The following is a 70244-nucleotide window of genomic DNA, read 5'->3' as shown; positions in this document are numbered from 1 at the left end:
TGCTGTTTTCTACAAGCACAAACTTGTTGCCTTCACATTCCTGGGACTTGTCTGAGAGGCAAGCCAATGGCGGCCTTATAATGTTTCCGGTTTCTAATTCAGGATAAACCGGGAAAACATTCTTGCATTTTCTACATTCATATCTCCTTTCCCCTTCAATCGTCTTGATTCCACCTGATCGTATGACAGTCCCTTTGAGGGTCAGCAGTATGTTACTATGCCGCACCCTCACCTTCCCTATGCTTGGAAAAGTCTCTACACACAAACACAACAATCAACCATCCAAACAATCAATATCAACAAAACTTCCTTTAACCCATAAAATATAAGCATATTCAAAAACCTATTTTGTGTTTTAAGTATGACTAAACAATGCAATTTAATATATAATCTACCATCTAAATTAAAACCAGAAATTCACTGCAACACAAAACAATCAAATTGAACTTATGACTGCATAAAATACATCTATTTCGCTATCAATCATGCTCGCCATTCCAAATTTGCAACGTGTTGCAGTCCACCAAACATTATATTGTCACCTCACCTCACCATTTAAAGTTAGTAATTTGCCAGAAAACATATCCAACTGCAACAGATTGAACATAAGCCAAAATAAGAAATCGAAAATCGAAATAAGGGAAAAACAAACCAGGTGATTCAAGGGGAGAGCCCAGTATATTTACACGAACATGAACATTTTCTTTAATAGTGGAAGTTGAACCACCTTCAGAATCCTTCGCAATCAACCTCTGCACAGTAAAACCCAGAATCCCAAATTAAAAATATACCTTCAAAATACAAACCCAGATAAAATTCTCCCTTCCAATTGCACACCCAGATAAATTAACCTCCCAAATTACAAAAATCAGCCAAATTCAGGCCTTAAATTCGATGAATTTTTCTGGGAATTCGAAGTAAATCCTTACTTGAGCAGAAACAGCGGCATAATTAAATTTGGGCAAATAATCGGTGGGTTTGGCGAAGATGAGCTGAGCAACTTGTAGATGATCGTTCATAAGCTCTGCAAAACTGGAAATGGAAGAAATTAATAGAATGAAAGAGGAGAGAGAAAAGGGGATAAGCGAGGAGAGAGAGAGAGAGAGAGAGAGTATACTCGATGAAAAGAGGGTAATGAAGGCGAGAATCAGGAGAGAGAATAAGAGAGCGAAGTTGGTCGGAGTGGTTGGTGGTGAGGAATGTCACCATGTCTCTGTAAATTTCATCGTCGGCTGTTAACTCCGGCAAGTACATTTTCTGGAATTGTCGTATTTTTTGGGGGGTTTTGGAAATTAAGCGGGAAACATATCGATTGTGTTGGGGAAATAGTTTATCGGGGCAAAATTAGTTTATTTGAGTAACATTAGCTTATTGATTTCTGTAGTCGTTTGATTTATATTGATAATCTGAGTTAAGCACAAATTTAGGTACACAAATCTTCCTTTTTTCACCGTTTAGGTACTTAATTTTTTTACTTTGCTTTTGGGTATTGAGTTAAGAATTCCGGCCAAAAAAAAATAAATCAGTCTAAGAATTCAGTACCTTGGTTTAGAGAAAGTGGGCCCCACCCGATTAAAAAATTTCGTGGGTCACCCTTAATTTTTTTCCTTTCTTATTCTTTATTTCCCCCTTTTCCTCCCTTTATTCTTTCCTTTTCTGGAAATTCTGTTGCGTCATTGTCAAAGAACACGAGCAAGCTTAGGCTCGATTATGGGGAAAACGACACCAAAAGCCGCCTTTTTTTTGAGGTAAACTCAATTACTCATGGATTATGTTGATATTTTGATATAAATTTTGAATTTTTTTACCCATTTCTTGATGTTATTTGCGAACTAGGGTTTTCAATTTTTTGGGGTTTTTTTGAACAAATTGATGATGTCAATTTCTTGTGTTTTTTGTGTTAAATTTGTTGCTTTGTTGTTGTTTGTTGTTGGATTAAGCTAGTGTTGTTGTTGAATGTCGATTGCATGTTGTTTAGATTGCGCAAGGGTTTGATTAGTTGATATGTTTTTCGCACTAAAACAGGGGAAGAATTAAAGAAGAAGCAGCAAGGGAAGAACCTAGCAGCAGCTTCTGTTTCTGTTTTTTTTTTCCTAAAAAATCTGGAAAAACCTTGTTGAAGAATTTGTACCTAAATAGACATGGTGAATGAACCTGTTTTGATGATATTTGTTGCTGGTGTACTGCTACAGCTTCTGCGTTGCTGTTTTTGTTTTTTTTTTATTGAAATTGAATCAGGGATAATCGTTTTGGATGAATTTTGTTAAGAAAACATGGTGTGCTGCTAGTGTTTTGCAGGTGTTTTCATGGCATTTTTTGGCCAAGTTCATGCCCCTTTAAATAGAGTAATAACGGCTAGTTTATGAGTCAAAGTTCGGATTTTTTTTTAAATATTAATTTTTTAATTAGGTATGGTTAGTGATGAGTTAGTGGTGAGTTAGTTCACCTGAAAATCACTTTGAATACCCAAAAGCAAAGCAAAAAAAATTGAGTACCTAAAAGGTGAAAAAAGGAAGAATTGATTACCTAATTGTACTCTTAACTCTGATAATCTCATTTTGATTTATTTTTTTAAATTTTTTTTTCCTATGGTTGTGTTTGGTAAATAACTTATTTGAGCAAGATTAGCTTATTTGACCAACATTATCTCATTTTAAAACTTTGATGAAAAACTAACGTTAACATATATAGTCATATGAAATATTGTTAGATTTATCTCGTGTGTAGTTTCAGAATATAAGATTTTTATAATTTTTGTTATTTGTATATATGTGAAGTTTATAAGAATTCAAAATGTTCTAACTTTTCTATGCATAAATTAATGGCTGGAGAATTGGATGAGGTAGTGAGTATTCATATTGCTACTAATATGTTTTACTTTTAAAGGTATACCCCAAAAAAGTACTTTTATATACAATTATGGAGCAAATGAAGATAGAACGTGATGAGATGAGAACATGTAAGATAAGGAGTATTGATATTTTTCCATATGAATGATCGTGATAATTCAGGTTGACTGTATTTATGAATTAGTTTACAAATTGTAAAAAAAATTGAGTATGAGGAAGATCCATATCATAATATTACAGATCAATTGTAACTTTAAAGTTAGAGTCTGTTCTTATTGACTGAACTTAGCTGAACTGAATTGAATTGAGCTGAACTCAACTGAACTGAATTGAACTAAATATTTTATAAGAGAAGGAAATTAAGAGCTGAACTGAACTGAACTGAATTGAGCTGAACTGAACTGAACTGAGCTGAACTGAACTGAATTTCAACGTAAGAGAACAGACCCTTAGTATAGGCGCTAATTCTTATTCTATTAAACAATAATCAATAATATAAGAGGATTTTCTCCTTGTATGAATGATCACCATATGATAAATTGTAACTTTGAATTTTGTTTACAGGCTGTGATAAGAAATCATTGAGTATGAATAATAATAATTTAGATCAATTGTAACTTTGAATTTAGTCTACAGGCTGTGATTCAAATTGTAAAAAAATTGAGTATGAGGAAGATCAGATCATAATATTACAGATCAATTGTAACTTTGAATTTAGTCTACAGGTTGTGATACAAATTGTAAAAAAAAAAATTAAGTATGAGGAAGATCAGATCATAATATTACAGATCAATTGCAACTTTGAATTTAGTCTAGGCGCTAATTCTTATTCTATTAAACAATAGTCAATAATATAAGAGGATTTTCTCCTTATATAAACGATCATGATATTCAGATAAATTGTAACTTTGAATTTAGTTTACAAGCTATGATAAGAAACCATTGAGTATGAATAATAATTCAAATCAATTGTAACTCTTAATTTAGTCTACAAATTGTGATAAAAAAAAAGAATAATATTTTGTAAAATAAAATTTAAATGAATTGTAAATTTTAATTAAGGGTATATAATGAAATCTTAAGTCCATCAATGGTATAATGAAATATTAATTAAGTCCATTAATCTTTTACCATAAATTAATAATATTTTGTAAAATCAATTTCATGCCATAAAAGTAAGTTTATTTTAGCAAAAAATAATTTCAATTCAGTTAAATTAAAATTAATAACTTTAAACAAAAATATAATAGTAAATCAGTAAGAATAAATTTTAATCAGTTAGAATAATTTCAAGTCAGCAAAAATACGGTGAAAAGAATATGACTTAAATTATGCATAATAAAGGTATTAATGTGTTGTTCTAATAATTTGTGCTTAATAATTTGCTAGAAAGTTTCTTTAAAAAAAATGCCATAAATCATAATGAATAATTTGGCCCCATTCACTTCACCTTATTTTTGCTGAACTGAAATTATTTTTACTGAAACAAAATTATATTTACTGAACTTAAATTAATGTTACTAAACTGAATTTTTTTTTATTGATTTTCTATTATAGTTCTTCTTTAAGATAATTGAATTTTACTGAATTGAACTTATTTTTATTGAACTGAAATTATTTTTATAGAACTGAAAATAATTTTACTGAGCCGAACTTATTTTTACAGAACTGAAATTATTTTTACTTAATACAAAGTAATATTTTTTTAAGGTGAAGTGAACAGGGCCTAATGCATGTTTCAAATTCATTTTCTAAAATTTTTCTTATCCTAATTTAATATTATTAGCTTCCTTATATGAAGATTATAATTTTTTTAAAAGAATGGACACATGGTTCAATTCTATTTGTTTTACTTTATTCATCAAAATGGCAATAATATCTTTCCTTATTATGTATCAAATCATAAAATATTCGAATCAATTGTGACTTTGAATCATGATCTGACAGCACATAAGGATGCCAGCTAGAGATAGCTTAGTTGGATAAAGTTTCACATTTGGCAAGACCTAGGATTGAAAATGAATTATACTTGGATCTTTTTATTCACCTTATTTTTGTTGAATTGAAATTATTTTTAATGATTAAAACATATTTTTTTCACTGATTTCTTATTTTATTTTGTCTTTAATTTTACTGATCTTCACTGATTAAAACTTAATTATTAAACTAAATTTATTTTTATCAGAGAAATAATTTTTACTAAACCAACAAGATTTTATTGACTTTTATCTTTAAGGTGAAGAGAACAGGTTTTATTGATTTTTTTTTTCATCATAAAACTAATTGAAAGTGATTAATCTGTTGAAATTAAACTAAATGGTATAGTACTTAATACAATTGAACTAATTTTTGTATTTGTTAGATGAGGTAACTTATTTTATATATCTGAAATACTTTTTAAATAAAATTAAATTGATTTAAAATATTTTAATTGGCTGATATTTTTTTAAAATTAAATAGCGTATCAATTTTAAAAATAATGAAAACAAGGTGAAAAGTAAATGAGACTATTATGTGAAACAAAAATAAGTTCGTTTTTAAGCTGATATAAACTTAAATACAAAGTGAACTTTTTTCAATTAAAAAACCACATATATATTTATGTGATTTAGGTTTTGTTCTCTTTGCTCGAACAAGGTATTCTGGTCTAAATTTTCTAAAGTTCTGGTATAATATAGCTGTTTAATTTGATTAAACTTTAACCTATATTGTAAATTAAAGTATAAGAAAAAAAATATATATAATGAAAACATGTTTTCTCAATACAAACCGTTTATTTTTCAAATATTCAATTTTCATAACTTTTAGAAATGCATCATCCAAGATAAATGGCAAGAAGCAAACGAAATAAAGAAAATATGACCTAGTTAGGCTGAATTTTTTTTTATTTGAACTAATCTAATTTAACCGAATTTAATTAGAATAAGTAATAAAAATAAGGGAAAGAAAACAAAATATTAATTTTAATGGATTTAATCTAATTAATCCGAATTTTAAAAACATTAATATAAGTTCCATTATTGTATTATTTGTTAGACCGTCCTTTATAAAATTAGATATATATATATATATATATATATATATATATATATATATATATATATACTGGTCTTTTTTAATAATAATGCTTAAGTTAAAAAATAAAAAATTAAAAAAAAAAACAAACATACCTTTTAAGAGAATTTCCAAAGTACGGTAAAATTTAAAACTTTAATTTCTTTGATTATATAACGGTAAAAAAAATGTAAATACAGAGTAGGGTTTAAAGAACAAACGTTGCAATATTAAAAGAATGGAGAAAATACTAATTTTAGTAATTATCGAAATACTCTGTATAAAACAAATATGGAAACAAATCATATTGATATGCCCTACACAATCTTCCATTCTTTTTATAACCCCACCTTGAGCTCTCATTTCCTCAATTCAATTCATTCATCAACCCTTCATTCACTTGTTATCAACTTTTTCTTCTTCTCACAATCAATTTCTCTTCTTTCACTATGGCTAGTCAGCCTACTCCTCCAAAAAAAACTAGAGGCCGCCAAAAGATCAAAATGGAGCGAATGGAGAAGGATAGCAATCGACAAGTTACCTTCTCCAAACGCCGATGTGGTCTTTTTAAAAAGGCTAGCGAGCTGTGCACCTTATGTGGTGTAGAAGCTGCAATTATCGTCTTCTCACCAGGGAAAAAGGCCTTTTCTTTTGGCCACCCTTCGGTAGAGATGGTAGCCAATCGCTATTATTTTTCAAAATATTCTCCATCCTCATCATCCTCTGATCAGGATATCAAACCACCCCTTGGGGTTGGGGTTGGGATCCATCGCAGCAGTGCTGGTGTCTGTGATCTCAACCTCGAACTCACCTTAATCAATCGTCAAATGGAGATGGAGAAGAAGAGAAACGAAGAGATGACCGAGACCATGATGGATCTTCCCATCGAGTTGCTTTCATTGGAAAATTTGGAGCGTTTCAAAGCTTCCTTAGAAGAGCTTAAGAAGCATGTTATCCAACAAGGTAATAGCCTCATGATGATGGAGGCCGCCGCGAAAGCTCCAACTACTCTTACTCCTAGTACTCCTCCTCCTCCTCCTTATCCAATGGCTTTTACGGGGGTTAATTATCCTGTGTTTGATACAAAGGATGGTGCCTTCGTTGGATATCGACAGGATTATTACTAGCTTTGCATGGGAGTATTTCATTTGCTGAGGAATTGAAGGAAAACCATACATTAAATTTCATATTTAACGTATGATGATGCAGTTAATCAATCGCTTGTTTCACATTTAATTTGAAGTTGTTGCACCCAAAAAAAAAAAAAAAAAAAAAAAAAAAAAACGTTAAGACAAACGTTTTTTTTTTTTTTTTTTTTTTTTTTTTTATTAATGTTATGGAGCCACAGGCCCACAGTTATTATCAAAAAATGTTATGGAATCACAATTGAAATAATTTTTTTTTTATGTTATTTAAAAAATTATGTGCAAGTCTCAAATACTCTATGTTTTCCTATTATGTAAATATTAATCTCTCCATTTTATAACAGAAATATTGATTTCCATGGCAAAACTTATGTTGCTAAGGCTTTGGGGGTGACTTAGGTTCTATAGAAAAAAAATTATTGTAAATGTCACGCAAATTGGTGCATTTTCTAGTTTTTACCCATCATGATAAAATTGTTGTTGAAAATCGACATTTCCAAAAGATTCCTTCCATTATTCTCGTTAATCTGCACTCTATGTCTCCATGCCTATAAGGGATAACTTCGAAATACCTTGTAAAAGACAATAAGTTTTGTTGAAGCTATTCTCCAGCTTCTTACTTTGAAACTAGAGCTGTAAATACGAGTAAACAAATCGGGTAAGAGTGGGTCAGGTCAGATCGGATCGAGTCAATTTAGATTAATTCCATAACCTGTGCGGGTTGGATTTGGGTTGAATCATGCTTGAGTCGGGTCACGTCGAGTCATACTTCTTATCGTGTTTGAGTCGGGTTAATAACATGTCGGGTTACATTCGGGTCGGGTGAATAATAGGTCAGGTTTTCACGGGTTAAAACGGGTTAGGGTAATTCTCGGGTCCGAGTCGGGTTCAGTTCAAGTCAATAATTTACGGGTTAGAATCAGGTCGGGTCATTTTCAAGTCGGGTCATTCTCGAGTTCAAGTCGGGTTCAATTCAAGTCAATGATTTGCGGGTTATAATCAGGTTGGGTCATTTCCAAATTGGGTCATTCTCGGATTCAAGTCGGGTTATGTCCAAGTCAATAATTTTTAGGTTACAATCAGGTCGGGTAAATTCCACGTCAGGTCATATTCGGGTTCAACTAACTATAAATAGATAATTATCATTTTTATCAAGCTAATTATTTCCTTTCAATATAATATATATGACAATATACTAGGGAACTATAGTCTATAATTTAGGAAGATAATTATCTCCTTTGACCATACAACAAATATATACTATATTTAACTCTTAAACTTGAGGATGATGCTCCTTTCTTTTGCTGGCCTGGACCGACTTGATCTCCCTAGACAAAATGCTTTGATCAACTATAATAAGGTGGTCTAAATTTCATTTAAGGTGATTTGAAATCAGGTCGGGAATAATTAAGGTTGAATTTAGGTCGGTTCAATAACAAGTCGTGTTAATTTCGAGTCGAGTTAGTATTAGATCACGTTGAATTTATGGGTTTAGTGAGTAATAGGTCTGGTAAAAGTTAGGTCGGGTCAATAACAAGTCGGGTTTAATTTGGGCCATGTCAATAAGAAATCGGGTTGATTTTAGGGGTCGGGTTTGTAACATGTTAGGTTAATTTCGGGTCGGGTTAGGAACGGGTCGGGTTGAATTCAGGTCATGTTAGTAACAAGTCGGGTTAAATTCGAGTTTTGACTTGTTAAAACAGGTTTGGGGCAATTTCGATTCAATTCGGGTTCGGTGCAAGTTAATAAAATTGCTCATTGTAAATCGGTAAATCGGTGCAAGTTGTAAACCGGTAAATTAGTCGTTTAAAGGAAAATTGGATGGTTTCACCCACCCAATTGGACTCCAGGAGGGTATTAGGAGTCATGATAAACATTTTTGCAAATTTTATTGCGGACGAAAAAAAGTCAAAAAATTAAAAAATTGAAGGCTAATATCCATGTTTTTGAGAAATTTTGGAATCTTCGAGACCCGGTGTCTAAAAGTCTTGAAATTTAAGGGAATAAATCTCGGAGTCATATAATGTCGTTTGGAACCATATGTAATCATTATTTGTTGTCATACATGTTCATGGTAGACTTAAGTTAATGAAATCGGTGCAAGTTGTAAATCGATAAATTGGTCGTTTAAAAGCAAATTGGATGGTTCCACCCAACAAATTGGACTCCCAAAGAGTATTAGGGACCATGGTAAACAATTCAACAATTTTTATATCCATGCGAAAAAAGTAAAAAAATTCCAAAATTGAAGGCTTATATCCACGTTTTTTGAGAAATTTTGGAGGTTTCGGGACCTGGTGTCGAAAAGCCTTGAGATTTTAGAGAATATATCTCGGGGTCATATAATGCCGTTTGGAACCATATATGATCATTATATGTTGTCATAAATGTTCGTGGTAGGCTTGAGTTAATGAAATAGTGCAAGTTAAAAATCGGTAAATTGGTCGTTTAAAGGCAAATTGTATGGTTCCACCCACCCAATTGGACTCCCAAAGGGTATTAGGGACCAAGGTAAACATTTCAGCAATTTTTATTTCTAGGCGAAAAAAGTTTACAAAAATTCCAAAATTGAAGTCTAATATCCACACTTTTTGAGAAATTTTGGAGTTTTCGGGGGCCAGTGTCTAAAAGCCTTGAGATTTTAGAGAATATATCTCGGGGTCATATAATGCCGTTTGGAACCATATATGATCATTATATGTTGTCATAAATGTTCGTGGTAGGCTTGAGTTAATGAAATAGTGCAAGTTAAAAATCGGTAAATTGGTCGTTTAAAGGCAAATTGTATGGTTCCACCCACCCAATTGGACTCCCAAAGGGTATTAGGGACCAAGGTAAACATTTCAACAATTTTTATTTCTGGGCGAAAAAAGTTTACAAAAATTCCAAAATTGAAGTCTAATATCCAAACTTTTTGAGAAATTTTGGAGTTTTCGGGGGCTAGTGTCTAAAAGTCTTGAAATTCTAGGGAGTACATCTCGGGGTCATATAATGTCGTTTGGTACCATATATAATCATTATTTGTTGTCATAAATGTTCGTTGTAGGCTTGACTTGATGAAATCGATGCAAGTTGTAAACTAGTAACTCGGCTGTTTAAAAGCAAATTGGATAGTTGCACCTAGCCAGGTGGGCTCCCAGAGGGTATTAGGGACCATTATAAAGATCGGCATTTTTTTATTTCCAAGCGAAAAAATTCAAAATATTCCAAAATTGAAGTATAATATCCACGCATTTTGCGAAATTTTGGAGGTTTTAGGGCTCGGTGTCGAAAAGTCTTGAAATTCTAGAGGATAAATCTCGAGGTCATTTAATTCAGTTTAAAACCATATCCAAAATTCTAGAGGATAAATCTCGGCAATTTTTATTTCTGAGCAAAAAAAAATGTCAATAAATTCCAAAATTGAAGGCTAATATCCATGTTTTTAAGAAATTTTGGAAGTTTCAGAACCCGGTGTCGAAAATAATTGAGATTTTATGGAACACATCTCGGGGTCATATAACGTCGTTTGATACCATTTATGATCATTATAGGTTGTCTTAAATGTTCGTGGTAAACTTGATTTAATGAAATCGGTGCAAGTTATAAATCGATAAATTGGCCGTTTAAAGGCAAATTGGATGGTTTCACCCACCCAATTGGACTACTGAAGGGTATTAGGGACCATGCTAAACGTTTTGGCAATTTTTATTTTCAGGCAAAAAAAAGTCAAAAAAATTCCAAATTTGAAGGCTAATATCCACGCTTTTTGAGAAATTTTTTGAGGTTTCGGGGACTAGTGTCGAAAAGATTTGAGATTTTAGGGTATACATCTCGGGGTCATAGAATACTTTTTTAAACCATAAATGATCATTATATGTTGTCATAAATGTTCGTGGTAGGCTTGAGTTAATGAAATCGATGCAAGTTGTAAACCGGTAAATTAGTCATTTAAAGGCAATTTGGATGGTTCCACCCATCTAAATAGACTCCCAGAGGGTATTAGGGACCATGGTAAACATTCGGCAATTTTTATTTACAAGTGAAAAAAAAGTCAAAAAATTCCAAAATTTAAGGCTAATATCAACGCTTTTTGTGAAATTTTTGAGGTTTCGAGGCCTGGTGTCGAAAAGGCTTGAGATATTAGGGGGTAAATCTCGGGGTCATATAATGCCATTTGGAATCATATATGATCATTATATGTTGTCATAAATGTTCGTCGTAGGCTTGAATTAATGAAATCGGTGCAAGTTGTAAAACGGTATTGGTCGTTTAATGGCAAATTGGATGGTTCCACCTATCAAATGAAACTCCCGGACGGTATTAGAGACCATGGTAAACATTTTGACAATTTTTATTTCTGAGTGAAAAAAAGTCAAAAAATTCCAAAATTGAAGACTAATATCTAAGCATTTTGCGAAATTTTGAAAGTTTCGAGGCTCGGTGTCACAAAGTATTGAAATTTTAGGAAATACATTTCAGGGTCATTTAATGTCGTTTGGAACCATATATGATTATTATATGTTGTCATAAATGTTCGTGGAAGGCTTGAGTTAATGAAATCGATGCAAGTTGTAAATCGGTAAATTTGTCGTTAAAAGGCGAATTGGATGGTTCCACTCACCCAATGGGACTCCCGGAGGGTATTAGGGAACATGGTAAACATTTCGAAAATTTTTATTTCCGGGCGAAAAAAAAGTAAAAAAATTCAAAAATTGAAGGCTAATTATCCACGTTTTTTGAGAATTTTTGGAGGTTTCGGGGCTCGTTGTCGAAAAACCTTGAGATTTTGGTGGATACATCTCAGGGTCATATAATGCTGTTTGGCACCATAAATAATCATTATATGTTGTTTTAAATGTTCGTGGTAGGCTTGAAATAATGAAATCGATAAGAGTTGTAAATTAGCCGTTTAAAGGCAAATTGGATGGTTCTACATACCCAATTAGACTCCCAGAGGGTATTATTGACCATGGTAAACAATTCGACAATTTTTATTCTCAAGCGAAAAAAAAGTCAAAAAATTCAAAAATTGAAGGTTAATATCCACGGTTTTTGAGAAATTTTGGAGTTTTCGGGGGCCAGTATCTAAAAGTCTTGAAATTCTAGGGATTACATTTCGGGGTCATATAATGTCGTTTGGAAGCATATATGATCATTATTTGTTGTCATAAATGTTCGTGGTAGGCTTGAGTTAATGAAATCGGTGCAAATTGTGAACCGGTAAATTGGTCGTTTAAAGGCAAATTGGTTGGTTCCACCCACCTAATTGGACTCCCGTGGGGTATTAGAGAGCATGGTAAACATTACAGGAATTTTTAGTTCCGTACGAAAAAAGTCAAAAAATTCCAAAATTGAAGCCTAACATCCATGCTTTTTAAGAAATTTCGAAAGTTTCGGGGCCCGGTATTGAAAATAAATGAGATTTTAGGTATACGTCTCAGGGTCATATAATGCCGTTTGGAACCATATATGATCATTATATGTTGTCATAAATGTTCGTGGTAGGCTTGAGTTAATGAAATCGGTGCAAGATGTAAACCGGTAAATTGGCCGTTCAAAGGCAAATTGAATGGTTACACCCAGCCAATTGAACTCCCGGAGGGTATTAGGGACCATGGTAACATTTCGGCGATTTTTATTTACGGGCGAAAAATAGTCAAAAAATTCAAAAATTTAAAGCTAATATCCACGATTTTTGAGAAATTTTGGAGGTTTCGAGGCCCGATGTCGAAAATGGTTGAGATTTTAGGGAATACATCTCGGGGTCATATAATGTCAATTGGAACCGTATATGATCATTATATGTTATCATAAATGTTCGTGGTAGGATTGAGTTAATGAAATCGGTACAAGATGTAAACCGGTAAATTGACCGTTTAAAAGCAAATTGGAACCATATATGATCATTATAAGTTGTCATAAATGTTCGTGTTAGGCTTGAGTTAATGAAATCGATGCAAATTGTAAACTGATAAATTGGTCGTTTATAGGCAAATTGGATGGTTCAACCCGAGGGTATTAGGGACCATGGTAAACATTTCGGCAATATTTTTTACGGGTGAATAAAAATAAAAAAAATCCAAAATTGAAGGCTTTTATCCACGCTTTTTAAGAAATTTTTGAGGTTTCGGGTAGAGCTGTCAATTCGAGTAAACGGGTCGGGTTTAGTTCGGCAAGAGTTGGTCGGGTCAATTCGGATTAATTCCATAACCTGTGCGAGTCGGTTTGTGTTGGGTCATGCTTGAGTCGGGTCATACTTCTTACCTGGTTTGGGCCGGGTTAATAATAGGTCGGTTACATTCGGGTCGGGTGAACAATAGGTCGGGTTTAATTCAGGTTTTCACGGGTAAAAACAAGTTAGGGTAATTCTAGGGTTCGAGTTAGGTTCGATTCAAGTCAATAATCTGCGGGTTAGAATCAGGTCGGGTCATTCTCGGTTTTGAGTCAGGTTCGGTTCAAGTTAATAATTTGCGGGTTTTAATTAGGTCGAGTCATTTTCAAGTCGGGTCATTCTCGGGTTCAAGTCGGGTTCGGTTCAAGTCAATAATTTGCGGGTTATAATCAGGTTGGGTCATTTCAAAATTGGGTCATTCTCGGATTCAAGTCGGGTTATGTTTAAATCAATAATTTGCAGGTTACAATCAGGTCGGGTCATTTCCAAGTCAGGTCATATTCGATTCAACTAACTATAAATAGATAATTATCATTTTTATCAAGCCTACTATTTCCCTTGACTATAATATATATGACAATATACAAGGAAACTATATTCTATAATTTAGGAAGATAATTATCTCCTTTGACCATACGACAAATATATACTATATTTAATTCTTAAATTTGAGGATGATGCTCCTTTCTTTTGCATTTATAAGGTGGTCTAAATGGCATTTAAGGTGATTTGAAATAAGGTCAGGAACAATTTGGGTTGAATTTAGGTCGGGTCAATAACAAGATGTGTTGATTCGAGTTGGGCTAGTTAAAGATCAGATCGGGTTAAATTTTTTGGTCGACTTAGTAATAGGTATGGTAAAATTTGGGTCAATAACAAGTCGGGTTGAACTTGGGTCAGGTTAATAACAAGTCGGGTTGATTTCGGGTCAGGTTTATAACAGGTGCTGATATTATTTATTTGTTAACGCTTGAATTATGAGTGTTGATATTAACCTCTCTGCTTTATGTCAAATCGTTGCACATAATTTGTAACGGAGGTAGTATATTGCCGTGTTGCGTAGCTCTCTTAATTAATCACACAAAAATAGATGATAAATAAACAATTACTATAATGGAAGCTTTTTAAACAATTATCAAATTTGTGTTTTTTTTTTCATTTTTCTTTTTTTTTTTTTTTTTTTTATAGGAAATATCAAATTTGATCTTGAGAGCAATTATATGACTCAATTATTATTAATACCATATTTTGTTGATTTATTTCTCTTGCAGTTAGTTTTGTTACCACTGTCTATTATTTTGCCACGTCTTGTGCTTTGGTCATAGAAAGTAAAATGCTCAAAGTAAATATCATTAATGATTTTATTATTAGGGGCATTATTGGTTGGTAATCTTTTTGCAATCCTAATAAAAGGATTTATTTCCTTATTTATTAGAGGCACTTATTGGTTGTGTATCTCTATAGACCCAAAAAGACTCAATTATTCTTTGAATTCTTTTTCTTTGGTCAATTCTATAATTAATTTAACATTTCCCCTTTGTCATAGTTCATATTATTTTTACTTATTTCAGAAAAATAAAATTCAGCTCAGATCACATCATACAAAAATAAGTTTAAATCAAATCATCGCAAGTGCGGTTTTTTTTTATAGCTAAATAAATATCTTTAATTACATATTGAAAAAAATTACACATTAAAGCGCATCTAACAAGACCCCACATGATATATTTTTTCTTTATAAATTATCATACACATAAAATTAAAATTTGATCAAATCAAACACTCATATCAAATCAAATCATACCATATCAGATTAGATAAGATAATAAAAAAATAAGGTGAACTAAACAAGCCCTTAACTTCGTAATTTTTTTAATTAGGGTATCATACATGACTATATTTTCCCAAAATCAAAAGTTATATGAGTAGTGGATAAGTTAAAAATAAATAATAGTAATAAATAAAAAAAAAAAAATAGGGGAACTATAATATATGTTATATATCCACCACCCCTAAATGTAATATAATCTAATATAATTAGGGGTGTTCAAAATTGGCAAGGACCGAAAAAATGGAGCGGACCGGACCAAATTATTCGATCCGATCTCAGAAATTTATGTTTCCGGTCTTCGGTCTAGTTTGCTCCTACACCCTATAAAAATCAGCCTTTGACTAGAGAGTTTTTTTTTTATATTTTTTTTTATTTTTTTATTTTGTATAAAACATACAATAAAAAGACTTAATATTTTTTTTTTATGTTTTCCATAGAAATATTAAAAAGTTAGATTTTTTTTTTTCAAAAAAAAAAAGATTTTAATCGATCCAAAATGATCTGATCCAAGTTTTGGACCAGTTTTTCAATCCAATCTTTGGTCTTGGAATTTCAAATTTTAAGCTTTCGATCTGGTCCGATCTTGGACTGATGAACAACCCTAATCTTAATTGATTGTGGTTTAAAAAACTGTCATAATTTATTTTTATTATGACAGTTTAAAGCTGATGTAAACTACGAAGACTTGTAAAACTATTTTAATTTTTTTACGACAGTTTTTAGCCATCGTCTACTACCTCTGTTTTTTTTTTTTTTTTTTTCTTTTTAATAACCTAGAGTTGGGATTTTCCGCAATTCATATGTTATTATTGACTTTTTTTTTTTTTCAATATATAACATGTTAATATGATCATATAATATGTTGTTGGATTTATCATAATGTCTACTTTTATAAATTAATTTTTTTTCATAATTTTACTAACTTTTAATTAAAAATATTAATCGTCAAAGTTGGATCTTGACAAATGTGCAAATCCAACTCTAACTTATTTTAGAAAAACCGTCGTATCTTTGAAAACATTTTAATAGTGGTTTAGATATTTGACTAAACATTTTTTTTCCCCGGAGGTCATTGAAAAATTAAATGCTCAAACGGAAAAAACTTACATAGACTTGATCCATAATAAAAAAAACTGTGGACCTAAGGTTTATATGCTCGTTATTAAATTATATTGAAAATAGTGACCTTATATAGTAACCATAATTTTAACATGGTAACCTTTATTATAACTTGTGTGACCTTTAATATTATTGTGAACTTAAAGCACGACATTATGTTTAACATAGTTACCTTTATTATTCAAATTGATCGTATATAAAAAATTACATTTATAGCCTTTATAATGCCAATTTAACTTTTATTTACGAATAATAACTTTTAATTTAATATGGTGACCTTTTTATTTATTTTTTTTAAATTAGTAAAACAGCTATAGTGTCTCTAATGTTAGTGGTTTACAATAAATTAGAGTGAGTCATGTCTATTTAAGAGTTTGTAAAGTAAATATACTCAATAATTTATAATTAGAGAAGCAAAATTGGTTGGTAAAATCCCTTTGCAATCCTCTTTGAAAGGATTTATTTCCTTAAAACTTGTGTAATAGAATCCTCTCATATTCTCACATTAGCAGATGATCTATGTTCACATTATAAACAACTGAGTTTTACCTATATGAAATCTCACATTTTTGAAATAATTATAGTGATATCTCAAAAGATATATAGTTTATCCAAACTAGTTGTCAGTGTGAATCTGAGTTGGCTGAGATTTAGTATTACCTTAGACTAAGATGGCCAAGACTACCATTTTTAAGAAGGAAAAAAAAAAATAATGAAATTTGAGCTCCCTCTTTATTATTAAATTGTTATTTAAGTACTTCTAATTCACAACTCAGTCCTTAAAATTAAAATTATTAGACAGAAAATTTAAATATAATTCTAAAATATCTAATAAATGTTTATAAAGAGAAACTTGCAATTAAAACTCCTTTTTGTGATTGAAAATATAAAATGAAATAAAAAAAATAGAGGGATCAATAAGTTATTAATTTTATTATAAGACAAGGAATGGCAGCATATTTGGGGTGATTCAAGGCATTAGGAGAGTCCCCCCTATAAATATACTAGTAACCTACCCAAAGCCCATCACATTTCTAAAGCTAAGCCAACAGAATTCACTTAAAGATACATATATTTTTTTCCTCCTCAAAAGAGAGTACATTTCTTTGCTCACCATGGCTGAGAATATGATTGAGAGAAAAACTAGGGGAAGGCAAAAGGTGCCCATGGTGCGCATGGAAAAAGCTACCAATCGCCTAGTTACTTTTTCCAAGCGTCGTTCCGGCCTTTTTAAGAAGGCTAGTGAATTGTGCACCTTATGTGATGCACAAGTTGCAGTCATTGTTTTTTCTCCAGGAAAAAAGGTCTTCTCTTTTGGCCACCCTTCGGTTGATGCTGTCATCAACCGTTATTTAATGGTCAACACTAATCTCAACAATGCTAACAATAATGCTGGAAGTTTAGGGTCTTGTATTGATACAAGTCTCTTAAACTTGCAAATTACCAACAACAACAACCATGCTGATTCGGAGAGGAAGCGGGGTGAAGGAATTCTTAAAGAACGAGAGGGAAGGGAGGAAGATTTCTTGTGGATAAGCCCAATTGACGCTAATTGCTTTGAAGACCTAAAAAAGATTGAAAAGTCAATAGCAAAGGTTATGAATGATGCATACGCAAAACATCATCATTGTCTTCTTAGGGCTAAACAAGCAAGGGCTATTATGGGACTTGCCTGTACTTCTCCACCAGAAATGGTGGAAGGGCAGAACCCTATTGCAACCCCTTATGGGGGTCTCCCTCATCCATGGTTTATGGTCCCAACTAACTTGGTTGATGGCCATAATAATGACCCATCTCAAATGACAATGATGATCTCATCTCCCATGGGAGGAGTTGCAGATCCATCATTAACAATTGGGCCAAATATATATATTAATCACCTTAATACAAATTCTAATGTTGTTGCTAATGTTAATGCAGGACGCTCGATGCCAAACCCCATAAGTTTGGGTTATTCTACCCCAAATTTTATGCCATCTTTCCTAGGGGAAAACAATCCCATGGAAGGTGGCCAATTTGACGGGCATCCGCCTTTGCCACCATATCCCTTGGAAGGCAATCAATTCGGTGGGCATCCTCCTTTGCCATCAATAAATCCCATGGAAGGTGGTCAATTTGGTGGGCATCCTCCATTGCCATCAATGAATCCCATGATAGGTGGTCAGTTTGGTGGGCATCCTCCTTTGCCACCAATGAATCCCATGAATGGTGGTCAATTTGGTGGGCATCCTCCTTTGCCACCGAATATGGCGGATATGGACCCTATGCCAAGTAATATCCAGACTTTCACTCCTTCACAATTTGGGGTAGGAAGTGGCGCAAATGTCCCGGTTAATTATCCGAGTGGGTTTGGATTTGGTTATGACAAGTTTCACTAGTTTCCTAGATCTACCCCTGGGGGGGGGGGGTTTCAAGAGTAGCAAGGGAGAAGGGAACATGTTTTGTCTACAGTAGCTCATGCCTGGGGATGAAGCATTAACACCCAGCACTATTGCAACTCTCATGGATCTTCCTATATCTTTCATGGAAGCTAGGGTAGTTCTGGAGGCTTTATGTTTGTTTTATCTATCCCTGTATTGCCCATGCAGATTATATGCTAGGGCTTTATGTTTTATTTCTGTTCGTTTCTTGATGCAATGTAGTGTTTGTTGTCTTTAGTTTCTTCTAGTTTTCAAGTGCAATGTAGTGTTTGCAGATTATATGCTAGTGCAATGTAGCTCTCTCTATGCTTTAATGAAAGTTATACAATTATCTTCACCAGCTGTATTAATTAGATTCGATCTAGCAATTTATCTTCTCATAATTTGCTTATTAAAATGCCAAAAAAAATGGAATATATTGGCACTCTAAAATGCAGGAATTACCATATCTCTGTAAATTATGAATTATAGAACAATTGTGGAACATTATCATGGTAAACTGATTCACACATAAATTGGCCCAGGTGTAACCTTCTACCATGAGAAAACTTAATTGATGAGCAGAAATGAAGTGTTGGTTCTCTAAATACTTCTACATGAGTTACAAAGTCTCAAAAGTTCTTTTGCATTAGAAAGTACGACATTCACGTTATTCTGAGACAGAAACTACTCATTGATTTCTTATACTAAGGTCAAATTTTAGGTTGATTTGCATGGTATACCTATTGTCAGACACAAAAACAGTGCGGTAAAATTAAAAAGAAAACCTGTATTATTGTTGACGCCAACGGCAGGAAAGCACCTGAAAATTTAATTTTAAAAAACTTGGATTACTTTGCTGAACCTGACATTAAAAACTGTAAAAATAACCAAATAAAGAAGATTAACAGTTAAATGGAGTGGAAAAAGCATTAGAATCAAAAAAATTCGAGAAAGAGTGAAATATTAGTTACTGCCAAACAAAGTAAAGAGGATGGAAATGAATGAGAACTATCGCAGGTAGTGGGCATACGTTATATAAACTTATAATACACAAATCTGAAAGAAATTACCCAGATAAAGAAATATAGAAGGATATGCCCTGTATAGAGTGGCACCTTAGTTGCAAATCAGCCAGTGCCTATTAAGCAATGAATGAAGCACCTTATACATCTGCCGGAAGCTTATAGATTTGGTTAATATCCATTGGAAGAATTTCCACTACTCTGATAGCATAATGCTTAGGATATGTTCTTACTGATGAGCAGAAAAGAGTCGACAATATCTACTCATTATGGCTAATGCCAACTCCAACGAAGTTTCACGGAAAAATAAGTCTTGGAGAGTAAATACCAAATCTTCTGGCTGCAACCAGCCCAGCAGCCAGTGCTATTCCAAACAAAGCATGCAATCGAACACAGTAGTATTTTGCCATGAAGATCTTTTCATTATCCTGATGAACATGTTAATGTATCAGAAACTCAAAATGAAAACTAAATACCCTTAGGTTCCATGCTGTACTATTTTTTAAAATGACCAATTAAAGAAACTAGCACAAAGAACACATGATCTACCATCTTTATTGAGATCTCAATGTCTCATACAATAAAATAAATACAAAACTTTCAAGATAATTTCCACACAAAAATTCTGACAGCTACTCGTGACTTTGAGAGAGGAAACAGTAAGGATGGTAGATAAGAATTTTACAAAACCTCTCAATGACAAAAGAAGTGAACAAGCCATATGCTTTGCTCTGGAAATTATGAAAAGGCAGTCATGTGGAATGGTAAGCAATTTAGAATCGCAGTATAGTAATTAATTAACTTAAAATGTTTTAGGCTTTTCCCAAGGAGGCGTGCCCACATGAGTGAGTTTATTGCCAAGAAAATTTCCATACCAAGACCTAAAAAGCCGCGAGCAAAGAATGTTTTAAAAAAGAAAGGATTGTATTGATTAATGACAACCCTAGTGTGAACCCTCCCATCCTCCCCCAACCCCAAAAATGTTATCTGGGGGCCTAGGACACCTACTTCTACATAATTTTAAAAAGTTGCAGCTATTTTTAAAACGCTGGAATTATAGTGAGAGCTTCAGAAGTAGCCATTGAAGTATTGTACCAAACTGTGCAACTTTATGGACAGATTGGATCTGGACCCGTGGATATGTTCCCTCCGTATCCTACAAACATTTTTTGGAAATTCTCATCAGTAGCCTTATACCTTTGAATTTCACCATTAGAAGCAATTTTTTTCTTCTAATAATAATTGGTAGCCCTAATCTTTTAAAAACATTCAATTGAATCTAACTAATTTCAGCCAAGGTTAGCTTTGTTATATTTAAAAAGGATAGAGGCTATAAGATTTCAAATAAACTTCCCTTTAGTTCCTTTCCAGATTTTTATTAACAACTCCTGCTAGGCTGCTTTCGTGAAAACCAATAATAAACTAAGGAATGAATGATGTCACAGGGAAGAGGTGTTCAGGGTCACATAGGTCCTCAATTCATTTAGTGGAGATCTATTCAGGCACTATTGTCCAATACTAAAAAAACTTTTAAATCGTCTTTTAGGCATAGATCATAGGCTTCAACTGGGGCAATTATGAATTGGCAATTATAAGTACATTGGGGCACCACTATGGCTCCGGGCCTCCAAGAGGCCTCCTATACAGACATCCACAAAAATATTTCATTAATGTGAATTCATAACTTTGCAAAAGGGCCTTTTTGGGGACAACTTAGCACCAGAGCATCTACATTCCCAATAGCCAATAATTCAACATGCTTCAAAGCCTCGTAGAAATACTATCTTAGAGGCTTACTGTGTTGGCAAATGGTATCAACTCAACAACAACAACAATAGTTGAAGCCTTAATCCCAAATATGAGGTTCCTGCAAACCCAACTACTTCATGTCCTTAGTTCTTTCCATCCAAGCCATCATTGGTCTACCCACTGCTTCTTTTGAGATCCCCTTGATCCCAAACCTCTACTTTCCTCACTTGTGCATGTTCCAATCTCAGCCTGACATGCCCAAACCAACGCAACCTGTACTCTGACTTTCCTCCAAATATTTTCATTTCTAAGGTGTTTACTACACATCCATCTCAAAATATGCATCTCTAAAACTCCCATCTTCCTAATACCTGAATGCCAACATACTAGCCCATATAACACTGGTCTTATAGTCATCCGATGGCACCTTTTTACCATCCACTGTTAATATATCCCCACTTGACTTCCTTGTATTGCTAAAATTACATTCATGTACTTAGTCTTGCTCCAACTTAGACTAAACCCCCGATATTCTAGATTTTACCTCCATTGCTCCAACTTAGTTTGAACCATTGCTCCTTTTGGAGGTCTTGTATAAGCGTCAACTAGGGGCAAGGCAACTTTAGCCATATATCAGTATCATCTACCCTCTGGCCACTTAAAAAAGTAGGGTAAATCTTAAAATCTCCCCTCAACTTTTATTTGAGATTTTTCACCAGCCTTCAAGGGTCTTTCAAGCAAGTCACAGGATTATATTTGAAACAAGTTCTGGTCATATATTTTAGGAACATGATTATAATGGGTACGAGTTGAAGAAAAAAGAACAGGTCACCTTGGATAGCAAATAACATTCCAAGACACAATCATAGTGCTAGACGCCATTAGACCTGGAGTCCTAGACAGTCCATAAAATATTACTCTAGCATGACCCCCTGGTAAGTTTCCAGCATAAATAAAGTTATATGTCTATCTTATCTCAAGGCTTCATCGGACAGAAGTCATAAACCTATCAATGGTGCATATAAACTCTCCAACCACCTAGACAATTCTAAGCTAATGATTTTTAATGGTTGAAACACAAATTACAATCCTCCTAACCGTTCAGCACTACATCTTCCTGAACCCAACTATCCTTTTTTTTTTAAAAGAAAAACCCCACACCTGTAACATGTAAATAGCAAAGCAACTACACGGCCAAAATTGACTTTTAACTCTTGACCGTACCCATTACAGGATATTACTTTGTCTCAATTCAACAGAGATTAAAATTCTGCTACAAATGGCAACTACTCTGTCTAATCCATAGTAATTAAAACATAAAGAAATGAAACGAAGATTGAGAGAAAATAAGTGTGGATGGGTGTGGGAAACACTCAATGAAATAGCTTGTCAAAAAGGTACGATTCTATGATTATAGGTCATGCTAAGAAATGCTCTACCAATTAATCAAAGTCTTAATCCCATAAGTGGGGTCGACTACATGAACCAAAAGTAATTATTCCGTATAATCTCCAAAAATCTTCCTCCTCCATCCCTTACGATTAAATGCCTCATTTCACGCAAATACATATGCTTCATATCCTTCCTAAATCATCCGACCAAGTCATTTTCGGTCTCCCTCTCCCTCATTTAATCTTTTCATGTCCCACTCTTCTACTCTTCACACCAGTGCACCTTCGAATTTCCATCTTACATGCCCAAACCAACGCAGCCATTTTTTCCTTAGTTTGTGTGCAATGCCTACAACATCCACTTTCTTACAAATAACCTAATCCCGCTTGTCTGAAATGCTCGACCAATAAGAAATGCTCTATTATAAACTAAAAATGGCTCTACTCTCTAAAACTTAACTCTTTCACACCATTCCACATCAATTGCTTCATGGTTTTTTTTTTTTAATTGATTTTAATTTTTCCCATAATCACCGCATTCATGAACAACATAAAATAAAAAATAAAAAAATAAAAAAAAAAATTCCCTCGTCTTCATACACTTACACTCTTTTACATAATTTATTTTAATTATTCTTTTGCTTTCAGAATATGTCAATATTGGTGTCTATTTAAAGCACCCGAACAATTATCACCGTTGGCATATATTAGTATACTACCTCCTCCAATTTTTTAGTTGCACCGTTTTCTTTTTTAGGAAGTTGCGTATTAATGCACCATTTCTATTTTAGGTATGCTTTCATACACCATTTGTTTTTGTTCACACATTAAATACTCGAGCCTAACTTTACTCACATTTGATATTTACCCTTATTACCTCACATTTACTTTCTTTCTTCTGTTTATATTCACAAGGGCATTGTTGTAATTTAATTCCTATCTTAATGTTTGTACCCAACCCAAACGGTCTACAAAAATTAAATTTGGAGAAAGTATTCATTTTGGACAAAATAAAATTTTTAAAATATAGTTCCTCATTTCTTCTAACATACATTGCTTCTCACTTCACGTTTGCCAATGCATTATTTCAATCCCTAATTTTTATTTACTTTATCTGTTTCATACTATTTGCAATGATTAGACATTTTTCCTCTCTACTTTATGTTAAATCGTTGCAAATAATATGGAACGGAGATAGTATTATAGATAACTAAATCTTATATAAAATTCAATATTATGAAAGTATGAATCGAGACGAATCAAACAAGTCCACAATACTATTATTTTATTAAAAATAAATCATCAAAGTTAGTCAAAGTAAATTATGTGAATGCATTAAAATATAAAATAAAATATGTGAATAGTGCATAAGTCAAAGTGTTGCAAGTAAAAAGTAACAAAGGAAGTAATTATTTAGCAAAAGTGGACCCCATTTTGCACAAATCAAGCCATGAAATAGTTCAACTTATGAAATATTGATGAGCCATTTTTTTTACAAAAAAATTACTACCTTTGTTTCAAATAATTTGCAACGATTTAACATTTTCTACTCATACTTTATGTCACATAGTTGCAAATACGAAATGGAGGTAGCACTTCACAAAATACTTTTAGTTAATGAATGTGAGTGCTCCAAAGAGGTATGTCTCACTTAATATGAGACATAGGAAATGCAACTACAAGATGCAAGATTTATTTTCATCCCACTTATACGGAAGCCTTGCCTAGTCCCCTACTCCCTCATATGAAAATGAAAAAAATTGCTCTATCTTATTCTTTAAATTATATCAGTGCCTAGTAGCATAACAGAAAATTCCATCACAACACAGTAACACACCATTAGTTAAGGGAGATCTGAAAGGGGAGGGGCTGAGATGCAGACAACTAACTGGTCTTTATTGCTAGATAAAAATTATACTGCCCTTTGTAGTACAAAGTATAGCCACAAAAATACAACACACTATGCAAAAAAGCGAAAATAGGCATTTAATAGTTTCAAGGGTAAAGAAGGAAGAAATTAAAGATACTGAAATTCATTGAACAGCAGATACAAAATACCTATCAACGCTGGTGATTTGCACTAATAGTGGGGAATTCATGATAAGCACCAACCTCAGTTTGAATTGGGAATCTTACAGGCAATGGCTTATATTCAACTGCTGAGCTTATTCAGTCTACTTTAGGGAGAACAGAAGAAATCTGAAGACACATATCTTGTTGGACAAAGAGAGATATGATGCTAAATTTGAGCAATGAAGCAAACAGACGATGAAGACATTTTTACTGATATGTCACTTACATGGTAATTCTTCTCCACGTAGTTAACAACCATGTTTCCCATTGGTACAGTTAAGGCACACAAAACCTGATGGCAATTTTAAGGCATTATTTATAGAAGGAAGGATATAGAGAAGAGTGGGAAAAAGAAAAGCAAAACAGGAGTAAGCACCAGCAAGTAGCAACGTGCATGTCATTGGAACTCCACTCATGGCACCCAAATAGAAAATGTTTACTTACAGTGCTAGTCAGCGGAAGAGCTTTTCCAATTGATAGAACAAATAAGGCAAAGTATAGTGCCACTATTGCAATTTTGACGATTTCTGATCCAGCTTTCTTGCCTATTTGGACCTGCATACAAACGATCACCTATTAAATCACGAAAGGCCCATAATTCAAAATACAAGTTCATGACAGTCCAATCCCAATGGAATTACCAATGGTGAAAATTTACCAACTGCTCTATCACCTTCCACCTGAAATGCATAGAAGGACTTTTAAAAGTCTGTGCGTATATTATTGTTTAAGAGAGAAGGTAAGTAAAGAAGATTTAACCTGGTGAAAATGGCTACAGAATAAGATTAAGGTGGTGGTGCAACCAACAAGTATTGATGCAGAAAGTATGGTGCCCGTTATGGAACAGGAGTAGCTTAAGTTGCTGCCAGAAGAGTTAAGGGGTGTTAAAAGAATTTTCTGCTCAATCTTACAGGCCATTTTACATGAAGCTAGTGAGTTTTAAATACTTCCTCCGTTCATTATTAGTAAACACACTTGATTTTGGCACACATTAAAGAGGTGTGAATTGTGTGGTAAAGAAAAATAAAGGCAATCCTACCCATTTAATATTGGTTGGGGGTAATGTGGGATATTAAGGGTAAAGTAGGAATTGTAACAAACAAAGCTCTCCATAAAAGAAACATGACAACTAAAAAGAATTATCCAAAAAGAAATACTTGTCAACTATAAAAACAAAGGATGTTATATTTACCGTGATGTAATCTGCATCAAATAAAATGCTGTAGTAGCAAAGGGGCCAAATGCAGCAAAGCACAATGGCTCTCCTAATCCTTGGTAACTTAACCGAAAAGGTGGGCACTGCAATAAGAAGTAAGTTAGCAAGTATTAGATGAAGTTCCACATATTCCAGCAGTTACTTAAAATGGACATGGACTGAGAACCGGTAGCTTGTCTTGATCAGCATCTTTTATGTTTTATTAATTAATTAGCATCTAGGAAGTAAGTAATAATATCAAATATTTCTTATTCAGTAATTAAGGAATCCAGACATGCCTACCATGTGTAACAGGTCCTCATGCTGATATGCATTCTGAATGACAACAGCAATTTGAAGGAACCATCAAGGTCTAACAGATTTCTAGTCAGTTGATATCCATATCTAGCAGATATAATTGCAAGGTACTGCAGAGTATAGGCTGGTATAATGAATGACCCCACAAAGAAAATATATAAAAGTTTCCAGCCAAAAATAGAGGGGAAAAAATAAAAAAGAAAGAACGCAGGCTATATACTTAATCCCATAGAAACCTAGTCTCCAAAGTCCAAACTGCACATACTACCTGGTAGTATACCTGGGTGCCTCATAGCTCCCTGTCGTTTTGTTGTGAGGAATTGCTAGGATGGAAACAGTTGGGCCTGGGCCCCACTAATTGGCGGAGTGTAGATCTTAAGGACCATACAAGCAGACAATCTTAACGAAAGGTTGAGCTACAAGCTAATTATCACTCAAAAATTCTAAAACATAATTGTAATTAGTGAAGGATCCTGTACCTGGTACACATAGCCACATATGACTGCACATAACAATAGCAATAATGAACGCACATTTCCGGCCACGGAAGCAACCCAAATCAGACCCGCAAAACCAAAAGCCAGTAGCAAATTAGCAGCAACAAGTGTCCCTGTCCGGCTACCATATGGTGAAGCAAAAAGAGTTAAATCTACCATAAGCCAATAAAAATAGGCTAAACAACAGAGATGCATACAAGTTCAAAGGTTACAAGCACAAGATATCGTCACAGAGTTACACACCTTCCAACGATGTTCACAACTGATTCTTTCTTGTTTTTATCAGCTCCTGTGTCAAAATCATACACATCGTTGCTGCCGAATTTGCATATCCAAGAAATTTGTCAACAAAATTGAGAAAGTGAAATTCTGGCAAGAAAGTAACAAAACCATAACTGTGTTGCAACATTAATGAAGGCAAGACAAATTTGCAGAAAAACAATAAACTACCCCATCAAATGATATCAATTCATTGAAAAAGGCAAGCGCAATTTTTTAAATTAATTTTTTTCAATTGTGGAATAATAATTATTGTGCAGCAAATGGCTGTGCTAATGACCAATCAAAGATGAAAAACATCACATTTATGATTCGATGAAAACCAACAGCTAGAAATTAAATTTCTCAGTTGCAGCCAACAGAATCAGAAGCCCTATATAACTCCAAGACTAACTCTTCCTCATGAAATCCAATGTAGTATTAAATATATGAAAAGACCTCTGATGTTCAATTGATACTAATAAAAGCTACTATGTTGCATTGTTATAGTTGAACCGCTTAAATTTCAGATCAAAAAAATTAAATTTGCTAAAATAATCCATCATTTAAATTGTTAAGAGATAATAAAGTGTAGGTTTAAGTTTAGGGTCGCACCTACATTTAAGTTCTTTATTCAATTTTATTTAGGTGGGTGGGATAGGGAGGATGGTTCAAGAGACAGGGCATGAATCCTTGAACTCATAGAAGTCTATTCAAAAATCAAAAGATGTTGGCTTTAATGAAAGCCTACATACTTTAATAACTCTAGTCTTCCCCTTTCCAATGTCAATGTTAGTAAATAGAGAACAATGCAAGAAAATAACTGCTTAAAACAAATGCATAATTTTCCATTTAGCTATCTCCATTTTGTTTGTAATTTTAGGCGGGCATTAATGCGTGGATTCCTAAAAAGCTTATTAAACAAATACTAAATATACCCTCTTGCAGGCACAAGTGTAAATATCCTACACTACTCGTTTATTTGCAAACACATCAGTCACCTCAATGGCATTTCAAAATATAATCCTATGAGTTTGATGTGCATGTATTTTTATGGTCTCTTACATAAGTATTAAATTTAAAAAGCAAATGAGCATAGTCATTTAAATACAATGATAACAGACTTATAACTAAAAAAAGGGGGAACTAAAAAAAGGGGGGGAATTCCATATAGAGGAGAAGCTAACCTTAAATTAAGCCATGTGATGATAAAAATGGACGATATCAGAAGCACAAGGTAACGCCTCACCAAAAATTTCCCTGTTTGCAAGTAAGCAGCAGCACTGGCCACCTATTTATGAGCAATTGGACATCAATAATAATTTTGGGTGATGGCAATTAGATGTAAGGCTGAGACCAAATCAATCAAGAAAGAAGAGGTGTTATGAAATAAATAATTAAAAAAAAGTCTTTCCCTCTGTACTGGAACATGGGAAGGTAGATAGGCTAGATACAGATCAATCTACAAACATCTTAACCTAGTTTGACTTTAAGTAAGTTATTATGAGAATCAATACTAGCTTAAGTTTCTATGAAAAAAAACGCAAAGAATATATTCAATATGTAATATCGCTGACATACTATAATAGTTTGTGTTTTCTGGTTTTCCCAAAGCTTAAGAGATCAGTGACCAAGAAGAATAAAAGATCAAAGAAAACTCAGAAGCAAACATTTTTAAATTTCATATAAGCTCATAGATCATCTAGAAAACTTACAGTAAGAGGAACTGCTGCGACAGAGTAAATTGGTAATTTTATGGCTCTCCATATCAAGGTAGCTTGAGATACATCTTTCCTTTCTTGGTCACGACTCTTGTTAAGATAACACTTGACGGAAACCCTACAACATCTTTGAGAGATTTTTTCTCTATATACTTGTTTGACAATCTCAGAAGAGTATCTACTCTCATCAACATCTTTTAAACTTAGATGGGAAGCATTTGGACAAGACCTGACATTAGGGTGAATGTTACAAGAGTCGGCAATAGGAAAAAAAAAAAAAAAAAAAAAACACTCACGTCTGGAAAGATAATCCCAAGATCCCAACTAATTAACTTTAAAATATTAAGCAGATACTCGTAAAATCTAGGGAAGGATTTTCACATATAAATCCATGTTCTTTCTTCCTTTAAGATATTAATTTACACATGTTGCCCTTTCTGGATCACTGGATGTACCATTTTATTCAATATTTTCTCTTTTCAGTAAGCTTTCATCAACTTTTTCTTAAGTAGGGGTCTCACCTCCGCCCACCCATTAATTCTTTTTACTGTTTCACTCTCCTAAATTTCCATGCAAATTTCCAAAGCATAGCAGTATATATGGGACAGACTACAGAGAGAGTAAGCAATTTGTAGTTTACATCTTATAACTAGGTCCACAAGAGCTACTAGGCTACTAGCCATCATTCCATTCTAATATACAAAAAACAGTCTTCAACATAAGAAATTTAGTATTTTATCTTTACTTAATTTCTCATGACTAGTGCAATTTATTGCACAGCTATTATAACACACCCCTATAATGAAGATCCTACTTTATTTACTCAAGGAGTTAACTTATGTGTAAGTGTGTAACACACACCAATAGTGTATGAAAATGAACGCATGAGCCTATCCGGAAGTTGCATTTTAATCTTCAACAGATACCTAATTATGTGTGCATAGCATAATAAAGTTTTGAAGAAGTTAGCTATGTTGGCAAGTTAGTTCTTGAGGATTATAGAAATCGTTAGTTCTTGAGGATTATAGAAATCGTTAATTCAATGCCCATCTTATTGATTCATATATCTTCTTTGGGAAAATATAAAAGATTAAAGGTAAGAGATAAAACTTAAAATTTGTCCAGTTCATAGCTTTCGAACCGCTTACTCAAAGCAACGACAAGAAAAGACAAAGATACTATGTCCCAACAACATTACTTAATTGAATAATAAATGTTTAGCACCAGAATGTAGAATTTAATATCTCATCTATAGAAAGATTTTCTCATGTAACCTGGAAGCCTTTTTACCTAGATACAATTGCAAGTGTAATAATTCTTACTTGAGATTCCATTGTCGCCATATAAGCAATTTTTTTTTAAAAAAAGCATAGCAATATATTGAATGATCGGATGCCCTAAAATATCACTAATCACTCCATAGTCCCTCCGCAACAAGCATTAAGCAACAAACAAGAAAATGTGTACTGAAAACACAGCTCCGCTACTTCCAATTTTAAACAGACTCGTTGCACAAAACACCGCCAACAAATTGAACCTATTACTCATAGAAGTACCTCAACACAACATTCTAAATATTTCCTACTAGGTCACCACTGTTTGGCAGCAAACACTTGTAAAACCAGAGTTTTTCCAAGAAAAGTGTCCCCAATTAAAGAACAAATTCATTAAAACAAACAGCCACACAAGCCTATAATACATATTATTGCAATGAATTATAACTACTATTGGACAAAATAACAGCAAATTGTGAGCTACATCAATGATCAGAGAGACTAGGGGGTAAAGCACTGTTTCAATGCCGACCGCGAAAAAATCACAAAAACAGTTAATTTAACACCATACATTCCTTTAATCACTTGTTACCCAGATCATCCCAAGTAAATTACATTGCAGGCAAATGTATAATGTGATTTTTACCTTCGAACAGCAAAAATAGGAAATGATGAAACTTGCCCAACACCCAAAATTGGAACAACGCCGCAAATTCCAGCCATAAAATAACACCAAATTTTACTGGAAATTCACAACATAACCTACAACCCAACAAATAATATACTTCAATCAAAAACTTACCCATATAAATTGTTCAATTCTGCTTAAGTACATTGCATAATCGATTTTAAACACATAATTGAAGAACAATGATGAATTTGAGTAACCAAAATTTAAAACAGAATCAATATAAACCGAAAAGCTGATAAAAATAATACCTTAGTAGATTAAACTGGGTTCAAACTCTGGAAATTCAGGATGTATGATTCGTAAAATGCATGTAAAAAACAAATGTGAGTGAGAATTCTAAGTAAAACTTTTGCGCAGGTGAGAGAAAATAGAGATGGGTCGGTGGAATTTTGTAGAGATAAGAATTTAGGGTGAAAATTCTTGAGACATTGACAGATTTGAGGATAGAGTTTTCAATCTGGTTTGGAATATATCAAACTTACCTACAGTATTATGGGCCCTATATAGAAATAATTTATTTTTTATTTTTTGAGAAATAGAAATAATCTAATAAAGTCATAATACAATTAATTTGTTCCCTTAAAAAAAAAAACCATTAATTTGTTACCTCCAAATAAAAAACAAAAAATATATATATATATATATATATATATATATATATATATATATATATATATTTTATTTAGTTGTTTGAGGATCAAAATGAGTGAAAGACTATTAGTCCTTTCATTCCCCGAGATTCGAGTGATAGGTGTTCGATCTTCATCTCATCTCCTATGATAGGAGGGAGTTTCTTGTATCTAACCATTAAAAAAAACAGCATAGTACTAAACACTAGGTGTACAAATCAATGATTATTAGACCTTGATCCTCTATCTATTTTTACCTTATTTTCTCAATAATGAAAATTGTTTCCATACTTTATTCCTTTGTAAAAAAAACTAATGTTTCCAATTTCGTTTTTTATCGTAATATATATTAATACCTTTCGGCAAATGGATCACTTTCTTTTTTCTTTATTTTATCATGGAGTTAAGCATGTAAGGTCTAGGCCAGGCCATCTAGCTTTTTTCCAGAAAAGATTCATATAGTTTAATTTCTTGGATGTTTATTAATGAATAGGTATGAAGCTTTCAAGTTTTAATTGTTTCTCTCAATCGAAATTTAAATAATTCATTATGCGAATATTAGAGTGGTTATGCTTAGATCATAATCCAATCAGATTGGTAAACTCATTCCAATAAAATTCTCTTTCCATAACGATATGGAATTTTGAGTATTGTACTTCACATTTTTCAGAGTTTTGAGTATTGTACTTTCACATTTTTCAATATAAAAATATTAGGAAATTCCTATTGGTACACCCGTGGTTTTGACTTTTCCCATTGATACACTCCAAAATTTTTGCCTTCCCATCGGTACACTCAAGGTTTAATATTTTTCCCAACCATGACTAACACCGTTAAAAAGTATTTCATTAAGTTAAAATAATTAAGAAAAAGACTATAATACCCCTTTTAAATATCTAATGTCTCGATTTGCATGTCGAAAATTGTTTGGTTAAAGTTTTGGAAGTCATGTTAGTCTTTAAGGATCTAAACCTCGAAATTAGCAAAAAAAAAAAATAGCGCAAATGTCTCATGTGCGTGTCAAAAATGTCTCAGTTTGCGTACCATTACTTTTTTTGCGATAGTAATTGTTCGGTTAATGTTTTAGAGGTCATTTTGACCCTTTAAGGGTCTAAATCGAACTAGAAATTGTAAAAAAAATTGACAAAAATGTCTCGTTTTGCGTGTCATGACAAAACAAAAAAGAAATATCATGACGTGCAAAATGAGATATTTTTGTTAATTTTTTGACAATTTCGAGTTCGATTTAGAACCATAAAGGGTCAAAATGACTCCTAAAACCTTAACCGAATATTTATTATCACAAAAAAGTAAAGACACACAAATCGAGACATTTTTTGACACGCATATGAGACATTTGTGTTTTTTTTTTGCAAATTTCGAGGTTAATTTGGATCCTTAACGACTAGGACTCCCAAAACTTTAACCGAACAATTTTCGACACGCAAATCGAGACATTAAATGTTTAAAAGGGATATTATAGTCTTTTCCTTAATTATTTTAACTTAATGAAATACTTTTTAACGGTGTTAATCACGGTTGGGAAAAAGACCAAACCATGGGTGTACCAATGAAAAGACAAAAATTTTGGAGTGTATCAATGGGAAAAGTCAAAACCACGGGTGTGCCAATGGGAATTTCCCAAAAATATTTGCTACATATCTAAAATAAGCTACCAAGCTACGTGAATAATATGTATTGTTTATCTCGGGGTATTTTTCAACTATTTACATAGTTTACGTGGGGGGCATATTTGGAAGTGGATTAGAAAGGTAGGGCAAGTAATAATGTTAATTAAATTAAAAGCGAAAGCTCATAAGCAGCTTCAATGGAGAATTCAATGGCGGAACTAGCTAGGGAAGGCTCACAAGCAAACAACAAGCACCTAACATTTGGGGTACTAACTTTATTCCAAAATAACACGAGTTGAAATTAATTTCAACATAAATTGCACATGTTGAGATTAAATTTTAAAACAACTATGTAGACTATAAAGGACTTAAATGCATTGGTTGTTGTATCTAAAATTATAACCATACAAGTCCATACTCTTATATAGTGCTCCAATAAAAACTCCATTCACTAAGAATTAAATTTATTTGCTCTAGTTTCTAATAGTCATGTTATACATTATGCTTCAATATAAGATACACTTAAAACCTGAGATCGAATCCCTTCTAATAGTCAACCTGAACCACTTGCTTTTGTGATCTTCTCATCAAGGCTCTGATCAAAGGTCTGATCTTTTCAGAAGTCTTGACAATAATTAAGAACAACAAACGGTACAAAACCACCATACCAAGTAGTATAGCAAGATCAATCCATTTAGAATAACTATCTTCAACTTGCCATGTATTTTTGAGGATTTTAACTCCTGAAATCATAGTATGTGAATGCCTTTTTTCACTACTAGGGAATTCCAACCCTATAAATTCATTCTTAAACAATCCTTGAAATGCATACTTGTGAAAGGAGATGTAGTAAAGAGGGTATCGCCAAAAAACGTCCGGTAGATCGTCGGGTAACCGGAAAAATCCACCACCTAACAACATAACGCCTTGAACTCCAGCACCAGTGATGATTCCCATTAGAAAATTAGGGACTAAACTTGCAATTATCATCATTAGGCTTTCAACCAACAACATACAAGCAAAAAGTAGTAGTATGAAGTATAAAAAGTTATGGTAACTTTTTTGAAGTCCTGGTAAGAAATATGTTATTGCTCCTGGAATAAGGGCTACTAGTAGCAAGAATGGTACGGATGACAGAGTATTGCCCACCAGTAAACCTGGGCACGGGCCGGGTTGGCCCGCGTGCCGCCCGACACGGCCCGCCGTTCGGCGCAGCCCGGCACGGCCCGAAGTCAAGCACGGCACGGCACGAAGTTCAACGCGCTTTAGTTATAAACAGATGCACAACTTTAGCGGCGCTTATATTGTTGTGGTTTTATACATTACTATATCATTTACCAACATCATTTACCAACACATAAATTTGCAAAGAAAAAATATATACCAATTATACTACAAAAGAATGATTTGCATTGCTAATTTGACGTTTGGTCTTTGGATTCTATTTTTCAGTTACCTAATGTATTTGTTTGAAATGAATTGCTAATTTGACATTTAGGTGTAACTATATTCTATAACTATTAATTACACACCCAAATGTATAACATGATTAATACCTATAATTAAGAATATGTTCGTGTGTTAGATAAGATCCCGTTCTTTTAAGCTGATCCGCTGAAATACTCTACTTGTTTAGGAGCTCAAAAAAATAGGACCTCAACTGCTCATGAGTCATACCAAACGCAACGCGCGTGTAAAAACTAATCCGGCGACCCGGGAGTTTCACTTTTGGCATGCTTACAATTTCCATCTCACCTATCTTTCATCATCCGAAAAAAACATCCCTTCCAATAACCCATATTATAGCAATGAATACCCACCTAAAATTAGAGCGTCGAGAATTGGGGAAACTGGACTCAATCTCAGTTGTGTGGGTTTCGGCGCTTCTCCTCTTGGCAAAGTCTTTGGTGATGTTTCTGAAGAAGAATCCATTGCTACTGTTACTCAAGCTTTTAACTTGGGTATCAATTTCTTTGACACTTCTCCGTAAGTTCATCTTTCTATTAATTTCATTTCTTTTTAATGACCCTTTTTTTTGTTTTTCTCCCCAATTTTATTGCTATCTTCAAGCTTATTTATTTGGAATTGTTGGGATATTAATTGGTGATATTTATGTGGGGCATCAATTTTTTTCATAATCCTTTATATTTGTCTTAAAAAATTGAAATTTTGTTCTGGGGTTAAAATGGTTTTGACAGAATTAATCAGTATTTGATTTTATGTAATCCAATTGATAGTTTAGGTGTCTATTCTATGCAATAAATCATTGACAAATCTAGTGAACATTGATTTAATCTATATTGGAAACGTGGACTGATTATTGCCCACTTTATGTCACGTCCAATTGGTTTTAGGATGGAACCTAAGTGACAATGTTGTGCTGCATTGCGCGGCCAGCCTCATTTTTTCGAAGTCGATATCATATGTTGTAAAGATGAATCCTTTTTTGTGAGACTTGTCAATTGAGCTCATTTGATTATGTTTAGGTACTATGGTGCCACATTGTCGGAGAAGGTGCTTGGTAAGTGTTTGAAAGCACTTGGTGCACCTAGAGATACGTACATTGTTGCAACTAAGTGCGGCCGTTATGCCGAAGGCTTTGATTTTAGTGCTGAAAGGGTTACTAGGAGCATTGATGAAAGCCTAGAGAGGTTGCAACTTGATTATGTTGATATATTACAATGTCATGATATTGAATTCGGTTCTCTTGGTCAGGTTCGAATTCAGGGTCACTCTTTCTGATAGATATTATAGTTATGATAATATCTATCCTAATCTGCGACAAATATTATCATAGCTATATCTATCACTTTCATCCGTCTACCTGGTTTACGAGTGCTATCTGCATTCACTTTGTGGTCATTTGTTTTTTGTTATGCAGATTGTCAATGAGACGATTCCTGCCCTTCAGAAAATTAAAGAGTCTGGGAAGACTAGGTTCATTGGTATAACTGCACTTCCATTGGAAGTATATACGTATGTTCTTGACCGAGTTCCACCTGGGACAATTGATGTTGTTCTGTCATATTGCCACTATTGTGTAAATGACTCGACCTTGGAAGATTTGCTACCGTACTTGAAGAGCAAAGGTGTTGGTGTGATCAATGCTTCTCCACTTTCAATGGGGCTTCATACCGAAAATGGTCCTCCAGAGTGGCATCCAGCTTCAACAGAGATTAAGGTTTATATCTATTTCATCAATATTCAGTAATCGGACCAAGATATTATGCCCGTCCAATATTTAATGGACTTACCGTTGTCATTCAAAAATTTCCGTTATTCATATTATCTTTGTGATTTCTTGTTTGCAGGCTGCATGTAAAGCTGCTGCTGAATATTGTAAGGAGAATGGAAAGAATATCTCAAAGTTGGCTTTGCAGTACAGCTTGTCAAACAAAGACATTTCTACTACCCTTGTTGGCATGAACTCTGTTAGGCAGGTCAGTGTTCCTATTTGCCTTATCACCCTATTTATATTCAAGTAGAGAAGCTTAATGTTTCTCATTGTTCCCGAACTGCTCGAATCAAGACTATAGATTGCGAAGTTATTTAGAAAACGGTTCTCTTGTATAGTCACCTTGTGAAGTATATCAATATACAGCACAAGTTAATTTATCAACAATCAACTATGAGATTGATGTTTCAAGGTAGTCTCAGGGAAAAACGCTGTATAACACCAGTTGTAGCTTTCTGATTAGCTTGAGACTTGATTAGCTTGAGACTTGAGTATGGAGTCTGTTGCAAGAACACTATACCCTTAGAATTTCATATTACATTCTGTTAGCCGTCCTGAAATATACATACACTACAAGTTTTTAGCAGATTTGAAAAATCTCTCACTGAATGACATTCTCTTGGATTGTTAACATTACATGAAAATGCCGGTGGACTGTAATCTTGTTTTCGTGGTTGACATTTCAGGTAGAGGAAAATGTTGCTGCCGCTTTAGAACTCGAAGCTGAAGGAAAGGATGAGAAAACTTTTGCAGAAATAGAGAACATCCTGAAGCCTATAAAGAATCAAACTTGGCCCAGTGCCACCACAAATGAAGTTGTACTATAATGCCCATTTAGCCTCTCTCTTTTAAATACCTGAATAAATTAAATCAAAATCGATTACGTTATTATTCTATGGCTCATAATTATTTATTAGACTAGCTATCTAATAAAACAAACATTATCAAGAATCTTTAACACTCGTTTACAACAGGTAGGTAGTAGGTAGCTATTATAAATTTCAAATCCAAAATCTTGATTAATCGAAAAAAAAATAAAAAAAAATTGTACCTTCATATCTTCAACAAAGGAAGGAAATCCACCAATTGTCATAAAAGTCAAGTATGAAGCAACATACATAAGCAATGACCCTCTAGCCTGAAAACAAACAAATTTTGGCTTTTGTAAAATGTACACTATTGTGTCAAGAAACACATAATATATTAATATTAATTGTCTCAAGCTTAGCCACAAATAGTAACAAAATATATTAAAAATCTTACCTGAATTCAGCCATAACTATGTCCTATATCAAAGAAGAGGGTGCCTAATCCGATCCCCAATATGATGTAGATAGCAAAGCGCAACCAATAGTAACCCCAATCGCGGCACATGTTCACGAACGACCTTCTAGTTAGAACTTGGCATTGAGTAAGGAAACTAGCACGCTCTCTTCCTACCACTAACCTTTCTGCTTTCTGTGAAGCATTAATTAAGATTAAATTCAGGCGATTAATTATCCTAAAATCGCGTTTTATGATATATAGAAGCATAGTTTTATGTACAAGTGTGACCACTTACGTACCATTTTGCATATTCCATAAATTAGATCTTGAACTTGTTGGCAACCCTCGGATGACTTGTACGAGTTCACCAATTTGGTAACGATTTCTTCTTTTGATATCTTGGATAGGCCTTGCTCTATGTCCTAGAATTGAAAAAACCACAAGATATATATATAAATTTTTACAAGGAAAATAAAAATGTTAGCATAAGTACATACCATCATTTTAACCACACAAAAAAAAAAAAAAAAAAAAAAAAAAATACCTCATTAAAGTCTTTGTTTATCATGTGAAGGAAGTGATCCGAAGGGTTTTGAAAAGTCGGACATGGAAAACCATTCGCTGAAAAGAACTACGTATAAATAAAACATAAGGTAAGCTTAACAAATCCAGTATGTATATTCATTTTCGAGGTTAAGACAGTGCGATAACTAAATTTTTCACCTCAGCTGCTTCTGCTGCAGGACCAAAATATACTGTTTTACCAGCAGATAGAAGACACAGATGATCAAATAGCTCAAAAACTTGGCTACTAGGCTGGTGAATGGATGCAATGATCGTCCGCCCGTATGCCCTTTCGGCGCCTGCTACTCCACTCATCACATAGTATGAGGCTGCACTATCAAGTCCGCTTGTAGGCTCATCAAGGAATAGAAGCTTAGGATGAGTTAACGTTTCGATGCAAATACTAAGTCTTCTCTTTTGTCCACCACTTAAACCCTTAACACCCCATCCTCCTACTCTAGTGTTAACCGAATCTTGTAATCCCATCTCCTTTATGCAATCATCTGCCCTCTTTCTCTTCTCGGATTTCGACATGGATGAGGGTAATTGGAGCTCGCTTGAGTAATACACTATTTCTTTGACTGTTAGGGTTGTTATTAATATATCGTCTCGTGTCACGTAAGCCTATATTCATAAATCATAAAGAAATAATTTAGTCTTAGCTTAAGGATAAGTTATGATCTTATATCTCACAAATAATACCTCTTTGTTGCAAATAATAGTTAACGGAGGTAGTATTATGTGAAGACTGAATATATATATTAAGATGAAGCTAATAAGCATACCGATGTACCATAAGCAAGAGCTTGCTCGGCGCCATTAATGAGTATTTGTCCACTTTGGTTCGTGTTTAAATCCAATCTTCCTGAAATAATCCAAGTAATAACTCATCAATTTGTAGCATATTTATTTACAAAAATTGTCATATCTTGCACGATGAACTATCAATTTATCAAATTAATATCCTAGAAAAATAATTTTTGCACAAACAATATAACATAGAAATAAATAATTCATCATTATTAACTATGTATTGTACTATATATATAGTATTCTCTAGCAATAATATATGTAGGAAGCTAAGAGATGATGCTTATATATACACATACCGGCTAAGGCGTCGAGGAGAGTGGACTTGCCACAGCCGGAAGGACCCATAATGGCTAAAACCTCACCAGGGCAGGCATAGCCATTGACATTATGAAGTATATTTTTGGTAGTTTTAGATTCCTTATCAGAAACTGTAACACACAAGTCTTGCCATGTTATACACACACCGTCATCGTCTCCGAATTTCGGGGAATTTAGTTCCCTTGAATCTCCCATTGCCATGGGACTTTGTAGTTCTAGAACTGATATACATTGAGAAGATGCCATGAAAGAGAGTTTGAGATTTTTTCAAATCTAGTTGTGGTATGTGGTGTTAAATATTTTCTATTTGGCTTGCTATTTATAGTAAGGACGAGGCCATGCATACATATATATACGTACATTGTTGCTCAAATAAACAATATTTTACTATAATAATACGTAATTATGTACAAATTTTCACTTAGTCAAATTGTCAACGTCAACCTAAATTTGAAAAGGGATATTATGGTTAGCATGCAAATGGTGTGTTTAGGGAATTTATTTTGAGGTTGATTAGTAGGTTAGGTACGAGTAGTATTAAAGAAAAACACGGTATGTCTAGTGACTATATAGTATATAGTTATATACTTATATATAGTTTCTTCCATACCATTAATTTTATTTTAGTCTAGTCACTTCATACGTAATTACGAGTAGTAATGAGGAGTGTTAGAAAAACACGCATATATATATGTCAAATAACTATATACTTTGTATTTTGTTGGACACCGCCGCCAAAAGAGAGATTGATATACATTCGGGTGTATCGTATACCTATTAGTATTTTATTCTCATTTTGAATATTGTTTTTTATTTAATAATAAAATAAAGAACATAAACTTATTTTGGGTTAGTTGGGTACGGTGTACGGTGCATCCGAGTATATATAACAAATTTCAACTCTAATATTGAAAGAAAATAAAAATGAAGAGCTAAGGTTTGGATAATAAATAGATAAATAAATAATTAAAAAAAATCATAATTATTCATATTCATTCATCAATAATAGCAGCAATTGGAATTTATTAGCTTTATATTAAAACTTGTTTTAAATAAAAAGCTTAATATTAAAAGTTTAAAACTCATTGTAATGTCTTATGTGAATGTCCCACATAGATAGGCAAAAAAGAAGATATTGTTTCACCTTATAAGATAGAGGAGTTATTATTATTGTCTCCAATTGGTTTTAATTTGTAACCTTCATAAGCCTTATTTGTGGATTAAACTCTTGTTAGAGATATGATATTTTCTGATATATCATATCTCTAACAAACTCTCCTCTTTTTTATTTGGATAACCTAGGCCTATTTTATATTATCTCCAAATTTATCACGGTACCTAAATCCGAGTTGATTTGTAAGTGTCTCACATTAAAGCCCCACATTAAAGAAAGAAGATATGGTTCATTGCGTGGTTAGCCAGGAAAAATATTAATGTTATAATCTTTTAACTTGAAAGATTTTTTGCACTTCCTTAAAAATGGACCTCCAAAATCTATTTAATTAAGGGATTTTTTTTTTTTTTTTTTTTTTTTTTTTTTTTTTTTTGCCTAGGTCACAAATATTATATCCTTTCCTTTCCCCCTTTCTCTTTCTAAAATAAGAGCACTGAACCACTATGTTATTCATAATAATTGCATTATTATTAGATGGTCGAGCCCTACTAGTCTACTACTTTATAAAATTAACACACGTAAAGGGGTGAAGCCATGAAGAAAATAGTTTCTTGCTTATCGTGGTCATCTCATTACCCTTATTGTCTAAAATAAGGTTCAAAATGTAGATTTTATTGAGGTGATGTGCATAGCTAACGTCATTTTGTGACATGTCTAATCGGAAAATAAATCAATGTTTACCAAACACATTAATGGTATAAATTAAAAAGGGAAAAAATATCAACTAAAATAACTGGTAAGAAATGGATCAGCTCATGACTGGTGACTAATAATAGACCCCACTTATTTAATTAAAAAATAGTTCGAGTACAGTAGGTGTATACAAGTATTGATAAAACAATAAAACATGTAAAATGTTGATACCATGTAAGACCCTATTATGAAAAAGACATTTAATTCATTTATTACCACATTAAAAATTAGAACAATTATATAGGTAGAGGGTACGACATATTAATATATTATCAAGGTACTTCCAAGTTAATATTGCTCATACTATTCAAAGTAATTAGAAACACTTTTTTTAAGTGGAAAATGAAAAAATCATGCAATGGTCACTGAAGAAAGAATTGACATAATTGTTGCATAGGCATGTGGATACAACGATGCAGCTAGTCTGCTAAGATACATTTTTGTCTGAATTATACATAAATGTATCTGTACTAGCTAGGATTATTCTCATGGTTGATTTGTAAGCATATATTAGTACTCGCAAATTTTATTTTTTTTTTTTAATTTTTTTTTTTTGACAGTACGTAGATCAAAGATTTTATTGCCACCAATATATTCTACGGAGTATGATCGATTGAGTTTTTGATAATTAATTAGGATCTTAGGAGTTGTAATGGACTAATGATATGTCATCTTAGCTTGCTTTTTAGGTTAACATTTGCCAACTTATTCCAGTCCAACTCATAAAAAATAATGAAATTGGTTAACTTAATGTTATAGGGTATAATAAAACTTTGTAATATTAGGCAAACGAAGTTTGCTGTTTGCACTACTAATTTAAGCATCACATGACCGATTAGCTAAGCTTTCTGTGTAAGAAATGATTTCTACTACCTTCGTTTCTTATTATGTGCAATAAAGGGGTATTATTTGTGAGACATAAAATATTCTTTTGTTGCACATAATAAAAAACAGAGGTAGTATATAACATTATTTCCCTTGATTTAATTTGTTCGTTTACATTATCTTTATATTTTGTTTTTTAACATGTGTGTATCAGACCATATTCGTATTTCTTTCCCCTCCTTGACACATTTATAGTGATAAAATTTGTAATCAAACTCCTACACAGAACAATATATAAATGCTAAGTTGCTAACTTTTGTGTTCACACCAAACCACCCAAAGTGCATAATAACAGGGAAAAAAATTTTGTTCACACCAAAACACCAATTTCACCTTCGAAAAATTTATATTCTTGCTTATTTGTATTCTCAATACTCATACAAAAAATAGTAAGTATTAAGGTCCATTTTACCGTAGCTAACTTCTATTATTACTCTATCTGTCCCCTTTTGTTTGTTACTAATAATTCCATTTGTAATCATCACTTAAATAGAGTTTATTAGTGACAATATAAAATATCATCACATATTGTAATCAAAGTATAGAAAGTTAAAGACAACAAAGGTATATTCTATTACAGTCACTAGCTAGTCTAGTAAGACAATCATGATGGATGCAATAAATGCATCCATTTCTCCTACCATGCATTAGTATTTAGTAATAGTACATAGTATAGAAGTTTCAGCATCACCATAAAACCTTGGTGGCTAGTTGTTGAATCATCAATGACGCAAAGCTGAGGACCTCAATCATTCAAGGATAGATCTTTTTTTGACGGGAAAAGGATAAATCGAGTATGAAACTGCACCACAAAATATGGTTGTTATGTTAGCCTATCAAGTAGGGTATTACCATTCCGGCCGTGGTGGCTGGTGCAATCATTTGTTTAACGGAGGATGGTGATCGGAGCTGCTCGATGACTAGCACATACCGACAGTTTCCCTAGTTGTATGGTCTAAAAAAATTACTAAGATTATCAAAAACAAATTCCAAAATATTGAAAACCTACCAAATATTAACAAAACTAATTAGTTGAAATGTCAATGTCAATGTCAATTAAAGTTGAACTCGAACTACTAAGGTTAAGGTTTTCTCTTGATGAAAAAAAAAAGTCCAATAGGGTAATAGACTTATGAATTAAGCTGACTCCCTTTTTTTTCCAATGTGGGATAAGCACAACCTAACTGAAGGAATTGGTAGTTGTTTTTTTTTTTTCTAAGAATTAGTGATTCTCATATTTAACATTTTTTATTGGAAAGACTTTTTAAAAATATTAAGATTTAACTTCAATGATGGGTGTCACCCCCTAAATAATGTATTGGGCTTCTTCCTTTAGGAAGTATACATAAATAACTTCAAATTACCTACTTCATTACAGGGTTATTAAAGTTGAGGATAATTATTTATAGGGAGAAAACATGGAATCACAATGTAATGTTGACGATGTGGTATCCCCTTATTATAGTACAAGACTTAAGAACCTAGTTAACTACTACGTAATAGCATCAATTTAATACAATAAGATCCAACATAATTTTTGAAATTAAATTTAAATTTATTGCTTTAAAAACTGTATAACAATGACCCAAGAACAAGATCAAATGTTCAAGATTAATGTTGCATAATCAGAAACTTAGTAATTGACTGATAGATGTGATAGACATTTTGCTTAACTATTCCATTTCAAGATGTACTTAACAATAACATCAATAATCCCACATCAAGTAGAAGAAATTGAAGCAAGATTTACTCAAAGTTGATAAAATATGCCGACTTTTTTTTTTTTTTTTTAAATATTTTTTTTAACTGACAAAGTCAAAGTTATTATTGGACAAGATTTTTAGAAAATTATTAGTTTTAATTTCATTGGTGGGAGTCTTTTTAAAGACCCCCTTAAATAATGTATTGGGCTTCTTCCTTTGGGAAGTACCCATAAATAACTTCAAAATACCCGCTTCATTATTAGGTTATAAAAGTTGAGGATAATTATTTATATGGAGAAAAGTTGGAGTGACAATGTAATGTTGGCGATGTGGTATCCCCTCGTTATAGTACAAGGCTTAAGAACCTAGTTAACTACTCCGTAATAACATTGATTTAATACAATAAGATCCAACATAATTTTTGAAATTAAATTTAAATTTATTGCTTTAAAAACTGTATAACAATGACCCAAGAACAAGATCAAATGTTCAAAATTGATGTTGCATAATCAGAAACTTTGACTGATAGATGTGATAGACGTTTTGCTTAACTATTCCATTTCAAGATATACTTAACACTAACATCAATAATCCCACATCAATTAGAAGAAATTGAAGCAAGATTTACTCAAAGTTGATAAAATATGCCGACTTTTTTTTTTAAAAAAAAAAATAATTAACTGACAAAGACAAAGTTATTATTGGACAAGATTTTTAGAAATTTATAAGGTTTTAATTTCATTGGTGGGAGTCTTTTTAAAGACCCCTTAAATAATGTATTGGGCTTCTTCCTTTCGGAAGTACCCATAAATAACTTCAAAATATCCACTTCATTATAGGGTTATTAAAGTTGAGGATAATTATTTATATGGAGAAAAGTTGGAGTGATAATGTAATGTTGGCAATGTGGTATCCCTTTGATATAGTACAAAGCTTAAGAAGGTAATAAATTGATAATATCAATTTAATACAATAAGATTCAGCACAAATTTTGAAATTTAACTTATTAAAACTGTATATAACAATGACCCAAGAACAAGATCAAATGTTCAAAATTTATGTTGCATAATCAGAAACTTAATAATGGACCGAAAGATGTGATAAACGTTTTAGCTAACTGTTCCATTTCAAGATGTACTTAGCAATGAGCCAATCAGTAACATCAATAATCCCACATCAATTAGAAGTGGTAATTACTTATGCAGTGAACTAAGTCTTGTAATTTATGGCTGACAATTACCAGCATACATGATACAAGTCTCATACTCTTTAGTTTCCGAAATCATACATCGATAATCCAAGAACAAGGATATCAGATATTCAGTTACCTTGCAAATAAGTAGCAAGTCAAAATAGGATCTCTTCTTCGAGACTAAGATAACGGTTCAAAATAAGACATATATAATATACCTTCCAAATTGAAGCATCTCAATTTGTAAGTAGTGCCAACAAGAAAATTAGGAGACAAACTCATTCTCCTAGAGGGATTTATTGAAGCTAAGACTGCGTTGTGCTCCCAGTCTTCGTCTACGAAGACGCTCTGCAATATTGAATGCCAGTTCTAGAGATTGGGAAGCATTGAGTCTAGGATCACAGTGTGTGTGGTAACGAGAGCCCAGATCATCGTATGTGATGGTACGTCCACCTCCTACACACTCCGTTACATTTTGACCTGTCATCTCAAGATGGACTCCTCCAGCATAGCTTCCTTCTTGATCGTGAACATCAAAAAATGCTCCAACCTCGGCCTTGTCACAAAAAGCACATATATCACTTCATCAGTTTCAATACAACTAGAAGTTTAGAATCAAGTATAGCCATAAATCACAATGTATAGGCAGTACAGCAACACTTAGCTCAAAACTTTGTTGCCATGGTTGCATAAACCATAACATAAACAAATACAAATCCTAGAAAACTTAAGATAAGTTTCATTCGAATCATGTGTGCTGACACCTAACATCTGATAAGAAGTCGAAAGTAGTCTTTGGCATTAGCATGAAAGAACAATTCAGGTGGCACAATCATGTGATTGTTTATTCTATGGTTCATTACCTTCAAAGTTAGATATATCAAGCAACTATCATGCTTTTCCACAGCTCACGGCATAGCTTTCTTAGGGATCTAGTATGCTAGTACAAAGTTCATCTTACAATTCAAAATTCCCAAAAGGGATGTACAGATTATATGATTTATAGTAGCATGATAAATACTTGTAATGGTACTTGTCCTGTGCTTCTGTCCATAACTATGTATCTAGGTAACTACAAATAGGGTCAAGCTTCACGGAGAGCATATAAGACTAGTGCTACAAAAGAGTTTGCACTTATTTGAATTGCAAAAATAAAACAGTACATACCCTAATGGAATCAAAGGATCGGGTTTTGAGTCCAGAAGGAGCCTTGATGGTGTTTCCGTGCATCGGATCACTGACCCAAGTAACAATTTGACCAGCACGGCGAACTGCCCTAATAAGTTTTGGAAGCTTTACCCTCATGTTCTCAGCTCCCATCCTGGTAATCACTGTAATCCTCCCAGGCTTGTTTTGGGGGTTCAAAATGTCAATGAGCTTAACTAGCTCATTAGGATCCATCTTGTCACTCACCTGAACCATGAGCAATAATTAGCATCATCAGCATGTAAAAAAATCAAATATATTGTTCATAGAAACATAGAGATTTGTGTAATCACATCAATAAGAGCAAAATTTAAGGAACAAACAAAACAAGATATGTTAACTTTATGTCAAATGTGCACAAGAACCTTGTTTGATAGGATGCCATGGCTAAAGGACGAATTAAAAAGAATTTAACGTATAGCTCCAAATACCTTAATGCCAAGAGGATTAGCAACTCCTCTCAAAAACTCAACATGAGCACAGTCAAGTTGTCGCGTACGCTCCCCTACCCAAACCATATGAGCAGAACAATCATAGAACAAGCCAGAAGTTGAATCTTCTCTAGTAAGAGCTTGCTCATATGGCAAGAGCAAGCACTCGTGCGATGTCCAGAACTCTGTTGTTGTCATGATTGGGTGATCAAGGGGAAGTCCAGCCGCGGCCATGAAGCCAAGAGCTTCATCAACTCGATGTGCAAGTTCACGGTACCTATTGAAAATCAGCAAATGTCAGTAAAACAAATAATTGTGATACTAGCACATCATTTCAAATTAAGTACATTGGCATACATACTCTCGTCCCAAAGACAGGTCAATGCATATATACATGGAAATTCCATTTGATAAGCGAGTCATGAGTGAAATCCCAAATTAGTAGATATGGAACAACAGTGACTCAGTTAAACAATAATAATTAAGGTTTAAAAACTTAAAGTAAGACACAATACTTGTTTCCGTTATCAATCTTTGTCAGACCAGATTTTCTAAATAACATCAATAAGATGAATAGCCAAGTTGACAAAACCTTCATGAACACAGTCAAAGCGAGCAAATACATGTAAAAGGTGATTCATTCAATATTTAAAAGTGAGGATTTCTGAAGTTTCAAAATACCATTTTCCAACAACTAAGAGAACATGTGACATGAGCTGATGAGCAGATAAACCAAAAGCTCCTTCTTATGAAGACAACAAAGCATGAAATACTGGAAATGCAGGAGAGATTCAAAATATATAGCTAACAAAATTGCTCTCAAAGTAAAAACATGTGGCTATGCTGATATTTGGAAGAAGAGAGCGGGCGGGGGGGGGGGGGGGGGGGGGGGGGGGGGGGGGGGAGTATACCTGTCCCCTTGCTCACTGTGGTCTGTGAAATCGAGATTCCAATGTGTGACCCGTTGCATGGCAGCATACCCTCCAGTAGCAAAGGCCCTAAGAAGGTTCAAAGTTGCCACTGATTGCGTGTACGCCCTTATCATCCTATGAGGATCTGGAATTCTAGCCTTTTCCTCAAAGACATCACCATTGATGTTGTCACCCCTGTAGCTAGGCAATTTCACTCCATCCTTCTCCTCAAACCCATCTGATCTTGGCTTGGCAAATTGACCAGCCATTCTTCCCACCTAAACAAAACATCATCATCATCAAACCTTCAATATCATTGATTCATATATAATTCCTGATGCCAATTGCAATCACCTTGCACAGCCAAGGCTGCGATATGATAAAACTCCTAATGCTAGTAACCCAGACTCATCAACTCCCATGCGAAAATATAAAAGTACTCATTATTAGACTCAATAAGGCATAACAAGAACACTTAAACCATGAAACATTCACAAGAACTATATTAACTCCAACATAGAAGCAAAAGTTTTTAATCCGATAGACAAAAGGTGCATGAACTTGAATAACTACACTACTTAATAATATAAAATTTGCCAAGCCTAAAGGCTAAAGGCAAAAAAATTTCCTAATATAGGCCAGCTAAGTTGCCTAAGTATCCTACTCCATGTCCCCATGCAAAAAATATGAGGAATGTCATCTGTCATCGACAACAACCTAACGTGATGCTTTTAAGTTTGTTCTTATAAAGTATAAACTGCATCAATGCTTGGTGAGTCGGACTAAGTCGTGAAAAACTAACATCTCTTGTGTGTTATACTATACACTGCAACATGATCATAAGGTCCTTCAATAGTTCTTATCATCTGTAATCAATATTGAAAACTCAGATAATGCAATAAAAAGACATACTCAATATTCTAAACACAACAAAAAAATAAGCAAACTTCATATAGGAAGCCAAATTATCACAATAGCTTTGGGAATTTAAGTCGTGCCTTTAATCATGTTAATAGCAACAGTGATCATATTGCATTAGACATTCAAAGCATGCATCTTTGGATTTAAGTATTGATATAATCCTTCACTAGACCAAACTTATGACCAAATTTTCAAATTCAACCAACAAATTCCAAAAATTTATCACTCAAATTAAAGTATCCAACTACCATAATCATTAATAGCCAAAATTTGCATCACACATTAATCCACCAACCCAATCAAAATCACTACCCTACCTCCAATTAAACTCCAAAATAAAGTAATAAACCACTCAAACAACAATAATCAATTATTTACTCTTAATACATCCAATCATTTTTCGGAGAATCGAGTAAAACAAAAGAAAACCAATAATAATAATAATAAGAGGGTAGAATTGATACCTTAACAACAGGCATTTGACCACCAAACATAAGAACAACACTCATCTGAAGAAGAACCCTAAAAGTATCCCTAATATTATTAGCACTAAACTCCTTAAAACTCTCAGCACAATCTCCACCTTGTAACAAAAACGCGTTTCCCATTGCAGCTTGTCCAATCCTTTCCTCGAGACTTCGAGCTTCACCCGCGAACACAATTGGGGGAAACGATTCAAGGGTTTTGAGAACCGAATCAAGCTCATTCGGGTTCGGGTATTCGGGTTGTTGAAGGGCTTTCTTTGATTTCCAACTTTCTAATGACCATTTTGGGTCTGGGGTTCGGGTTGTGGTGGTTGTTGAAGGAGATTTTGAGGAAGATGAAGCTTTGATTTTGAGGAGAGAGAAAGTGGGTTGATGGGGTTTTGGAGAATTGAATTGAGGGGAACTGTAAAGGAGAGATTTTGTTGTCAGAGATGATGAACTTGTTGTCAGAGCCATGTTTCTGGGTTTGGATTCCCCTGTTTTTCCTCTGTTTTTTAAGGTTGGGAGATTTTGTTTGAGAGGAGAAGGAAGAAGATGGTGAGGGTTGAATTAGATAGGAGTTCTGAAGTTTGTGTTTTATGTACCCCAACTTTTTATTTTTATTTTTTTATTTTTTTAATTTTTAATTTTATTTTATTTCATTTTTGTGTTACTATTTTGTTTGTACTTGGATTTTTTTAGTTTATGCTATGTAGATGCTAGGGGTAGGTGGGATTATTGTATGGTAGGAAAATTGGTCAAATATTCAAATTCGCCGTCAAATAAAGTTAGAATTATTGTTTTTATAATCCTAGATTTTCTTTCCTAATTGAGTAAGAAGTAATTGTTTAGTTTTTTCTTTAATTTCTATATACTACTTGATATCCTTAAGGAGTCATGTTTAGGTAAGATATTTCTATTATTTTATCTATAGTATAGATTAGAGTATTTTTTTTTTAATTCTAAACATATTCTATATGAACTTAATAGCCCTATCCTATTCAATGTTATCTAAATTATTTCCCTTACAAAAATTCCTATCTAAATTATTTAGATAAGTGAGACAAATAAGCATTAAGATGAGAATTGTACCTAATAGGCTTTGAAATTATGATTCATTTCCACAATGATAATTTGAATCGAGGAGATTATTTATCTTCTCCACTCTTAATGGGCCTAATATAATCCGTAATTTGATTGAATTGTACTACATAAGGTCATGGCCCAATATCAACTTATTATTGAACAAAATCTTGAAATTCTCAATACATTGGAATGAAGAAGTAACCATCTAATCATTGACTATTATATATGATTGACTATGTTTCCTCTTCATTCACAGTAATAACATACTTTTGTAAAATTTGTTAAAAACATACTTTAGAAAACAAATTCCAAATTTTGATACAAGACACCTTCTTCAAAGGGTAATGTTAAGCGCTACCACAACTAGCCTGTTTAAACAATTGAGTACATACCATTATACCAATGCATGTTGAATGAACCCCTAATAGAAAGATTCAACTTGAACTAATCACTTGCTTTGGTGGTCTCATTACAAAGGCTTTGATAGCAGGCTTAAGCTTCTCCGAACCCTTAATGATGATTAAGAACAACAAACGATACAAAACCACCATTCCTAGCAATATAGCAAGATTAACCCACTTTGAATAGCTTGTTTCCACTTGCCACATATCCTTGAGGATTATTGTACCAGATATCGTAGGACTTGAACTCAAACTCGAACTTAATAAACCCGAACTTGTTTCTTGTTTATTAGGGATTTCTAACCCTTCAAACTCATTCTTAAACAACCCTTGATATGCATACTTAGTGAAGGATATGTAGTAAAGAGGGTATCTCCAAAATGGTTTAGGTAAATCACTTGGTAATCGAAAAAATCCAGCGCCTAATATCATTAAACCTTGAACTCCTGCCCCAGTGATTATGCCCATGAGAAATGTTGGTACAATACTTGCAACAATCATCATTAAGCTCTCAACCAACATCATGCAAGAGAAGAGAATCATAGCAAAGTATATAAAATTATGGTAATCTCTCTTAAGTCCCGGTAAGTAGTATGTGATTGCTCCGGGGATGAGAGACACTAGAAGCAAGTATGGCATTGATGATAGAGTGTTTGCCACAACAAAAGATGTTGCCCCGTAATGCCCATTCAATCTTTCACGTTTAAACACCTGTACGTGTGTGTTTAACAACATGACCAAAATTAGAATAATATATTATTACTTATCAGTTTTAAATATCAATGCAATAACTAACAACTCTTTACATCTTTAAAAACACTTATACAGAAATGAAATGAGAGAGTATCTTCATAGTTTTCAAGTGATTTATACCTTCATATCTTCGACAAAGGAGGGAAATCCTCCTATGGTCATGAAAGTTAAAAACGAAGACACGAACATAAGCAACCAACCTTTAGCCTGAAATATTCAAACATGTATACAAATAACATGTTTACCTTAATTGAAGCATACTACAAATTTTTAAAGATGTAACACAATTATTAGGACTTAGGAGCAAAATTCTAACCTGAATTGAGTTGTAATTATACCCAAGATCAAAGAAGATGGTGCCTAATCCAAAAGCCAAAATGAGGTAGACCAAAAACCGCAACCAATAATAGCCTAAATCACGATACATGTTTACAAATGACCTTCTTGTAAGAACTTCACATTGAGTAAATAAACTAGCATGCTTTTTCCTCTCCAATTTTTCACCTTTCTGCAATTAATTTGAATATTAGTTTACTCAAATGCAAAATAATGAAAATAAAAACTAAAAATTCAACAAGAAAATATTGAGTACATTGTGATTCATGCACCTGTTCACATACTGTTGAAATAATTCCTCTAACTAGTTTGTAATTTTCAGATGACTTGTATGATTCCAACAAGATATTGACATTTTCCTCTGTTGATCTTCTTTCGACTAACCCTTGTTCAATATCCTAATAATAAAAGTATTCGTATTTAATCTTTAACAAACAAAAAAAAACAAAAAAAAAATCCAACATTATGTACAAAAACAACAAAGTTAGTTCATAGCATAGTACCCAAAAAAAACAAAATTAATTTAAATTGAGTGTTCTACCTCATCAAAATCTTTGTTTATCAATTCAAGGAAGTGATCCGCCGGGTTTTGAAGTAAAGGGCATGGGTAACCATTGGTTGCAAAAAACTACATCAAAAATTTCAATTAGTTATACAAAGTACTACCTCCGGTAATTATTATGTGCAACTTTTGAATATTTTATATCTTACAAATAATACCTTAAAGTTGCACATAATAATAATAATGAACAGAGGTAGTAATTCATTTCATACATAAGTTTTGTCACACGTCTTTTAATCTTTGTGCAAATAGTCGATGCAAACTTATCCAGTTATCCTAATGACGGCGTAAATGATAAAACTCACCTCATTTGCTTGGTCTCCAGCAGGGCCAAAATAAACTGTTCTACCAGCAGACAAAAGACAAAGATTATCAAACAACCTAAAAACTTGACTACTAGGTTGGTGAATTGATGCTATAATAGTCCTCCCATTTCTTCTTTCATTGCCTACAATTCTACTCATAACATAGAATGAAGCTGCACTATCAAGCCCACTCGTTGGCTCGTCTAGGAAAAGAAGCTTAGGGTGTGTTAATATCTCAATGCATATACTAAGTCTTCTCCTTTCGCCGCCACTTAAGCCTTTGATCCCCCACCCTCCTATCCTTGTGTTTATTGCTTCTTGTAATCCCATCTCCTTTATGCAATCATCTGCCCTCTTTCTCTTCTCGGATTTTGACATGGATGCCGGTAATTGGAGCTCGCTTGAGTAGTACACAGTCTCTTGTAATGTTAAGGTTGTTACCAATGCATCATCTTGTGTTACATAAGCCTGTTTAGATGTAGCATGTCAACTATTAGTCCAACAATAATTTGATCATTTCTAATAATTTACGGAGTAACAATGATCAATTTACATTCATTTTTGTTAAATGTTTCTACTTTTAACTTCTTATTACCCATATATAATACTTAGAAATATTGGCGGCAATCGCAACAAAAGATAGGGTGGAGGCGGACCAACAAATTAAAAATTGAATTCACGAAAATGTACACTAAATGATGTAAATTTTACTCTACCCATATATGAAACCTTTACTTGCAAAGATTGTCATCAACAAAACTGAATCTTCGCTACTTATTATTCTCCTATCAAATTTATGTCTTCAATTATTAAATGAAAACTATTACTTCGTATATTAATTGATTACACCCCTACTTAGGACAACGTTTAGCATTTTCTATACAGCAATATATAAAACTATCACTTATTTATTTATTTTGGATGCAAATGAGGGGCTAAGCCCCAGGAAAAGAAAACGAACCACAATTATACTTCGTATTAAATTAAGGAGGTACAAATGACTGTGGCATAGCCGCACCTACTACATCATTACGTAAAATACAGCAATATAATCATATATTAAACTTAAAACTTAATTACTTAAAACATACCAATGTGCCATAAGTAAGAGCTTGTTTGTAACCATTGACAAAAAGTTTTCCACTTTGTTTGGTGTTCATATCCAATCTTCCTACAATTAAAAACCAAATCACCAATTACATTGATGAATAAATATGCATGGTGTAAACTCTCTAAAGAAAGAAGAAGAAATCAAACAACAACAAACCTGCTAAGGCATCAAGGAGAGTGGACTTGCCACACCCTGAAGGACCCATGATAGCCAAAACCTGACCAGGGCAAGCATAACCCGAAACATCTTCAAGTATATTTTTAGTACTGCCTTCTCTATTAGAAACCGTCACACACAAATCCTCCCATGTTAAGTACACACCGTCATCTCTACACAACTTTGAAGGTGGTGGTGGTGGCTCCATTGCATCTCCGGTTTTAGTATTCATCGTGGCTAGAGAAGAAAGAACGAAGTCTTAACCACCACAAACGCTAGCTACTTATGTAATCAACGAGAATTGGCTAAGAGGATCAATGCTATGATGCTAAATGTGACAATGAGAGGTTGAAGTTGTACAAGAAGTTGTTTTGTAACTTTTGCACGAGATTAGTGCGCAAATTATTGCATGGTTTGTACAAATATTGTGAGTTTGTTAGAAGTTTGTTACATATCTTTTGATGTGCTTTCGGCCTTCAATTTAGTTGTCTGCCTTCGGAAGTTCGGCATGTAGATTGTTTGTATTATCTGACTCTGATGCTATTTTCTTTTTTTCCTTTTTTTTGGTAAGAGATTTTTCTTTCGTTACTCAACATGCCAGCCACAAAAGACCAAATTATTTAATGTAAACCAATAAAATTCAAATCTTAGAGGATTTTCTCCATTAATTGGATTGAAAGAGTAGATTTTTTTTTCAAATGGAAAAGAAATTTGTATCTCTTTAACTACTTTGATTAGCCGGTCGGTAATTGAAATGTTAATTTACTGAAAAGCTAATGAAGTTCTGATGTATAATGATTTAACATGGAACCTTAAATAGATTTAGACAATATAATAAATCAAGAGCAATTTATCGAAGTATGTCGACATTAAAATTAGCTTATAAAATTACACATACTACGTAGTAGTATCATTTGTTGAAGACGATTATGAAAAAATCATTAACATTATTCTATTATTGTAATTTGATGCCGTGAATTAAGCAAGCTAGTGTAGCGTATGAGTTTATTCACCCATTTGGCTATTTCCTCTAAATACGTAGAGGACAATATAGGAGTCTTGGAAATAACAATGAACACTTTGTAGACATCTAGTACTTGATATCTCACCTAAAAGACAACAGTAACGTTGACAAATCAGAAATGGTCACAATTTATGATGGCTTCTTAATATATTTTGGGTCGATCAATAAGACTCTACACTTAGAAATTGAAAAAAAGTTTGAAAATTAAGTTTTCTCATCAGTAGATATTTCTCACATTACACTTTGAAATTTCAACTTCCATGGAAAATCGGCATTATCAATGGCAATGATTTACTTGTTATTAATGCTAAAGACGGCGACCGCAACAGCGAGTATTATTCATTTAAGTTAATGACTGATGACTTAAGAAATCACAAGTTGTATGTATTGAACTATCTTAAACTCCGACTTTATCTTCCTAAAAATAATTTTAAAAAATGCAACCTCAAACCATGATTGGATATTGTAACCAATTTGATGTTCTAGTTTTTACTATTTCTTTTGAACTTGCACCAGTACTGTGCAAACAGGCATATCCTAAACATGAAAGCAAATCCACATTCATAGAACGGTAGTGATAGACCCTGATAGCGTGATTGATATGTTTTCGGCCTTTGGGGCTCTGTAGACCAGGCAGGGATCCCCTCCCCTTCCCACTTTTTTTCTCTCTTTCAAACGCGATTCTAGCTGCTTGTCCTAGTAGACCCAAAAATGGACAGAACGAATACACGGCAAGAAAGACCTACGCAAATTATATCATCCTCAAAAAACTCAAACACATAATTACATTGTTGATCATAAAATTCATTGTTGCTGCAATCAAAAAGTTCCTCAGAGAGTCCCCAAAAGAGTCACCAACTCTAAGGATGATTGATGACAAGAGAACATCACGATATATATCCTCCCAATTACCATCTCAACAGTCAACAGCTTATGTTCTAAACAAACTCAAGCATATTTTTACTAATAAGGGCCGTAACGCATTGGCATTCTGAACCTCGGGGCTTTTCTGCATAAAGGAAACAGAGATTGTTTGAAAACTGACACAAACATTAAATCTCGAAAGCTAAAAATTACTCTGTATTGAAAAGGGGAGGGGGGTAGGGGATGCAAAGTGAAATGTGAACAGAATAAATAAAATAAAAACATTTTGTTATCTAATTATTTAAAGGAGAAATTATACAAGAGCTTTTGAACCCAAAAAAGAAAGACAAAAAAAAAAAAAAATAAGGTCATAAGAACTTACCCATATCCATAAGGTGAGTAGAAAAATGGAGGTGGTGGATATGCACCCCTAAAGCCATAGCCTCCCATATAAGGACTGGCGACGCGCCTAGGGCGAAACTGCTTCATTCCTGGAACATTGGTTCTCTTTGCCGTCACCTTCAGTCATATCAAAGACAAATCAGAAAATGAAAAATATTAAATAAAGGAAGCTAAAGGAAGATCAATTCAGACAATGGTATGGCAATAGTAATTCCAACTAGGGATTTCTGACCTTCAACTGGCGACCATGCAGAACAGATTCACTCAACCGAATTGCTTCTTGAACAGCCTCTGGCTCTACAAATTCCACATAAGCATATCCCTTTGGTTGTCCGAATTTGTTAGTCCGAATGGTCACCCTGTTTACAGTTCCACATGACTGAAAGTGCTGCTGCACCTCTTCAGGTGTGCAAGCATAATCAACCTGCAATGTGTCTTTAATCAGGCTACAATAATTTGACCAAAATAAGATTTTCCTGAAGAATTATGAAAGTCCCTTTGCCTAGTATTGCTAATAAGAAATTCAAATACAAATGAAGTGCTTCTTTAAAATTCAATAAGAAAGCTAAATGACACTAGAACAAAAGCATTAAACTCACAAAAAGTTTGAACAGGATGGGCTTCACAATGCAGAAACTCCCGCTCAGCCTTTCATCTAAGCAATCAATCATAGAATGGGAAGAAAGCAAGGTGGGAGTCAGCTGTCACTCTGTCAGATAGGTTATCAGAAGAAGAAAAAAAAAGTAGTAGATCCATCCCGTGCAGCTTTGTTAGCTAGATTAACCTGAGGGCTTTGATTTCACATGCTTCAGTTTTGAAACGATAAGTTAATGACCTGAGCTCCAATGTTCAAGGATCAACTGCCACAGGAGCTAGGCTGGTGCTTACAGCAATCAAACCCTAGTTGGTAAGTTGTAATGACTCCATACCACGAAATTGTATTCAAAGACTTTAAACTTCACAATGATTCTGGTGGACTCTATGAAATGAAATATCCAGTTGCTCCCTCTGCTCCATAGTCCAAAATTATTGAGATATTGACACAGCGTTTTAAAAACAGTTGTTGAATTTTAAAGAGGGTCAAGATGAAAAGTTAGAGAAAGTGTTGGGGAAAAAAAAGAGAGAGATTGATGCAGTTGAGGAACAAAAGGAACAAGTATAAAAAGGAAGTATGAGGTTTTTTATGGAACACTCCGGATAGGAAAGTTTGAAGCAAATGTCAGGGTGGAAGGGGGTGTTGAGGCCTGTGAGATACTGAATGTAGGGATATACACTCTTAGGTGATAGGCAATTTCTGTCTAGCTTTTGGAAGGGGTGAAGAGACTGGATGGAAGTATGAGTCCAGCTGCAACTACATAGAGATGTAAAGTTGAGTACAGATCTCATCCACTTCACTGAAGAAAGGTTTACCAACAGATAGACGGCGGCAAGAATTTACTTACTTGATTTGGGAAGCAAGAAATGTTGTCTCGCTGTGTTTCAAAAGAAAGTTGTTTCCATTTACGACACATTGGCATGACTATTGCAGCCTATATTACTGAGATATGGGTATAAGAGCCGCATACAGATTATATCCAAATGTCAGACACATGAAAGATATAATATCAAACAAGGAAACATTTTTTGTAATATATGGACTCAAGTGAAAAGCCAAGAAATTCAGAAAACATACGTATTCTCATTTGAGAAAGACTTTTTGGATGTGTACAATGCGTACACACACATTTCCCATAGATTTGTTTTGTTAATTCTTGTTAAAATTAAGTTATCTACCCATTTGTAAGCATATATAAGCAAATTCCCATAATTTCCCTTCTCCTCTCTCTATTACAACTCTCTCAATCAATTTGTGGTTCAAGATAATAGAATTTGAAGGTCTGACGTCTGAATGAAATTTGGAATTTTGGGTAAAATTCAAGATCTTGAAAGGTGTTGGGTGTCTAGCCCAGGTATGTAAAGACAAAATAAAGAGTTGGAATTTCAGAAATTGCAGCCATTTGAAATGTTTCACCTCAGATATTTTTTACAAATATAAATACATGGAGGAAAATCTAAGGGAATATTCTGTTTCACATGAGCAACTGAGCTTTGCTCCGCAGTCAATTACCCCCTAGCCTTCAGGTTCAGGTTTAAGTGTTTAAGCGCTCAAAGGAATTTACCCCAATAATGCTTTCAGCGTCAAATGAAAACTTTAAAACTCTCATAAGCATAAATGTTCCATCATTGCTCATTAACACCAGCCATTAACTTTAATGTGCCTAAACATCTGAAATGTTCAAATTTCTACTCCATTCCAAAGGTCTCACAAGTAAAAACAAAAAAAGTGCCATATTTTTGTATCCTATTTTTCTGTTTCAGACTTTCAGTAACCGTTGTTAAAAAGAAATTATAAGCATATTATTTCCACATCTATCACTATTCAACATATAGTTCAAAAAAAAAAAAAAAAAAAAAAACACATCGCATCCAATCCTATTAAACCTCAAATATTACACTCAAAAGGCCCAAGAATGTACAACTGCTGAAAGTCTGAAACTACACCTTTACACCATCACATTCTGCAGTCATTAAAAGAATTGGGTTCAAGGTTTCTTGCTACAAACCTTTTGCAATTGTCTAAGTCTATAACTCAAAAGATTTGCATTATTGTTTTATATAAAGAAGCAATTAGTTGGTCACACTGGATCACACATCCATACTGACAATAATACACTATACAATCTAACAAGGTAGCATTTTGGTGTTACTGTGCCATGAATTCAAACTACCTCTCTTTCATTTGAAAAGGAACCAAAACAAAAACAAAACAAAAAAAAAAAAAAAAAAAAAAGTTAAAAGGAAGCTTATGTTCTAAATTTTTGCATTGTTCAAATACATAAACAAAGAAGCTTCTTTAGGGTACACATAAAAGCAACCTTTAATTCAAATATCATCAGTAAACTATTAAACTGACAATAGAATTCTGATGGGCAAGAGATTAGAGTGAAATGTTTATAGATTGAAAGTTGCATGTTACAGGACAAAAAGGACTAGCAGCAGAAAATAGACAAAGAATAGTAATTGCATCAGAAACGCTTCCTATCTTTTAGCCAGAGCATCAACCATGATTGATTGATTGTACACATATAGTCCATTTTTCCTGACACTTTATTTCCACTACAACTTCTAAGGTTCTATCACTTAAATATATGTCTAATAATGCCAGAGTGCTATTCATAACTTGACAATGTGAGCTTTCAAATCAAATTTTGGAAAAAAATAAATCCATTTAACAAAACTTCAGGAGCAAACAACAGATGTGTCAAGAAGGATAGTATTGATTTTACTTTTTTCACTGCTGTAATGGATAAAATATTAAAATTATTTACATAGTAGTACAAGATGATCCAACAATAAAGAAAACATAGAAGTTATTGAGCACTTATGCTAGGCTTTTTCAAGCACAAGCAAGACTTCGCAAAATAACTAAAATCTACAAGGACTACTACAGAATACGGATCCATGTGAGTAACAGCAACCTTTTTGATACCATAAAAATGGATCCTGATAATAATCATCATAGAAGTGAAATTTAAACAAAAATAAGAAAAACACATCTTTAATCATATACAGAGTATAATCATATAAATATAGCTAAACATGTGTAAGAGTTTGACAATCAAATGCTTTGTTCTTGGCTATCATCTCCAACCCTTCTATTATAAAGGAATCATGTGGTTCTGCACTCCATGGAAAACCTCTATTGGGAGCTTTGCCAGCTAGGTTGGCAATAGAGGACTAGCAACTATCAGCTTAGCCAGCTTGGTTATAGATGACTAGAAATTATCACGATGCTGGATTCCTCTTCCAGCTCATAAGGTATTATAAACTAGCTAGTCAAGTAGTTAAAACAGATTTCTGCAGATGTCATTCATAGTTGGGATGTACTGCCTAGTTGCCTATCCACCCTCAGGCCTCAAATAGTGAATGTGAGTTATGTGACATCCCTGATCTATGGATAACACCTCAAATTTTCAGGAGGGGTTTGTATGGTCAGTGAGGATATCATGAGCGCACAAAACATTGGCAGCATATAAACATATGAATATGCTAATAGCAGCACGATACAGTCAAGCCAAGTATAACATAATCAACCTAATTAGTTACAATCACACACTGTATGATTGCAAGTACAGAAAGTATGCATCACAAAAGCTATATCATGAAAATCAGAAAATGTGTCTTGATAATCTATGAAACTGGTAATAGGAAAAAAACACTCACATTGCCCACAAACACTGATCGAGAATCAACTTCCTCTCTGTTTGCTTGGTCAGCAGCCGCAACAGCAGGATCTGCAAGACACAAAATCCTTAAAGAACTGAAACTATTGAGTCATGAAATCAACAGTAGCAGACTAGCAGCATGATTGCTTCCAATCCAATAAAGAGAAAAAGTTAAATCAAATTGAAATTACACTTAAGGTATTTAATAATAAAGAAATTTATAAAATATAAGAATCATTCCATGCTTAAATATTCCAAAACTTAAAAACTAAGTTATTAAATAACTTCCCAATTATGTTCACAATTTCCTTTATGTATATTCTTTTAATAATTAGGTGGTGAAGCAGCCAATAACAATGTATGTACTTGAAGCTTAACAAGTGCCCATGGAAACTCCTAAAACAAAGGGGAAGCAACAACTTCCCTTTCATTCCTGTATTTACTGCTGAAAGATTTACATTTGACGACATCTTTTATTCATTAAAACCCTTTTTTGATCAAAAGTCATGCCCTAAATTGCAAATTTATAGAGTCAATGGATGTAAAAGTTTTGTATATGACCACATTGCCAACAGATTTGCAGCCATGAATCTCAAAACCTCTAAAGCACCAGCTCATCACAAAAGAACAAGCTGAAATAAGATCTATCACGACACACAACTACTTACACTTCATTACATTGGCAGGATTACATGACGAATAAAGAAGAGTGAAAATGTAGCGAAACTGAACAACGTTTCCTAGACATGAGATATCCGGTGATAAGTAACGGTCTACAATTCATACATCACGCATTAGACTCAGTGATTACTCTGCTACACATGGAAAAAGCTCGCATGATAGTTTATTCAATCTACATATCAATCAAAAGCTTGATCAAAACAAACAAATCCAACCAAAATTATACAACAGAAGCCTCTAATTTCAACATAAGATAGCAAATTCCATGATCACAACATAAACACAATCCATACGACAATATTTTACGTTCAATTGAAATTCCACACATGATCACCAATCAGAACCCTAAATTAATCAATTCTAGCAACAAATCGTCTAAATAATCAACAAAAATAATTCGAAAAAATACAGTAATTTTCACAAAAATAAATTTTTAAAAAAAAAAGAAAAAGGAGAAATACCTTGAACAGAACCCATCTCCTTCTCAACTTTGGCCTGCATCTCACGAAGAGCAGCGGCTTCATCTTCCATTTCCTTTAACCTCTTTTTCATATCTTCAACATCCTGAAATCAAATTATCACACATTTTCCGCCATGATTAGGGTTCGAAGAAAACTCATCCAACCAATAAAAATCAGAAAATTTTCAAAAAAAAAAAAAAAAAAAGGAAAAAGAGGAGAGAGAAAGTAGAAACCGCAGAAGGTTCAGCGTCGTTGATATCGGCAGCAGAAGTCATGTCGACGTCTTGCTCTTCCGGCTGCTCCATTGTCGTCGTCGCTGATTTTCTCTCTCCTCTCTCTCTCTCAGCTGCCTCGAGACAGCAGCGGAGGAGCCGTTTGGTGTGTGTCAATGTGGAATTATTCTGATTTTTATTTTTATTTTTATTTTTTTACTATATTGAGAGATAAATCTGTTAAGTACTACAGAGTAGAAGTACTTTTTACTATCATGTCTATCAACATTTGTTTGAGATGGGCTTCCATTTAGAGCCAATTCAGCCCATCAAATAACTTATTATAGTATGACTCTTTGATTGGTGGTGAATGACAGAGGCTAGCATGGTTCGGGTTGAGTCAAGTCAAGTCGAGCCTTTTGATAATACCTAGGATCAATGTTTACACATTTTAATTTATGGTCTTTTTGAATGAAACTAGACGTTGTTTTGGGTGAGATAAGCACTACTAACGACTAGTGATTAACTGATTACATTATAGTTGTAAGTTTACAACCTAAGATTAACTTTGTTTGACCGACTTTTATAACTCATGACTAGTTGTGATCATTAGATATAACTTGACATCTAACATCAATGTGTTTGGGGCTTATAATAACAAATTTAAATTATTTACACTTTATCATTTATCACTCTCCCAAAAAAAAAACACAAAAACTCGTATCATACTTAAATGTTGGGCAGGCTTCCTTGACCTTGACCACCTTATCCCCAAGGAGAACTGCTCAATCTCCTCACATGCCGCCAAACCATCGACTCATCTAGTCCAACCTTCCTAAGATAACTAATGCAAGCTTCAACTATCATCTTCAGATACATAATCTAAAGTATTTTGTATTACATCTGTATCTTTCTATTATAAGAGTAAAGCAATACAATTTATAGTTTCAGAAATTTCAACAATTGTTTTTTTGATTTAGTGGAAATGATTAGTTGTTATATATATATATATATATATATATATATATATATATATATATATATATATGGGAGGGATCCGGTGAGAATAGGTTCATATGTGAGAATTCATACTTATATGAGAACTGATTTTAAATTTAGAACATGTGAGTAAAAGTTTAGAACATACGAGTAAAAATTTAGAACATGCGTCTGAGTAATAATTGAGTAATAATTTAGAACGTCTGAGTAATAATTTAGAACGTCTAAGTGAGTAATATGTTTAGAACATTTGATTTAAGAATTAGAACAAGTGATTAAAAATTTATAAAATCTGCTTTATGAAATTTTAAACATATGAGTACAATTTAGAACATTTGATTTAAGATTATGAACATGTGAATAAAAATTTAGAACAAACAAATATAGAATATAGAAAGTGTGAGTAAAAAATTTAGAACATACGAGTAAAAATATAGAACATACGCTTTAAAATCTGTAACATATAATTAAAAATCTTAGAACACACATTTTAAAATTTAGAACATATAAGTTAAAATTTTGGAACAAGTTATTTAAAATTTATGATATTAAACTTAACTAATTTATGGTTTAGAACATTTAATTTAATTTAGAACACCTAAGGAAAAGTTTAGAACATCAGATTTAAAATTTAGAACATACAAGTAAAAATTTAGAACATAAAGAGTGTTCTCACATAAGAAAAATTCTCACATAAGAAAAATTCTCACAAGAGCCTCCTCGGGGAGGGATCCGGTGAGAATAGGTCCATATGTGAGAATTCATACTTATATGAGAACTGATTTAAAATTTAGAACATGTGAATTAAAATTTAGAACATGTGAGTTAAAATTTAGAACATGTGACTCAAATTAAAATTTTGAACATATGAGTAATAATTTAGAACATTTGTGTGAGTAATATGTTTAGAACATCTGATTTAAGAATTAGAAGAACTGATTAAAAATTTATAAAATTTGCTTTATGAAATTTTAAACATATGAGTAAAATTTTGACTTATGATTTAAGATTATGAACATGTGAATAAAAATTTAGAACAGACTGATATAGAATATAGAAAGTGTGGGTAAATAATTTAGAACATACGAGTAAAAAAATAGAACATACAATTTAAAATCTGGAACATATAATTAAAAATCTTAAAACACATGTTTTAAAATTTAGAACATACAAGTTAAAATTTTTGACCAACTTATTTAAAATTTATGACATCGAACTTAACTAATTTATGGTTTAGAACATGTGAGTACTAAATTAGAACATTTGATTTAATTTAGAATACCTAAGGAAAAGTTTAGAACATCAAATTTAAAATTTAGAACATGCGAGTAAAAATTTAGAACATAAAGAGTGTTCTCACATAAGAAAATTTCTCACGAGAGTCTTCCCCTATATATATATATATATATATATATATATATATATATATATATATATATATATATATATATATATAATGTATTTGTGTGATTTTTTATTAGGTTTGGACTAGTTTTGTATGGACAGCTATGTGCTCTCTAGAACCTCATAATAAGGTTTGATCTCAAAATCAATTGCTAACAAAAGAAATCATTTTTCCAGCTTTATAAATTGATCATTTTATCTTACTCCACAATTTCCATATCTATAATATAATATAATGTGTAATAACTCACATGTAAATAACGGCAAAATAATTTCAAGATTCTTCACTCTAATGTTCCCTTACCTAAAATAACAATGATTGTGATTGATGCCTAGTGATATCCGGTCAAAAACAAAGTTTGGAAGATGTTGGATACAATATGTGATCAAGATTAATGAACATAAACTTTATTTTTCAACAACAAAAACATAAAAAAAAATTAAATCAAAGGACACTCTAATACACTACTTTACTTCATAATTCAGCCAACTGTACAAAAGTTTATCCAAATGTCATTTATGTGAGTTTTGAATTGGTCCAAGTATAAACCACGTCTAGAATAAGAAAAGAAAAGGAATAGCAAATAGTTTCCCCAATCTCCATCGTCATAATGTTGTCCTGCTTCATTATTGGACGTTTTTCTTGGGAAAAATTGCCAAACTAAGCGTTTTTGGGAAACAATTTCTCAAACAAGACGCGTGGCAAAACTATTTACCAAACTAAGCTTCCAGAGTAAAACGTCAACCAGGATGGCGTTTTACCCTGGGCATTTTTTTTTTTTTTTAATTTTTAGTCAAGGATAAAACGCCATCAAGGGTGGCGTTTTAATGCTGGGCAAATTTTTTTAAAAAAAACACATTTACACAAAAACGCTAACGCCGTTGGCGTTTTACCCTAGTGATTTTTTTGAAAATAATTTACCCCCTAAAGCGCCACCATGGTTGGCGTTTTATCTCTGCACACAAACACAGCTACACAGCAACAGCAGCAACAACCACAAGAGCTGCAACAACAACAGCAACTACCTGAAGCACAATCAAGGGACCACTGATCTCCCATCTACTACGCTGGGATGCTCTGCAAAGATGTCGATATAAGGTTGCCAGACACGCACTACCCCAGCTGTAGTCACGTATACCCTCCCAGTTGTTCTCTAACAGCTGTAGGTAGATCAACTGTATGTGACTACCACTCTTGTTACTGAATAATGATCCTATCAACATGAACAGGTACGCTCGAGCGTATCTTTGGACGACCCCATCATCGGCATCAGGAGGCAACACCCCAAATGTCTCTCGTAACCATATGTGTCTTAACCCTGTGCCTCTAACATCGGTCGCCTCAGGCCTCACCCCTAACACCCTCTCAACAAGGCCACGAGGGTCCTGTATAATCGGTCCTGTAACTGCCCTACCATGCACTGGGAGCCGTGTAAGTATCGCCACATCTCGGAGCGTGACGGTGGCCTCCCCAACTGGTAGATGGAAGGAGTGAGTCTCCTGTCTCCATCTCTCAACGAGCGCAGTAATAAGCGCTCGATCGATCAGTGTGAAGGCCATCCTATGAAATCCGCCGAAACCCACAAAATCGATGTACTGTAGCACACGGGGGTCGACCACCCAATCTACCACCGTGGTGGCAACGTGGTGCCTGCAAACCAAGCAACGTGCTGGATCACCCTGTACAAGAATAAAAAATAAATTGTTTGATCAGTGAACCAAATAAATGCCAAACACAATAAATATTTGGTAGATGAAAACTTACTATCTGCTCCCATATGTCACGGCTCCGATGGGTATCCTGAAGTTAGCGCTTTTGTGTTAAAAGTAAAACGCCAACGACGTTAGCGTTTTTGTGTAAATGTTTTTTTTAAAAAAATTTGCCCAGCAGTAAAACGCCACCCTTGATGGCGTTTTACCTTTGACTAAAAATTAAAAAAAAAAATTGCCCAGGGTAAAACGCCACCCTGGTTGGCGTTTTACCCTGAAAGCTTAGTTTGGTAAATAGTTTTGCCACGCGTCTTGTTTGGGAAATTGTTTTCCAAAAACGCTCAGTTTTGCAATTTTACCTTTTTCTTGTCTTATTATTTCCTCATAATTTTGTGATTCTTTTTTCTTAAATACCAGGTGTACTGTGTACAAGCTAAGGATTGCCCAATAATTTTTCTCATGACATGAATAGAAAATGTTTTGTCACCTTTCTCTTACAAATATTTATCCTTTACAATACCTTCAATTTTGATACTGCGCATGTCATTGTGTTCCACTCGTTCTCAAACGAAAGTCTCATTTTGTTTTCGAAATCTTGTTTTTAAAACAAAAAACAATTGAGACCTTAAATTGAAGACCAAGGGTATTATTAACTTAATTTAGTACTCCGTACAATATAACTTATATAATTGTATACACTATACACTACATAGGTACATGAAGAAAAAACATGCTCTATAATGAAGAATATATTTAGATAATTATTCTACCCTTCTTCTGGAATGATATAAGGATATTGATATTTTAGTTTGCTTAATTTTGAGGGAGACTTTTTGTATTATTATTATTATTTTATTTTATTTTTGTTGGTTTGGAAAAAGCTAAAAGTTAATAGTGCAACTTGTACTCCGTAGTAGTAGTGTAGTACTGATGGGTGATGGCCCAACAATTATTACTATAAAAACAAACGTAATCCATGATTATCTTATGCTAATCTTATTAAGATTATGATATTGATGAACATGCAATATGTTAGAGTATAGAGTACAATTTATTAGTTGATTCTTGAGTAAAAATCTAGGTAGACAAACCCAAAAGAGCATATTAAAGCAAACACATCTTCTTGAATGGAGTGATGTCCACAATCATAAACTCAATTGCTACGTTTTAGGAGAACTTTTCTACCAATATTTAGATATGATATGAATGGATTATTTTATTTGTTGAACTTGATTAATTAGGAAAACTCAACTTTCTTCAACCAAATTGAGCAAGGACAATATGATCTTGTATTACATGAGGTGGTAATGATACTAAACTACCAAAGTACCAAATATTTCATATTGTACAATATGTCGACTAGTGAATATAGTCTTGAATCGAGTTCGTGTCACAAAGTTTTAAGTGGAACCAAATGATAACCAATTTAAAACCTTATTATTTTAGACTTGTGGTCATAAATTTGTTACATGAGTTAACATAAAATCCAAATTTTAATATCCGAACATTTACTCATGTATTGATGATATTGATCATTTCTGTTAAAGATAGTAGTGATTCTTCGAACTAGTAGATCACCCCGATTCACCTTATGTTAAAAAAAAAAAGTACTGTAGACTATTCCTCCATCATTTTTTCCGTAGTCCCATACAAATAAAAATCTTCAAGGTACTTAAAATAAACAAAGCACAATCTTTAACTTTTTCATCATTCAACTTGTTCACTTTATCCAGAACCAAATATACATTTAATACAATTCGACAAACTACACCCCAAATTCCATAGTAGATAAGATTATCTCACTAAATTTTAAAAACTTACTGTAAAATTAACCCAAAATATCTACAAACATCTTCATTTTTCAAGTAGTTTTATATTCTTTTACCATTTTCACCCTAACTTTTTTGTAACCTTTTTCACAACACACTTCACGTTCTTTTTTCACCCCATCCACTTAAGGTAAAATCAAATAAGAGTTGAACAAGCAGAGCTCTGTGGGTCCCACATCGCCGGAAGCAAGTACTTCCTCCCATTCACCCCATTTGCATTATAACTCGCTCCGGTAACTTTATCCACGGACACTGTCCCTGGGTATCCGGGGTAAGCGCCTGCACCGAATATCCCGGTACAGGCGCTTACCGCCTCAAGCGGGACTGTTGGCGGGCCCTGAAAGTACCCGTTCGAGAACGGGTTCGTTACAGTGCCCGCCAACAGCGTAGCCAAATTAATAATCATCCCATCAACACCAACATCCCCATTTGGGGACACCAAAGGTGGGGTCTGTGGGCCGTACATGGGCTGATAGAAAGGCCAAGCACATTGACCCGGACACTGGGTAGCAGAGTTCCCAACCCAAACATAGGCCCGTTTAACCCGACCCGATGACCCGTGGGACCCACACCTCATACAAAACCCCTCAACAACCACATCTTGGGCCGTGAGAATAACATCAATCGAATCAATCTTGTTATTGGGCTTTGAAGCCAGCCCAATAATATGCGAGTTCTTAAGCTTTTTTCCGAAAGGGTAGTTCTCGTGTAGGATTTGATTTCCTACGACGAGGGTAGAGGCTCCTCCTCCCTTGTACTTCTCCGTAGTCCTCCACCATGAGGCAACCGACGGATGTGGTGTACGAGCTGTCGTTAGCGACTGAATAAAATCGACAATGATGGAGCGCTGAGCTGGAGTGAATTTGCCGTACCAAATTAAATTGACGGAGAACTTCCCCTTTAAAAGAGGGCCGTTGTGGTATTTGAGTGTGAGGGGCTGTTGTTTGACGAGAGCAGCGGAGGAAGGGGTGGTGGTGAGGTGTAGAGAGAGAAAGAGGAGAGAGAGAGTGGCAAAAGTGTAAATTGGTGTCATTTTAGAGGGTAGTACGGAAATATTGTACGGAAGTGTTGGAGAAAAGGAAGTGAGGATGAGAGGAGTGTTGGAGAAGGATGGAGTGAGGGGGTTTGGTATTTATACTGGGGTTGAAATGTGACCATGCGGGTTGACAGCTGTTGGAGGGAGAGATGTCGTCATCAAATGAGTCCACGTGGGATTAAGTGATTCGTGAATGTTAGATGAGGTTATTTATTTTTCAAATGTGTTTTTTTCCCTCATTTGTTCTTAATGATAAGAGTCTAGTTTTGGATTTTAATGTCTTAATGAATGATTTTGACTACTTGTAGCTCTATCCTTTTGAGATTCAGAAACATACTTCAATAGAGCAGAACAAAACAACTTTAAAGAATAAGATTGTAACCTCCGATTTAAATTACTTTAACGATTTTGACATATAATGTGAGTTAAAAAATAATAGTATCTAATAATTGTAAATAATTTTAAACTTTTGTGTAATTTGTAGCACTTATATAAGTTATTCATTTACAATGTGAATTTTTGCATGCTTTCTAATTGAACATAAGACTATGATTATTTTAATTGTCTATTCCCCTAACAAACAATTTAAAGAAAATCACTAAACCTGCTTACATGTTAATTAAGTGATTTTCATGCACCACCCAAGATTCTTCTTAAAATTGCGTTAAAATTCAAGTGTTGTACGAAGTACGAGTAGTCATTTGAGAACGAAATAATTATTGTTAAATAAAATATGGAGCAATTATTTGAAGGGGAACAGGCTGTGAGGTTCGTAGGTGAAGTGGATTTATATAAAGTCTAGGCAGTGATGGTGACTTGTGAGGGTTGATGAGCAGTGCGTTTTGACGTGTGAAGATGGTATGATTATTTACAAATTTAGAGCATAGCCAGAACTCGTATTTTTAGGCAAAGCTCTGGTAATAGACTTAATAGTGGAAATAATTGGTTAAAAACGTACGAAGTAAGGGTCTGTTCTCATACGTTGAAATTCAGTTTAGTTTAGCTCGGTTCAGTTCAGTTTAACTCTTAATTTCCTTCTCTTATAAAATATTCATTTCAGTTCAGTTTAGTTTAGCTGAGTTCAGTCAATGAGAACAAACCCTAAAAGTATACTTGTATTTTGATAAAAAAATGTTTGAAGTTTTTTTTTAAAAAAAAAAAAGTACTCCTTGGTATATGATCTATTCCTATTAATGGTGCAACTAGTCCTTGTAAAAGTGAATGCACAAGTGTAACAACAATAATGGTTAGAGGCTTAGACCCTTTAATCACAATCAAGAATATAGTATTTACTTGAAATAAGATGTTTTATCCAATTGTGATCAACTGATCTTCAATATCACATAAGTGTGTGCACAAATGAAATTGATATAACAGTTAAACAATAATAATATGCAGATGTAATGCTCTGTGCAAAAAAATTTAGAGTATTTGCAAAAATTCAAACATGCATGTTTTCAACATTTTGATTGATATGGAATACTCTAATCCTCTATTGTGAGTCTACGAGGACTACGACTCTATTCAATTACCATTATAGTAAAACTGTACTCTCTTGTGTCTTTGCCTCTTGGTCATCGGATTTGCCTTTCCAAAGATACGGACTATGGAGTATAAAGAAGGTTTGTGATTTCAACTACTAACATTATGCTTAAATATAAGAATGATGAAGGATATCAATTTGAAACAATGACTTAAAGTTTCAACACTATTCATATTATACTTATTTAATAGATGATTATTATGTGTGTTTTCAACGGATTTCAATAAAGAATAATTGTTACAAAACACAAATTTACTTTTTAAAAATTGATTTAATTGCTAATATTGCAATAATTTCAACATATTTTTATGTCAAAACATTCATT

At 33.5% G+C, this 70244-nt stretch overlaps 9 protein-coding genes and 1 pseudogene across 13 annotated transcripts in view; 3 read left to right on the top strand and 7 right to left on the bottom strand.

The window, feature by feature from the left end:
- LOC110681741 (probable DNA helicase MCM9) overlaps positions 1 to 1622 on the bottom strand; it is a 3590-nt gene extending 1968 nt beyond the window's left edge. Inside the window, exons 1-4 of the mRNA XM_021857871.1 lie at positions 1118 to 1622; positions 930 to 1032; positions 653 to 752; positions 1 to 255 (exon numbers count right to left, since the gene is read on the bottom strand). The exon at positions 1 to 255 is cut by the window's left edge and continues 1968 nt beyond it. Of these exons, the coding sequence (XP_021713563.1) occupies positions 1 to 255; positions 653 to 752; positions 930 to 1032; positions 1118 to 1254 (595 nt within the window). The 5' untranslated portion in view covers positions 1255 to 1622. The remainder of the gene's footprint in view (positions 256 to 652; positions 753 to 929; positions 1033 to 1117) is intronic.
- Positions 1623 to 6352: 4730 nt separating this feature from the next.
- Positions 6353 to 7162, top strand: LOC110737307 (agamous-like MADS-box protein AGL61). Its single transcript, XM_021917670.1, has one exon. It carries the CDS (start codon positions 6353 to 6355, stop codon positions 7028 to 7030), a length of 678 nt encoding a protein of 225 aa, XP_021773362.1. The 3' UTR covers positions 7031 to 7162.
- Positions 7163 to 15903: 8741 nt separating this feature from the next.
- LOC110681702 (MADS-box protein JOINTLESS-like) lies at positions 15904 to 19150 on the top strand. The gene has a single exon (XM_021857838.1). The coding sequence runs from the start codon at positions 17268 to 17270 to the stop codon at positions 18528 to 18530; it is 1263 nt and encodes a 420-aa protein (XP_021713530.1). The 5' UTR covers positions 15904 to 17267; the 3' UTR covers positions 18531 to 19150.
- A 77-nt stretch (positions 19151 to 19227) lies between these two features.
- LOC110681714 (2-carboxy-1,4-naphthoquinone phytyltransferase, chloroplastic-like) lies at positions 19228 to 31333 on the bottom strand. 4 transcript variants are annotated; one of them, XM_021857847.1, is made up of 13 exons: positions 30992 to 31331; positions 30699 to 30814; positions 28773 to 29007; positions 28245 to 28348; positions 27043 to 27114; positions 26782 to 26920; positions 25982 to 26088; positions 25549 to 25651; positions 25431 to 25469; positions 25234 to 25344; positions 25016 to 25081; positions 19625 to 20004; positions 19228 to 19374 (listed from the first exon to the last, which is right to left on the bottom strand). In XM_021857847.1, the coding sequence occupies exons 2-12, from the start codon at positions 30773 to 30775 to the stop codon at positions 19873 to 19875; spliced, it is 1185 nt and encodes a 394-aa protein (XP_021713539.1). In that variant the 5' UTR covers positions 30776 to 30814; positions 30992 to 31331; the 3' UTR covers positions 19228 to 19374; positions 19625 to 19872. The 4 variants fall into 4 exon arrangements, with proteins under 4 accessions (XP_021713539.1, XP_021713545.1, XP_021713549.1 ...); XM_021857853.1 differs by having other exon boundaries at positions 19670 to 20004; XM_021857861.1 differs by lacking the exon at positions 19228 to 19374 and adding an exon at positions 24829 to 24915 and having other exon boundaries at positions 19911 to 20004.
- A 1929-nt stretch (positions 31334 to 33262) lies between these two features.
- LOC110681682 lies at positions 33263 to 39505 on the bottom strand (annotated as a pseudogene).
- Positions 34637 to 37094, top strand: LOC110681692 (L-galactose dehydrogenase-like). The gene is made up of 5 exons (XM_021857831.1): positions 34637 to 34989; positions 35490 to 35718; positions 35885 to 36184; positions 36315 to 36443; positions 36925 to 37094. The coding sequence occupies exons 1-5, from the start codon at positions 34670 to 34672 to the stop codon at positions 37063 to 37065; spliced, it is 1119 nt and encodes a 372-aa protein (XP_021713523.1). The 5' UTR covers positions 34637 to 34669; the 3' UTR covers positions 37066 to 37094.
- Positions 39506 to 44750: 5245 nt separating the features above from the next.
- Positions 44751 to 49612, bottom strand: LOC110681673 (phospho-2-dehydro-3-deoxyheptonate aldolase 2, chloroplastic-like). The gene is made up of 5 exons (XM_021857814.1): positions 48780 to 49612; positions 47395 to 47672; positions 46484 to 46760; positions 46014 to 46259; positions 44751 to 45402 (listed from the first exon to the last, which is right to left on the bottom strand). Exons 1-5 carry the CDS (start codon positions 49254 to 49256, stop codon positions 45133 to 45135), a joined length of 1548 nt encoding a protein of 515 aa, XP_021713506.1. The 5' UTR covers positions 49257 to 49612; the 3' UTR covers positions 44751 to 45132.
- A 384-nt stretch (positions 49613 to 49996) lies between these two features.
- LOC110681663 (ABC transporter G family member 11-like) lies at positions 49997 to 54315 on the bottom strand. Its single transcript, XM_021857806.1, has 8 exons — positions 53490 to 54315; positions 53314 to 53393; positions 52223 to 52690; positions 51897 to 51983; positions 51628 to 51753; positions 51336 to 51527; positions 51140 to 51226; positions 49997 to 50977 (listed from the first exon to the last, which is right to left on the bottom strand). Exons 1-8 carry the CDS (start codon positions 53719 to 53721, stop codon positions 50300 to 50302), a joined length of 1950 nt encoding a protein of 649 aa, XP_021713498.1. The 5' UTR covers positions 53722 to 54315; the 3' UTR covers positions 49997 to 50299.
- A 923-nt stretch (positions 54316 to 55238) lies between these two features.
- LOC110681654 (polyadenylate-binding protein 2-like) lies at positions 55239 to 61677 on the bottom strand. The gene is made up of 6 exons (XM_021857804.1): positions 61420 to 61677; positions 61187 to 61289; positions 60043 to 60113; positions 56012 to 56203; positions 55760 to 55896; positions 55239 to 55522 (listed from the first exon to the last, which is right to left on the bottom strand). The coding sequence occupies exons 1-6, from the start codon at positions 61489 to 61491 to the stop codon at positions 55477 to 55479; spliced, it is 621 nt and encodes a 206-aa protein (XP_021713496.1). The 5' UTR covers positions 61492 to 61677; the 3' UTR covers positions 55239 to 55476.
- A 5506-nt stretch (positions 61678 to 67183) lies between these two features.
- On the bottom strand, positions 67184 to 68450 carry LOC110681646 (protein EXORDIUM-like 2). Of its 2 annotated transcripts, XM_021857801.1 has the most exons (2): positions 67662 to 68450; positions 67487 to 67618 (listed from the first exon to the last, which is right to left on the bottom strand). In XM_021857801.1, the coding sequence occupies exons 1-2, from the start codon at positions 68371 to 68373 to the stop codon at positions 67545 to 67547; spliced, it is 786 nt and encodes a 261-aa protein (XP_021713493.1). In that variant the 5' UTR covers positions 68374 to 68450; the 3' UTR covers positions 67487 to 67544. The 2 variants fall into 2 exon arrangements, with proteins under 2 accessions (XP_021713488.1, XP_021713493.1); XM_021857796.1 differs by having other exon boundaries at positions 67184 to 68450.
- Between the last annotated feature and the right edge of the window lie 1794 nt (positions 68451 to 70244).

This window comes from Chenopodium quinoa, unplaced genomic scaffold, assembly GCF_001683475.1.
Source record: "Chenopodium quinoa cultivar QQ74 unplaced genomic scaffold, ASM168347v1, whole genome shotgun sequence".
Taxonomy (NCBI): domain Eukaryota; kingdom Viridiplantae; phylum Streptophyta; class Magnoliopsida; order Caryophyllales; family Amaranthaceae; genus Chenopodium; species Chenopodium quinoa.
The sequence above is the reverse complement of the archived record's forward strand: the minus strand, read 5'-3'. Positions and strand labels throughout refer to the sequence as shown.

What these genes read in the sequence shown, in the direction of transcription:
- LOC110737307 (XM_021917670.1), top strand. Translation starts at nt 6,353, where the DNA reads ATGGCTAGTCAGCCTACTCCTCCAAAAAAAACTAGAGGCCGCCAAAAG.
- LOC110681702 (XM_021857838.1), top strand. Translation starts at nt 17,268, where the DNA reads ATGGCTGAGAATATGATTGAGAGAAAAACTAGGGGAAGGCAAAAGGTG.
- LOC110681714 (XM_021857847.1), bottom strand. Translation starts at nt 30,775, where the DNA reads ATGGCTGGAATTTGCGGCGTTGTTCCAATTTTGGGTGTTGGGCAAGTT. An exon ending in ATCACATGGCTTAATTTAAG is followed by an intron (nt 27,115 to 28,244) that starts GTTAGCTTCTCC and finishes CAAATTCGGCAG; the next exon opens with CAACGATGTGTATGATTTTG. An exon ending in TTGGTAAATTTTCACCATTG is followed by an intron (nt 25,345 to 25,430) that starts GTAATTCCATTG and finishes GTTTGTATGCAG; the next exon opens with GTCCAAATAGGCAAGAAAGC.
- LOC110681692 (XM_021857831.1), top strand. Translation starts at nt 34,670, where the DNA reads ATGAGTCATACCAAACGCAACGCGCGTGTAAAAACTAATCCGGCGACC. An exon ending in CAGCTTCAACAGAGATTAAG is followed by an intron (nt 36,185 to 36,314) that starts GTTTATATCTAT and finishes TCTTGTTTGCAG; the next exon opens with GCTGCATGTAAAGCTGCTGC. An exon ending in GCATGAACTCTGTTAGGCAG is followed by an intron (nt 36,444 to 36,924) that starts GTCAGTGTTCCT and finishes TTGACATTTCAG; the next exon opens with GTAGAGGAAAATGTTGCTGC.
- LOC110681673 (XM_021857814.1), bottom strand. Translation starts at nt 49,256, where the DNA reads ATGGCTCTGACAACAAGTTCATCATCTCTGACAACAAAATCTCTCCTT. An exon ending in CACAGTGAGCAAGGGGACAG is followed by an intron (nt 46,761 to 47,394) that starts GTATACTCCCCC and finishes GATTTTCAATAG; the next exon opens with GTACCGTGAACTTGCACATC. An exon ending in CTAATCCTCTTGGCATTAAG is followed by an intron (nt 46,260 to 46,483) that starts GTATTTGGAGCT and finishes CTCATGGTTCAG; the next exon opens with GTGAGTGACAAGATGGATCC.
- LOC110681663 (XM_021857806.1), bottom strand. Translation starts at nt 53,721, where the DNA reads ATGAATACTAAAACCGGAGATGCAATGGAGCCACCACCACCACCTTCA. An exon ending in TAAACAAAGATTTTGATGAG is followed by an intron (nt 51,754 to 51,896) that starts GTAGAACACTCA and finishes TTTTATTATTAG; the next exon opens with GATATTGAACAAGGGTTAGT. An exon ending in TTTCAACAGTATGTGAACAG is followed by an intron (nt 51,528 to 51,627) that starts GTGCATGAATCA and finishes AATTAATTGCAG; the next exon opens with AAAGGTGAAAAATTGGAGAG.
- LOC110681654 (XM_021857804.1), bottom strand. Translation starts at nt 61,491, where the DNA reads ATGGAGCAGCCGGAAGAGCAAGACGTCGACATGACTTCTGCTGCCGAT. An exon ending in GGAGATGGGTTCTGTTCAAG is followed by an intron (nt 60,114 to 61,186) that starts GTATTTCTCCTT and finishes TGTGTCTTGCAG; the next exon opens with ATCCTGCTGTTGCGGCTGCT. An exon ending in TGCATGGTCGCCAGTTGAAG is followed by an intron (nt 55,897 to 56,011) that starts GTCAGAAATCCC and finishes ATATGACTGAAG; the next exon opens with GTGACGGCAAAGAGAACCAA.
- LOC110681646 (XM_021857796.1), bottom strand. Translation starts at nt 68,373, where the DNA reads ATGACACCAATTTACACTTTTGCCACTCTCTCTCTCCTCTTTCTCTCT.